The following is a 72,089-nucleotide window of genomic DNA, read 5'->3' as shown; positions in this document are numbered from 1 at the left end:
TGGCACGGATTTGGTGGGCTGAAGGGTCTGTTTCCATGCTGTATCTCTAAAGTCTAAAGACTTGGGTTTTTTTTGTGACATGGTTGTCCTTTTGGAATACCTCAAATTCTTTCTCAGATAATTAAGAACTTAAAAAATATCATCACAGTTGTAATGCACGGAACATTGGGATTAGGTTTCTTCAGGTCATAAATAGGAGCAGAATTAGGCCATTCGGCCCATCAAGTCTACTCTGACATTCAATCATGACTGATTTATCTTTCCCCCTTAACCCCATTCTCCTGCCTTCTCCACATAAGCCCTGACACCCGTATTAATCAAGAATTTTTTTTAACTGGCTTGTCGGTCTAGGGTTATGATTCTCGCTTAGGGTGCGAGAGGTCCTGGGTTCAAATCCCGGACGAGCCCTTATTTGATACTTTCAAGAGAGCTAGATAGGGCTCTTAAAGATAACGAAGTCAGGGGATACGGGGAGAAGGCAGGAATGGGGTACTGATTTTGGATAATCAGCCATGATCACATTGAATGGTGGTGCTGGCTCGAAGGGCCCACTCCTGCACCTATTGTCTATAATCTGCCTTAAAAATATCCATTGAGGCAATGAGTTATTATTGGCACGAGTACCAAGGTACATTGAACAGCTTGGTTTTGGATGCCAAGCGAAATGAACAGAGCACAACGTGCTGGAGTGACTTAGCCGGTCTGGCGACATCTCTCGATATGGATAGACAACGTTTCCTACTCTGGCCTGTGAGGCAGCAGCTCTACCAGCTACACCACTGCTCCGCCTTAGAGAATATAAAGAGGGTGTTCATACAACAGCAACACCATAGTTTAGTTTAGTTTAGAGATACAGTGCGGAAACAGGCTCTTTGGTCCACCAAGTCCATGCTGACCAGCGATCCCCGCACATTAACACTATCCTACACACACACACACGAGGGACAATTGTTACATTACAACGATACCAATTAAACTACAGACAATATAAGTAATTGGAATGTGGGAGGAAACCGGAGATCCCGGAGAAAACCAAACACAGGTCACGGGGAGGACGTACAAACTCCATCAGACAGCACCCAGAGTCAAGATGGAACCCGGGTCTCTGGCGCTGTAAGGCAGTGGCTCTACCGCTGCGCCACCCCAAAGTCGACTTAGTCATTTCTAAAGCCAATAGTCTAAAGACAGATAGAGCATAAACAAAGTATTTAGTAGCACAGAGACTTGATTAATGGCAGCAGATGGTGTATGGGTGATATCACGGCACCCTCCCAATGTAAGTATGGTCATGCATCCTTTAAGGCACTTTGCCTCATGACCCTACCACTAACCTTTTGACCACCTTTCAGTTTGAAGACTTCAGCTTGTGTTTTGAGTCTCAGCAGGCAGCCCCTCGCCGTGTCGGCGTGCAATGGCTCCAAGCTATTCCAGGTGTTGTGTGGTCTGAAAGCGAGCCCGCGTGCTGAGCCCATGCCTTCTCTGTATCACTTTTCTCACCCACTGCGTAAACTCTTTCAAAATGATACATGTCACTCCCCTGCTGTCTAATGGCACTTGACATCTGCTGGGAGATCAAAGGTTAACACCCAACTTTATTCAATCGAATATCCACATTATTAAACATTTAACTGCTTTTTGGGAAAGCACATTTTTTTCTTTAACCTACTGGCACTAGATGCACAGAGTCTCTTGCCCAGAGTAGGTGAATCGAGGACCAGAGGACATAGGTTTCAGATGCAATCGGAATCCGAGGGGTAACGTTTTAATACAAAGGGTGGTGGGTGTATGGAACAAGCTGCCAGAGGAGATAGTTGAGGCAGGGACTATCCCAACATTTAAGCAACAGTTAGACAGGAACATGGATAGGACAGTTTTGGAGGGATATGGGCAGGTGGGACTAGTGTAGCTGGGACACTGTTGGCCGGTGTGGGCAAGTTGTGCTGAAGGGCCTGTTTCCACACTGTATCACTCTATGCCTCTACTTGTAGCGGTCGAGTTGCTACCTTACTGCACCAGAGACCAGGGTTTGATCCCAACTAGAGGTGACATCTGTACTGAGTTTATATGTTTTCCCGTTGACCGTGTGGGTTTTCTCCGGGCGCTCCGGTTTCCTCCCACGCTTCATAGACGTATAGGTTTGTCGACTAATTGGCTCCGGTAAAATTTGTGAATTGTGCTGAGTGTGCAGGATGGTGCTAGCGAACGGGGTGATCATCGGATAGCAGGAACAGGATCGGTCCGAGTCAGCATGGATTTACGAAGGGGAAATCATGCTTGACTAATCTTCTGGAATTTCTTTTAGGATAAAACTAGGAAAATGGACAAGGGAGATCCAGTGGATGTAGTGTACCTGGACTTTCAGAAAGCATTTGATGAGGTCCCACATAGGAGATTAGTGGGCAAAATTAGAGCACACGGTATTGGGGGTAGAGTGTGGTCTGCCAACCATGGATAGAAAATTGGTTGGCAGACAGGAAACAAAGAGTAGGGATTAACGAGTCCCTTTCAGAATGGCAGGCAGTGACTAGTGGGGTGCCGCAAGGCTCAGTGCTGGGACCGCAGCTATTTACAATACACATCAATGATTTAGTTGAAGGGATTATCTAACATTAGCAAATTTGCAGATGACACAAAGCTGCGTGGCAGTGTGAACTGTGAGGAGGATGCGGGGTGACTTGGACAGGTTGGGTGAGTGGGCAGATGCATGGCAGATGAAGTTTAATGTGGATAAATGTGAGGTTATCCACTTTGGTGGCAAAAACAGAAGGCAGATCATTATCTGAATGGTGTCAAGTTGTGTAAAGGGGAAGTACGACAAGATCTAGGGGTCCTTGTTCATCAGTCACTGAAAGTAAGCATGCAAGGACAGCGGGCAGTGAAGAAAGCTAATGGCATGTTGGCCTTCATAACAAGAGGAGTTGAGTATAGGAGCAAAGAGGTTCTTCTGCAGTTGTACAGGGCCCTAGTGAGACCACACCTGGAGTATTGTGTGCAGTTTTGGTCTCCAAATTTGAGGAAGGACATTCTTGCTCTTGAGGGAGTGCAGCGTAGGTTTATTCCCGGGATGGCGGAACTGTCATATGTTGATAGAATGGAGCGGCTGAGCTTGTATACTCTGGAATTTAGGTCGAGAGGGGATCTTATTGAAACATACAAGATTATTAAGGGATTGGACACGCTAGAGGTAGGAAACATGTTCCCGATGTTGGGGGAATCCAGAACCAGGAACCACAATTTAAGAATTAGGGGTAGGCCATTTAGAACGTAGATGAGGAAAAACTTTTTCACCCAGTTGTGAATCTGTGGAATTCTCTGCCTCAGAAGGCAGTGGAGGCCAATTCTGTGGATGCTTTCAAGAGAGAGTTAGATAAAGATAGTGGAGTCAGGGGATATGGCGAGAAGGCAGGAACGGGGTACTGATTGTGGATGATGAGCCATGATCATATTGAATGGCGGTGCAGGCTCGAAGGGCCGAATGGCCTACTCCTGCACCTATTGTCTTTTGGTCGGCGCAGACTCGGTGGGACGAAGGGTCTGTTTCCGCGCTGTATCTCTAAAGTCTAAAGTCACAGATGGGTAGGAATAAATCACAGAGAAGGGCCTAATTTGTAGAAGATTTAGGTTTATTGTTGTCACCTGTACTGAGGTTTGGTGAAAAGCCTTGTTTCGCTTGCTATCCAATCAAATAATACTATACTTAAATACAATCAAACCAAACCCAAGTACAATCAAGGGAGGGGTGATTCAGGTACAATAACAACTTTTAAAATGTCGAGGGTTTAGAAGGTATTGGGTCAAACACACACACACACACACGGGATAGATACAAAAAGCTGGAGTAACTCAGCGGGTCAGGCAGCATCTCCGGAGAGAAAGGATGGTTGACGTTTCAGGTCGAGACCTTCTTAAGACTTCAGAAGAAGAATCCCGACCCGAAACATCACATTGTTTATCTCCATGGATGCTGCCTGACCCATTACTCCACCACCTTGTGTCTATCTTCAGTATATCGGGTGCCAGGGGTTATGGGGAGAAGGCATGAAAATAGAGTTAGGCAGGAGAGATAGATCAGCCATGATTGAATAACCGAGTAGACGATGGGCCGAATGGTCTAATTCTACTCCTATTACTTGTGATATACTAGCATCCGCAGTTCCTTTCTACACGACTAGCTTAGACGATGCATCTTGAATGGCATGAACAGGTTGAGCCAAAGGGCATGTTTCCACACTATGACTCTCTCACTGGTATATTCTGCTCTCCAGCCAGTTAAAGTAAAGTGCAGCTACAAGGAACTGCAGATGCTGGTTCACTAAAAATATACACAAAGTGCTGGAGTACCTTCATTTCTGCAATTTGCATGTGACCACATGGGTTCCCTCTGTGTGCTCCGGTTTCCTCCCACATCACTTAGACATGCAGGTTTATAGGTTAAGTGGCCTCTGTAAATTGTCCCAGTGTGTAGGGAGTGGTGAGAAAACGGGATAACATGGAACAAGTGTGAATGGGTTTCTGATGGTTGCCATGGATTTCATCAGTCATATGAGCAGTACTAGGCTATTTGGCCCATCGAGTCTACTCCACCATTCAATCATGGCTCATCTTTTTTTCCCCTCTCAACACCATTCTCCTGCCTTGTCTCCATATGTATTGACATCCTTAAGGGGCTGTCCCACTTGGGCGACCTAATTGGCGAGTTTAGAAGAGTTTAGGAGAGTTTGAAAAATTTCATGTTGAAGGCCTCCTTCAACTATGTAGAAGACTAGCTACGACTAACTTCAGGAAAATTGGACACTGAATAACGGAGAGTGAAGGCGACCTCCTTCGATTTTGATGAAGTCTATCTACGACTACCCTCGATTACCTACGACTAACATGCCGACCAACTACAACCTACTACAACTAAACCTACGAGTAAAAAAAGTATCGATTTTTTCCATGGCGACCTTTTTTTACTCGCGGGCATTTTTCAACATGTTGAAAAATACGCCGCGACCTAGCTGAGGCCTCGAGTTCGCGGGGACCACTCTCGAGCATGAAGGAGAGTTACAAAGACCTCCTAAGACCTCGTGTCGACCCTGCTGCGAGTATGAGTCGAGGGCAAACTTGCGGATTAGTTCACCCAATCTGTCAATCTCGGCTTTAAAAATATCCAATGACTTGACCTCCTCAGTCACTTGTGGCAATAAATTCCAGATTCACCACCCTGTGAATACATTCCTCCTCATCCCACATCCCAAAGACGTGCAGGTTTATAGGTTAATTGACTTCTGTAAACTGTCCTTGGTCTGTAGGATAGAACTAGTGTACTTGGTGAGCAGAGGGTCTTTTTTCATGCTGTATCTCCAAAGTAAACTGAATGCAGCAAGTCAGACGGCATCTCTGGAGGACATGGACACTCATTACAGGTTGAAGAAGGGTCCCGCCTGAAACGTCGCCTATCTGTGTTCTCCAGAAATGCTGGCTGACCCATTGAGTTACTCCAGCGCTTTTGTGCTCTTCTATTGCCAAAGGAAGTTCTCTCTGGCATTTAAGATACTGCCTAAGGAGAAAATCAATGGTGACAATGAGGTTGTATCACCAGACTTGTAACTTAAAGGGTCTGAAATAAGAGGCATGAATTAACACATCCCCAGTCTGGGAAATTAAATGCTGTAATTAAATAAATTCCGCATAGATGGTCATCTGCTTCATTTTATTAATGACCTTCAGGAAAAGCAGTCCTTACCTGGTCTGGTCCACAAGTGACATTAGACCCACAGCCCCACTTGAAATAGCCCAGCAAACATCCCAGTCAAAGTAACTTGCTGCAATTATTTCAGAAATAATGGATCCCAAAAATGTCCCATAACAATATTGTACAGAGGACGGCAGATCCCAACCACGGGTGCTTTCTGTACGGTGTTTGTACTTTTTTTTCCCTGTGGCCACGTGGGATTTCTCCGGGTGCTCCGGTTTCCTCCCAGTCCAAAGATGTACAGGTTTGTTGGTTAATTGGCCTCTGTAAATTTCCGCTAGTGTGTAAGGAGTGGAGTGGATGCGAAAGTGGGATAACATCGAACTAGTGTGAACGGGTGATCGGCGTGGCTTAATGGGCTGTAGGGCCTGTTTCCATGCTGTATATCTAAATTAAACTGAAAAGAAAAGAAACTCACCCTCCACTTAATTTAGTGCAAACCTCCATTCCCTTCCTTCTATGTAATATATTCTGTTTGATTTCAAGTTGTAGCAAGTTCCAAATCCTCACCACTTGTTAGATAGACATTTCATCTAAATTCCCTATTGAATCATTTTTAAAACAATGTAGGTGGGTGAGTCTAGGACTAGAAGTCATAGCCTCAGAATTAAAGGATTTTCCTTTTGGAAGGAGATGAGGAGGAATTTCTATAGTCAGAGGGTGGTGAATCTGTGGAATTTTTCACAACAGACTGTGGAGGCATCGTTGGATATTTTTAAGGCAGAGATAGATATATTTTTGATTAGTATGGGTGTCAAGATTATGGGGAGAAGGCAAGAGAATAGGGTTAGGAGGAAGAGATAGATCAGCCATGATTAAATGGCAGAGTTGATTCTGCTCCTATCACTTATGACAATGGGTTTTATAAAAGCAGTCCTTACCTGGTCTGTGACTGGCTCAGTTCATTAAAATTGGTTAAAACATTTTTCTCTAGTCTAAAAAGGTGCCTTTAAATTTTAAAATCAGGTAAAATTGCCCTAAAAAAAATATTTAGCAGAAATACAATGGACATGAGATTGTTTACACTTTAAAAATAATTAAATGGCCTAAAAAACAAAGCGCCTGAGAAAGCCAGGAGGTCAGGCAGCATCTGTGGAAGGTGGACACAGAATGATGGAATAACTCAGAAAGACAGGTAGCATCTCTGGATAGAAGGAATGGCTGACGTTTCAGGTCGAGATCGTTCTTCAGATTCTGTGGAAGGAATGGACGGACTATGTTTTGGGTTGGAACTCATATTGATTGGGGTAGGAAAGCTGGACAAAGAGGTTGGGGTGGGCCAAAGCCTGGAAATTAATGGTAATGTCATGGAATCCAATATTTTTCCATTACTAATGCATAAAGTAATATTTAAAAGGAAATCCTTACAAAACAGAGCAATATGGATTAATGCCATTGAAACAAATGTCACAGGTATATTGTACACATATTAGTCACGCATGTTTTTTGATTTGGCCAGATCTCCACTCCACACTGTGTTTACTAAAAGCGCTATTTCGAAATTACTGTCCGATTACAATTGGGTTCTTTCATCGTGAATTCTTTCCATTTGCCTGTTAGCTTTGATGTCACGTTTTTCTTTGATCTGCTCCACACAAAGCTTTGCCAGAGAGAGGGTTGGTCCGGGAAAACTTCAATGGGGAAAATAAACTGCTGAGCAGACTGTTAAGCAGAGATTGTTTACACTAACCTCCAGACCCAGAGGTAACTGTAGTCTTAGGATAATAATCCGTGTGTAGTGCTTTACGACTTTACATTGCAAAGAAGCTCAAGGGAGCAGCTGGATAGCAAAAGGCCACCTAGGTATCCCACCAGATCTCCTTCATCTTCTAAAGATACTGTTGACAGTAATATTGACATGTGCACTCCAATGTTTTCGGCCAAGAATACCTTTCAATGAGAATGTAGATAGATGGTAGGTCAGGACCGCTCTCTAGTTGGCGACAGGATGGTTCAGTTGCCCGATAACAGCTGGGAAGACTGTCCCTGAATCTGGAGGTGTGCGTTTTCACACTTCTGTACCCTTTGCCTATTGGGAGAGGGGAGAAGAGGGAGTGGCCGGGGTGATTATGCTCAGGAAGGAACCGCAGATGCTGGTTTGCACCGAATATAGACACAAAATGCAGGAGTAACTCAGTGGGACAGGCAGCATCTCTGGAGAGATGGAGTGGTTGACATTTCGGGACGAGACCCTTCTTCAGACTGGGAGTCAGGGAAGAGGGAGTCAAGAGATATAGAAGAATAAGATGTGAAAACTGTTGACGATAAGTTAAGAGTAAGGACCAGTTCTGCTAGGCGGAGGGAAATTAGCTGGTACTGTGGTTGAGGAAGAATCGGCAGGCTTTAAGTCCTTCCTGGTTGGGTATGGATGTGTAGTATGACTATCACCAGGTCTCCTTAATCTTCTAAAGATACTGTCTGCACTAATATTGGCATGAGCGCTCAAATGTTTTCGGTCAAGAATGCCTTTTATAAGAGTGTCAGTAGATGGTAGGTCAGGATCACACTCTAGTTGGTGCTAGGATGGTTCAGCTGCCTAATAGCTAGAAAGAAACATTCCATGAATCTGGAGGTGTGTTTTCACACTTCTGTACCAGCCCTGTTGCCATCTATCTTAAAGCACATGCATCAAAGAAAATGTATCAACTTATTGGGTTCGGCATCAAAACAACTTTGACATCAATTGCCTATCCCTAATTAAGTCTGCAGGTTAAGATTGCCTGTATATATATGACAATTAAACTTTCTTGACTCATCATAGTGTAGCAACAAGCACACGTCTGCAGAACGACGTCTACTCTGCCACGAACTAAAATGCAGGATTATCAGATCCACAGATATCAGTAAAGGTAACATTCAATAGTCATGAGGAGCCAATTCATAACAATTTAGTGTCAGCTGTCAGTGGAGTTTAGAAGGATGAGGGGATATCTTATAGAAACGTATAAAAGGACTGGACAAGCTAGATGCAGGAAAAATGTTCCCAATGTTGGGCGAGTCCAGAATCAGGGGCCACAGTCTTAGAATAAAGGGGAGGTCATTTAAGACTGAGGTGAGAAAAACCTTTTTCACCAAGAGTTATGAATTTGTGGAATTCCCTGCCACAGAGGGCAGTGGAGGCCAAGTCACTGGATGGATTTGAGAGAGTTAGATAGAGCTCTAGGGTCTAGTGGAGTCAAGGGATATGGGGAGAAGGCAGGCTGTTTCTATGTCAGAACAACCCAACTGACATTACAGGAAACATAGAAAATAGGTGCAGGAGTAGGCCATTCGGCCCTTCGAGCCTGCACCGCCATTCAATATGATCATGGCTGATCATCCAACTCAGTATCCCATCCCTGCCTTCTCTCCATACCCCCCGATCCCTTTAGCCACAAGGGCCACATCTAACTCCCTCTTAAATATAGCCAATGAACTGGCCTCAACTACCTTCTGTGGCAGAGAATTCCACAGATTCACCACTCTCTGTGTAAAAAATGATTTTCTCATCTCGGTCCTAAAATACTTCCCTCTTATCCTTAAACTGTGACCCCTAGTTCTGGACTTCCCCAACATCGGGTATAATCTTCCTGCATCTAGCCTGTCCAATCCCTTCAGAATTTTGTAAGTTTCTATAAGATCCCCCCTCAATCTTCTAAATTCTAGCATGTACAAGCCAAGTCTATCCAGTCTTTCTTCATATGAAAGTCCTGCCATCCCAGGAATCAGTCTGGTGAACCTTCTCTGTACTCCCTCTATGGCAAGAATGTCTTTCCTCAGATTAGGAGACCAAAACTGTATGCAATACTCCAGGTGTGGTCTCACCAAGACCCTGTACAACTGCAGTAGAACCTCCCTGCTCTTAAACTCAAATCCTTTTGCTATGAATAGCGTTTAGGAAGGAAATTTAAACCAAAGATAGACAAAGATCAGGCAGCATCTCTGGAGAAAACGAATAGGTGACGTTTCGGGTCAAGACCCTTCTTCAGATTGAGTCAGGGGAAAACCTGTCCTATCCATGTACCTATCTAAATGTTTCTTAAACTTTGCGATAGTACCCGACTCAACTGCCTCCTCCCGCACCCACCACCCTTTGTGTAAAAATGTTACCCCTCAGGTTTCCATTAAATCTTTCCCCCCACACCTTCAACCTATGTCCTCTGGTCTTCGATTCCAACCTTTTCAGCTTTGACATCATTCCTATGACATGGTGCAATGAACTGAAAACAATACTTCAAACGTGGCCTCACCAACATCATATACAACCCCTACTTTGGGCAAGAGACTGTGCGTCAATAGCAAGGTAATATGTTTGGAAGTTTGGAACCAGTTCAAAATTGGACAGCGCATAGAGTTGACCTTGTGAATAGGATTGAAGATAATGGCTTCTGATTTGAGTATCTAAGTAGAGTAAATTTCTACTCACCCAATCCTCATCGTCTGGCAAGTCGAATGCAAAACGGAGGCAGTGGAAGAGTTGAGACACAATGTCACATACAGTTTCTGTATCAGACTTGGAGACCTTGTAACATAATGGGCTAGTTGTGGTGGCCTCACCAAGATGGCAGCCGAGACAGCAGTCTCGCCAACAGCCCGTTATTTCGACTTTTTTGTTATTTTTAGTGTGTCTAAAATGTATGTTTTAATGTTTCTCGGTATGTTTTTATGTGGGGGGTGAGGGGGAAATAGGAGAAAACCGTTTTCAGTCACTTACCTTGACGGAGGTGTGATCTTTCTCCGTGTCACGTCTCTGTCCCCTCCCCGCGGCCTAATAACTGGATTGTGCGGCATTTCCTGGAGACCGGCCTGGAGCTTCAAGCCGCAAGCGCGGCGCTGACTTTAACATCGCGGAGCTGCGATCCTTTGCCGAGGATCGCCAGAAGTGCTCCAACCCGCGGGGCCTGTGGACTTTAACACCGTGAAGCCGCGGGCTCCAGAGAGAAAAGGCCGACTCAGGAGCTTCATGCCGCAGAATGTTTCCGTTCCGTCCCGACGCCGGAGTCACCATCATCCCGACGCGAGGGCTTTAACATCGGACCATCGGCAGGGTTCAAGGCCCCGACCACCACGGATGAACAAAGGAGGAAGATGACTGAACTTTATTGCCTTCCATCACAGTGAAGAATGTTGATTCCACTGTGGTGGATGTTTATGTTAAAATTATTGTATATTGTGTTCTTTTTTTTTAAAAACTTGTATGGCTGTATTGTAACTCAAATATCACTGTACCTTAATTGGTGCATGTGACAATAAATGTGAACTTGAACTAGTTATAAAATAAAGGCCTTCTACACAAAATACTTGAGTCTGGGCAGAATTCCATCTTTTCAAGAAAAAGGGAGGGAGGAAAAAGGTTTGAGAAGGGAGCTGGTGGGAGTTATCTAAAAAGAAAACGCATCAATCTTCATAATTTTCAATTTATTGTAAAATACATATGCACGCAAAATGTTTTCAACATCTAGACTGCAGAAATAAGCCCAAGTAGCTATAGTTTTTGCAACACTGAACATAAAACAGGAACACGAAAATGTGACTTAATCCATTGCATTTATAGACCACAAAAGGTAACAATTCTGACAAAGTTCTTTCATAATTAATGAGAAAAAGTTAAAAGATTAAACGAGTGCAGGCTGGTTTCTCAAGTACTTATAGTTTTGAGGGCCAGTGCTGCATTGAACCTGTAGTTGAACAATTGCAAGAAGTGTTCCCCACATTGTGTAGAAGGACCAATGAACTTGATACCTATTCAAAAGGAAAACACCAGCATCACCACAAATGGTCACTAATACTTGCACCAGGGGCTATCAATATGCCTTGTAATATTTTATTGCAAATGACATAAACGGAGCAACAAACATTCCCAACAAGCTTTACAATTTGAAAATAGATGCTATTCATTGCATTTCTAGTGTAAAGCTAATCGTTGTGGGAGAGAGGAAAAGACTCGGCAGTTCTTCAAAGCAGCACGTTGTACTTGGGGAGTGAGAAAGCAGAATCCCATTCCTATGACGTCAAGGCAGACTGATTTCCATGTTTATTTATTTATTTTTAAACATACAACTCCTTTCAGGGCGACCTCTGGAGAAATGAAGTGTGTGTGTGAGTGAGAGTGTGCGTGTGCGTGTGCATCTGCGTGAGTGCGTGCGCGCATGCACACACCCATATATATATATATATATAGGGAATTCCAGGTATGTTTGGATGCTTTTTCACCCACCTGGATTTTCCCTTTAAGCGTCTTCTCTTGAAACTTAAAAACAATAACTTTATATTTACTCAACATGAACGTGTCAACCTTTTTACAGCTGCATTATGCCGCTAACTACTCCCAATCAGAAAAAGTTTATCCAAAGAACCAGCATCGCGCCACACCATCCATCCCATTCTCACCCCCCCCCATCTGACTTGAACACTAACTATTTACATAGGCAAGGATTCAGATATGGAGTCTTGTCCTGAAATCGACAAACTATACACCATCCGTTCAATCCTTTTAACCACAGACTGTCTTCATTGGACAGCAGAAGTGTCATAATGCTAAATAACACCCATTAAAATCAATAAGAAGCTCTCCGCCAGCAAGTGGAAGGAAGAGGTTTAACTAAACCAATCCCCACGTTCAAAGCAAGGGATAATGCCGCCCCGGCTATAACGATGGTCAACTAAGTGAAAAATATATAAATTAAGCACAATCTCTCCTTTACTGCTTGCATCACAAGTGCTGCCTGGGCTGCCAAGACAGAAAATACCTGTGCCGTTTAATTTAAAAACAAGCGTGCTGTAAAGAACATTACAAAAGAATCATACCACATTACCAAATCTGTTTAAGCGGCTTACAAAATGGATCCGAGTTTTTTGTGTGTTTTTTTTACACACACACACACACACAAATACAAATTTGACACTGATAAAAGGCAGTCTTTCGAAACACTCCAAAATTTAAACTCGGGGATCGACAAATATTTCACAGAAATGGATTTCTAACACAATTATCAGTCGATAGGAAAACAAGTAGCTATAAAACAACTGCATTTGTGACAAGGGACTGATTAATTAAAGCTTCATAGCCCTTGAACATAAAAAATGGAACATCTTTCTGCAACGGTGCGTTAAATATACACAACCCACTCATGAAGTGAAGTTTTATATGACAGAAACAGGTTAATAAATTACACCATACAAATCGGAGTGGAATGTAAGAATCAACCAACCTACTGAAAAACACATCAAAAGGCCAATGTTCATCGAGCTGTCATAAAATTCTCCAGGACACCAGGAACATGAAAGAGAGCTCCCTCTTGTGGCCTGGCCTATAAGTGAACAGCACAAAGCAAGACACAAAAAGCTGGAGTAACTCAGACGTCTGAAGATGGGTCTCGACCCGAAACGTTACCATTCCTCCTCTCCAGAGATGTTGCCTGCCGCCCCCGGTTACTCCAGCTTTTTGAGTCTATCGTCGGTTTAAACCAGCATCTGCAGTTCCTTCTTACACAGCACAAAGCAATATTTGGTCCCAGGTTTAACATTTGTTCCTTCCTCGGCTACTTGACCTAGTAGCCACTGAAATGTTCATAAAAGGGAGCCAGCCAGGCATTTAATACCAAGGTGAACATGCACCATGTTCAAACAAGATTAAATTCAAGGAAGGACACAAAATGCTGGAGTAACTCAGCTGATCATCCCTGGAGAACGTGGACAGGTGATGTTTTGGGTCTGGACTTTAAGAAGGGTTCCAGCATATTAAGTTATGTAGGAAGGAACTGCAGATGCTGGTTGATAGCGAAGATAGTCACAAATTGCTGGAGCAACTCAGCAGGTCAGGCAGCAGCAACTCTGGAGAAAAGGAATAGGTGATGTTGTGGGCCAGAAATCTTCTTCAGACTGGACTTTAATAAAGTCTGAAGAGGGATTCCAACCCAAAACATAACATATTCCTTTTCTCCAGAGATGCTGCCTGACCTGCTGAGCTAATCCAGTCTTTTGCTTTGATATTACTCATCTGAAGTTCCTGGTTTCTAAGGACAAAATTCAGGCATAACTGCTGCACTGGGTACTATTGTCTATGCCAATCGGTTCCAACACAAAAAACAGGTACAGGGGCTCCCCAAAAAGGACACCTAAAAATATCATCCATTGTGGCTCCTTGAGGAAATTAGCCTGATAGATTTGAAATTTAGCTGAATCCATCGCTCTCCGCCCTCAAATTCCCAGCAAAGAACAAACTGGTTTAATAGGAAAATACTCCAAAAATCCCTACATGTAGATATTAGATTGCCAGGGTGCCTGAAGATGCGACATCAGATAAGAACAAGTGCCGATCACTTTATACTCCAAAAAGATAGGATCAAATTACAGCTTGGTGTAAAAAGAATCTTTTATTTTTGCCCTCCTCACTCTTTCCAAATATATGCTGTGATTTATTCCCACAAGCATCAGTAATTATCAACAAACGGGCCACGTGTTACCTAATGTGTACCCATGGGCTTTAAGCTAGAAGGGCTCACTACAAGTCACATGCTACCTCAATGTATACAACAGATTGTGAATAGGTCGACTGCCCAATTCCATTCCCACCCTTCCCCTTCATCCCATCCCTAAACCTACTACCTCTTCTTAGCCAAATCAGCAAGGAAGTTAATTACAATCGCAACTCTGCAAACCATGAGCAAATTGGGCTACATTGCACACTGCACTTGCTAACTGAAAGAGCGCAAAGAAAACTTAGCACAGGTCCAACACTGATATTCCGGCACCCTTGATTCCAGAGCCTTTCTGGGTTATCCGTTTTACCGGACCAACCGAGGTCACGGCTTCTGAGAGGAGTCCAACGGTGCCGGAACCTTCCGCCTGGGCCACCGAGGAGCAAAGTCCAGCCTCGGAAGTCGGTCATGGGAACGGAGTTCCAGAGCCCCGGCCGCGGGGAGGGTGGGGGGAAAATTTGTTCTGTCGATCGGCTGCGGAAGTCCCAACGAGGTTTGAGATCGGCCGCCTCACCGGACGAGACGCCACATTTATGGGGGGGGGGGGGGGGGGGGGGGAGACTTCTGGAATGGGATTCCAAGTGAGCTCTCGTACATTTCGTCCGGATTAAAGGTGGCGTCGGTTCACCATTTGCCAGAAAATCGGTGACAGACCTGTATTTTAATTCACTGGACCACTAAAATAGCAGTAACATCTTCCCCAGATGGAATTATATTTTAAATACAAAAGGGGAAAGGGTCATTTTCCAGATAACATTTGCATTGAATTAAACTCTAATTAACTAACCTGCAATTTCAAAATATGATTATTACGTTAGTAAGTGCCGTTGTTCTCGCCCTCTCCCCAGACTTTTACAAGTGCGCAGGATGTGCACATATATTGCTTACACATATATATTTAAGATAGGGAGCCAAGGGTATTTGTCCCAGTGATTATTGTTTATTCAATCTTTCAGCAGGTGGGGTGTTTTTATTCCAGTATGAACTTCAATTAAAATACCTCAGTGTTAACAGCAGATTCCTCCCTCTCCTAAATGAGCCAGCTTCTTAAATCACAATGAATAGTAACTCCATCGATGATTATCGATGTTTCTCCACATCTGCCCCCATTGCCACCCCTCAGTCAAGAGACGGAGTTCATGGAAAACAAATAATTTAAAGTATCAGTAACTCTTGGTGGTCATGAGGTGATCTATTCGAATTAAATGCAGTATTTTCTCCGGTGTTAAACGGATCTAGATTAAGTAGCCGGTTCTCATCTTTTAACCTTGATCGCGAGAATGGGCTGAATGTGTTGAGAGGTATGGGCAAAAATAAAAAAACAAGTGAACTAGATTATTAATGAAGCCATTCGTGAATTGCCAACGAGTCTGAGCGTGAAGGAGGACACAGTGGCATCTCTACTGCAGAGACTGGATATGATGTAGAACTATTAAGAGTGTCCACAGAAAACTAATAGCAAGACAAAACGCTGGAGTAACTCAGCGGGACAGTCAGCATCTCTGAATGGGTGATGTTTCGGGTTGAGATCCTTCTTCAGATTCGACCCTAAATGTCACCCAATCCTTCTTTCCAGAGATACTGTCTGTTCTGCTGAGTTACTCCAGCATTGTGTGTCTATAATCGGTGTAAACCAGCATCTGCAGTTCCTACACAAGGTATTCTAAATACATGATTACTAATAGTTTACTATTTAGAATACCTCATGCAGAGAGAAAAATAAAAATTCCCTGATTGGCTTCCAATACTGAAATTTAGCGACGACAGAAAAATAGTTGAATCATATGCACTGCTTAACTATTGAAAGTGGGGAGGGAGCAGGGATTGGAAAGATGAAAGATCAGCTTGGTAACAAAATGTTTGCACCACAGCTCAGAACCCAATGTGGAGATCTGGTCATTTGTAGCACAAGCTCATGCAGAGTACCAGAGGAATGTCACACAGCCATACCCTCTCACACACCATGGCTCGAAGGCAAGTCAAGTTCAACATCCAGGAGTGGGTAGACCCAGGCACAGATGCTGCACATTTAAGAGTATTTCACACAAACAAAAACATTGTTCATGCGTCAGGTTCAATTTTTTCGCCTGCATACCAACTTTTTTAAGAAACTTAACAATGGTGATCTCGGTGGAGACCGTTGCTAAAAAAAACGCCCGGTGATCTTTTTAAATTATCCTAGGGCAGGCTTCACACATGGATGCGTCTTTGGCAAAATTCTCTCCGTTTTCTTTTGGCCCAGGGCAACGATGCTCAAAATTAGAGATAATTGAAGGTGGACGGAATGGCGTGGCATGGAAGGGGAAGCCTTAAAGATAATGTGGGGGGTAAGGCAGAGGGAGGTTAAGTAAATATAACAATGAATGAAAGCACTCCAAAATTATCATACTCTCCTCATAATAAACATCTCTGAGAAACCCATGCAAGTCATCATTTAAACATGCCCAACCCGACTTGGTCACAGATTTAGATGCAGACTGTATTAAATTTACTCAAAGGGAGCACAGAAACATTTTATTGTACAGCTACTTCAGAACTATTTACATTACTTACACTAGAAATGTTCATTTCTGAATTTTCTTCTGAATTTTTAACTTCCAAAATCTTTCTTCCTTCATCACTAACATCCTGAGTGCAAACACTCACACTGTCCACTTCCACCGTGCTGCCCACTGGTGGGGCGAGTGTTTCCACTGTCTCTGTGCAGTGCTCCACCTCCACCTCCACAGTCCCTGCATCTGAGTCGTGCTCCAATTCCACCGTGTCCACCACATCGGGTGCCAGGTGCGACTGCAACTCCAGTACGTTAGGTCCGGGGTGCTGGTGCATGTCACTGGCACCTGCGTCCGAATGGTCTGCGATCTCTGCAGCGCCAGGCGCAGGGTGTTGCTGGATCATCAGAGGGTGGTGCTGTATCCCTGCGACTGTAGCCTCTGGGTGGTGTTGGATCAGCACTATAGTGGTCCCCGGATGCTGGTGTATCTGGGTTGTCACGCACGCAGGATGCTGCTGTATCTCCAAAGCGGCAGGCTCAGAATGGTTCTGGACCACGCAGGCACTGGATTCCTCAGCGACGGGCTCAGGATAGTGCTGTATTGTCGCGGTCACAGGCTTGGGGTGGCTGGGAATTACTATGTCGCAGGGCTCCGAATGCTGTATCTCAGGGTTGGCAGACTCCAAGTGGAGCTGTGTCTCTGAAATGACTGCCTCTGAAGGGTGCTGGATTTCCACGGCGCTGGGCTGAGGATGGTGTTGGATCTCTCCACTAGGAGGCTCGGGATCTTGGTGCATCTCTGTGGTGACCGATTCCGACTGGGGTTGGATTTCCGAGACTCCTGGCTCTGGGCATTGATGCATGGCCGCGTCATCTGGCTGCAACTTTGCCACCCCTGGGTCGAGAGGGTGTTGATCTTCTGCAGCCACAGGTTCCAGGCTGTGCTGCACATCTCCCTGTCCGGACTCTGGATGGCACAAAATCTCTGTTGTGACGGCTTCTGGTTGGTGTTGCAGTTCTATGGCATTGGGCTCCATAGGTTGCTGCAAATCTGCAGTACTGGGCTCGGGGTACTGGTCCACCTGCATGACGCTCTCTCCTGCATGTTGGCTCAACTCTGCAGCACTGGTCTCAGGATGATGCATCTCCACCGTGCTGCCTTCAGGGTGATGCTGCAACTCCACGGTACCTCCGTGCATGTGCTGCAAGGTCACGTGGTGCGGCAGCTCCACGGTGCCTCCCTCCAGCGGCGCCTCAAATTCCACCGCCCTCATCTCCGAGTCGTGGCTCACCTCGACCACCACCTCCGGCTGGTGCTCCAGTTCCATGCCGTTCACCTCGGAGCCGTCCTGTATCTCCACACCGTTCACCTCCACCACTCTGCCCCCCATGTGGTGCAGGACCTCGACACTGCTTCCCACCAGCTGCCCAGCCTCCTGCGGATGGTGCTGCAATTCCACGCCGGCTACCGTCGGGTGCTGGGTGAGGATCATGGTGCCGCCGACGGGAAGCTGCTGAAGCTCCACGGTGCTCCCCTCCGCGTGCTGGGCCACCTCAATGACATTCTTGCTTGCATCGCAGGCCTCCAGGATGGTTCCCGACGACTGGTGGTGCAACACTATCCCGCTCACCAGGGTGTGACTCGCCACCTCAATGCAGTCACCGTCGACAGCATACAGTGGACCGGTGTCCGTGGCCAAACTGTTTATTTCCACCTGGCTTCCGTCGCCATTGTTCACTTCCACGCTATCCAAATCTGTCATGTGAGCCAACTGCATTTTCTCCGGGTACAGCTTCGCATAGGTATCGACCATCAAGTCATAATCATGTTTGGTGTCGTAATTAATGTGGATCAGTGCCAGGCTGCTGGTTCTTTCCTCGACTGGAGTGACTTTCAAGTAGGCTTTGAGTCGCCTCCTTCCAATGTCACACTTGTCCGTCTCCAGCTTAATGATCGGAAGGTTGGAGATGATTTTCAGCAAAGTGTAGACGTTTGGAAAGAACTTGATGTCTGGGTGACGAAGGGTATCAGATATAGTGCTGGGCAGCTTGACATCTCGGCTGCGGTGCTTCCATTTGATCTTCCAGCAGTGCAACTCCGCGGAAAGGGTATCAGGGTTTGGGAGATCGTCTTTATACAAGTCAGCCATGTTTTCCTCACCCGTGTTATACTTGAGCTGTGCCATTACAGAGGGCACCAATGACAGGCACTTGAGGGCCCTTAACTGCTGCTCAGAGAACATGTCCTCGATTTCTAAAATAATGTGATCCAGAAATGGTGCGGTGATGGCTTCTTTGTAGTAATTTTCTGGAGTCTCGTCAGACATCTCTCCACTCTGGGGCTGCCTACGGCACCTCCACGGCAACTTCAATTCGATCCCCATTTTGAGGGACAGGTTGGTGGCTTCCTCCAGCCAGAACTCGTGGTACACTTCAATGTTGTCCCTCATCTCGTTCAACGAGTGGAGGACGGCAGTCAGAGTGCTGGAGGCAGCGTAGGTGTCCGAAGCCTGAGCCTGGAGGTTTTTGCCGAAGGCCCGTGTGTAAGAGAGGACGTTCTTCAAGACCATAAGAGAGACAATGATCTCGAAGTCTCGCATGGCGGATGACAACATGCTGGCTTGTGTTGCTATCTCCGAGTTCCACCGGCTGCACGTGTCATAGCTGATCTCATCCAGGCATGTCACCAACACCTCGTAAAGATCTGCCAGGATCTCAAAAGTGTCGTGCCTTTCGTACCAGTTGTTGAGGAAGAGCTTTTTCAGCTCTTTTGCCTTTTCCTCGTTCGTTTGGAAGGCGCCATCGACGGTGACTTCAAAAACCTTCTGGAGCTGGGATGATAGATTGAAAAACGACACTATGTTCTCCATCACGTTCAGCAACATGTTGATACCAAAAATCAAGCTGGACTTTGCCATCCATATATTCAGTGGGTACGAGGAGCAGGGGGTGCACAATGCCTTTGGACAATGTTGTAGGATGCTCGCCGAGACCACTTGCTTCTTGTAAGACATAGTCCCAGAGCCGCTGTAAGCTTGTCCACGACAGTAGTACATATTCAGCCCCCATTTCTCCGTGAGGGTTTCATGCATCCGACTTGCTAAAAACACCCCGTCTAGCTCACAGGGTATGAACCCAACAAACTCTTGCCTCAGGGAGTCAGATTCATCTACAAACCTAATGAGCAGAGAGACGTTGTCAACCCCAGCTATGTTGATCACCTCATCGGTTATGATCGAGAAGAAGTTGCTGTCGCGGACTTCTCTCAGGACCTCCTCCCGAATGCACATCTCACAGATGTCCAAGAGGTCCTTCTGCAAGGACTTTGGGCAATACACTGCGTTCACTGCAGTCGTCTCAAACCTCTTCCGTAGGATCTCGTCGCCTGCATTCATTCTGAATTCCAGCAGCGCTTGGATGTTATCTGGAGAATTGCACAAATGACTCACGTTTTCAGTGCCAGATCCTCCCAGGGGAACGTTTTGCCGCCCCAACAGCAGTAGAGTTTCAAATAAAACTTTGAGAAATTCTTTATTCCCTTTCTCTTCAGGCGTTAGGCTCAAAGACTCTTGCAGAAGAGTAGATCCCTCAAGGCCTTCTGTCGCACCCTCCAGAGCAGATTTCTCCAGTTCGTTGGCCGACTCCTGCTTGCATTGTAGTCCTCTCAAGACATCACCATCAGCTTAAAGATTAAAAAGAGATGTGAAACCTTTAATGCAAACGTGTGAAAGAGGAGCAGGCCGAGGTCACTCAGAACCAAAGCCAGCTCCACCATTTAATGAAATCACAGCTGATATGATTGCAACCACACTTACAAACTCCTGTACACCTCTGCAAAAATCTCTACCTTAAAAATATTCAGATCAGCTTCCACTATTCTTTGGGGAAGAATGCAAAAAGTTACCTGAAAGAACCCATTTCCTTCATTTATCGGTCTGAAGACCCAAGAGGTACCTGTCCATTACCACCACAGATGCTGCCTGATCCGCTGAGTTTCTCCAGCACTGCTTTACTGAAGACTCCAGCATCTGCAGTTTCTTGTGTCTCCCTCATCCCATGCCTTTTTATTTTTCCAGCAAATTTCCACATTTTCATACATTAAATTCCATTTGCCGACTTACTGGACCTGTATCCTTTTTTTATTAATCAATATATCATTTGGGAACAAAAAATAAGTTAGGCAAACTCTTCAACGGGCCTATAAAAAATGTTTTTTAACATGACTCGAGGTACTCACCCAGTTTCATGTAAAACTAAGAAAGACACAAAATGCTGGAGGAACTCAGCGGGACAGGCAACATATCTGGAGAGAAAGAATGGGTGACATTTCGGGTCGCGACACTTCATCAATAAAAAACGCTATCTCTCGTTTCCCTTTGCCGTGACTTTCAGTCTCAAGGAGAGTCAAACCAAAAAGTCAACCATTCCTTCTCTCCAGAGATGCTGCCTGTCCCGCTGAGTTCCTCCAGCATTTTATGTCTATCACTGATTTAAACTAGCATCTGCAGTTCTTTCCTACTTATTAAACATATAAGATTGTTAAGGCCTTGGACACACTAGAGGCAGGAAACATGTTCCCGATGTTGGGGGAGTCCAGAACCAGGGGCCACAGTTTAAGAATAAGGAGTAAGCCATTTAGAACGGAGATGAGGAAACACTTTTTCTCACAGAGTGGTGAGTCTGTGGAATTCTCTGCCTCAAAGGGCGGTGGAGGCAGGTTCTCTGGATGCTTTCAAGAGAGAGCTAGATAGGGCTCTTAAAAATAGCGGAGTCAGGGGATATGGGGAGAAGGCAGGAACGGGGTACTGATTGGGAATGATCTGCCATGATCACATTGAATGGCGGTGCTGGCTCTAAGGGCCGAATGGCCTACTCCTGCACCTATTGTCTAGGTCACTATACTGGACTCAAACCTCCAAATTTTGTTTAACATAAAAACAGTCACAAAATAAATGCATATTTTTATGGCTCTGTCATGGGTTATCAATAACGAACCTGAAACACAGGTAAATTTAGTTTAGTTTATTATTGTCACCTGTACCGAGATACAGTGAAAAGCTGCGTAGGAAAGAACTGCAGATACTGGATTAAATCCAAGGTACACACATAATGCTGGAGTAACTCAGCGGGACAGGCAGCATCTCCAGAGAGAAGGAATGGGTGATGTTTCTGGTCAAGACCCTTCTTCAGACTGACAATAGACAATAGGTGCAGGAGTAGGCCATTCGGCCCTTCGAGCCAGCACCGCCATTCAATGTGATCATGGCTGATCATCCCCAATCAGTACCCCCCCCCCCCCCACCTTCTCCCCATATCTCCTGACCCCGCTATTTTTAAGAGCTCTATCTAGCTCTCTCTTGAAGGCATCCAGAGAACCTGCCTCCATTGCCCTCTGAGGCAGAGAATTCCACAGACTTACCACTTTCTGTGAGAAAAAGAGTTTCCTCGTCTCCGTTCTAAATGGCTTACTCCTCATTCTTAAACTGTGGCCCCTGGTTCTGGTCTCCCCCAACACCGGGAACATGTTTCCTGCCTCTAGCGTGTCCAAGCCCTTAACAATCTTATATGTTTCAATGAGAACCCTCTCATCCTTCTAAACTCCAGAGTGTATAAGCCCAGCTGCTCCATTCTCTCAGCATATGACAGTCCCGCCATCCTGGGAATTAACCTTGTAAACCTACGCTGCACTCCCTCAATAGCAAGAATGTCCTTCCTCAAATTAGGGGACCAAAACTGCACACAATACTCCAGGTGTGGTCTCACTAGGGCTCTGTACAACTGCAGAAGGACCTCTTTCATCCTATATTCGATTCCTCTTGTTATCGCTTTCTTCACTGCCTGCATGCTTACTTTCATAGACTGATGTACAAGGACCCCCAGATCCCGTTGTACTTTCCCTTTTCCCAACAGTAAAAAGCTTTTTTGGTGCATGCTATCCAGTCAGCAAAAAGACTATATTGTCAAGCTTGAAAGGGTTCAGAAAAGATTTCCGAGGATGTTGACAGGATTAGAGGGTGTGAGCTACAGGGAGAGGTTGAGTAGGCTGGGTCTCTATTCCATGGAGCGCCGGAGGGTGAGGGGAGATCTTATAGAGGTATACAAAATCATGAGAGGAATAGATCGGGTAGATGCACAGAGTCTCTTGCCCAGAGTAGGGGAATCGAGGACCAGAGGACATAGGTGAAGGGGAAAAGATTTAATAGGAATCCAAGGGGTAACTTCTTCCACACAAAGGGTGGTGGTTGTATGGAACAAGCTGCCAGAAGAGGTATTTGAGCAGAGCTGCCAAGTTTTGTCAGAGCATTTCAGTATTGTAGTACCTGAAAATCAGTATTGTGCTGAGGAAATCAGTATTTTTTACACTGTGCCATTTTGCTGAAATAAATGTTGTTTTTTATGTCCGGTCATACCCATGTAATAGTACGACAATGCATAGCTTTGCTACCAATTGACAAGTCTTCTAAGCACCTTACTGGACAGTGCATTCATTGCCATCTCTTTGTATACATCTGTTTGAATGGCTGCTTCCTGCTTTTAGCACCAGATGATGATGTAGAAGCCATTTTGGAAGCCTCCCTCTCCCTCCCTCACTCTCTCTCCCCCTCCTTCCTCTCTTTCCCTCCCTCTCCCTACTCCCCCTTTCCCTCCCTCCCTCCCCGAAGTCTGTGACCCATAGCGCTGTGGCTATAACGCTATGTGTAAAGCCCATAGCGCTAGGTGTAAAGTGCTCCAGGTGGTAGTGCTATAATTAGAACCCATAACACTAAACTGACAGCGCTGTTTAAATCTGTAGCGGGACAGGCAGATCAAAGCTTACAAAAATAATCATCCCGATCTTGAAATTTAAAATACCAATAGATTTAATCTGCTATAATTTTTAGAGTTGCAGTATGACTTTTTATATCCTTGCATTTTTTAAGCAGCAAGATGAAACGGGCCAATTTTTAAAAAATCCGTATTTTACAAAGCAAATCCGTACATCCGTATTCTTATCGCATTTCCGTACAAAATACGGAAAATCTGTACTACTTGGCAGCTCTGTTTGAGGCTGAGACTATCCCATCGTTTAAGAAACAGTTAGACAGGGACATGGATAAGACAGGTTTAGAGGGTTTTGGACCAAGCGCAGGCAAGTGGGACTAGTGTAACTGGGACATTAACCAACGTGGGCAAATTGTGCCGAAGGGCCTGTATCACTCGATGACTCTCTATGACTATACATGATTACAATCAAGCCGTCTACAGTGTATAGATACAGGATAAAGGGAATAACGTTTAGTGCAATAACAGAGTTGCAGAAAATTGCAAAGGCAGTAGATCTTAAACTCGTAAATTAGCCTACCCCAAGAAGATGATACAAAAGTGAGTGGTTTTGCAGATAGTGAAGATGGTTGTGAAAGATTGCATCAGGATCAAGATCGATTGCCAGGTGGGCTGAAGAATGGTTGATGGCATTTAATAGAGAGAAGTGTGAGGTGTTACATTTTGGGACATCTCACAAGGGCAGGACCTACACAGTAAATGGTAGGCCTCTGGGGAGTGTTGTAAACCAGAGGGGTCTAGGAGTACAGGTGCATGGTTCCTTAAAGGTCGAGTCACAGGTAGCTAAGGTGGTCAAAAATTGGCTTCATCAGTATTGAGTATAGAAGTTGGGAGGTCATGTTGCAGCTGTATAAGATATTGGTGAGACTGCATTTAGAATATTGTGTTCAGTTCTGGGCACCATGTTACAGGAAAGATATTGTCAAGCTTGAAAGGGTTCAGAAAAGATTTACGAGGGTGTTGCAAGAACTAGAGGGTGTGTCATAGGGAGAGGTTGAGTATGCTAGGTCTCTATTCCTTGGAGCACAGGAGGATGAGGGGTGATCTTAAAGAGGTGTACAAAATCATGAGAGGAATAGATTGGGTAGATGAACAGTCTCTTGCCCAGAGTAGGGGAATCGAGGACCAGAGGACATTGGTTCAAGGTGAAAAGGGAAAAGATTTAATAGGAATCCTAAGGGTAACTTTTTCACACAAAGGGTGGTGGGTGTATGGAACAAGCTGCCAGAGGAGGCAGTTGAGGCTGGGACCATTCCATCGTTTTAGAAACAGTTAGACAGGTACATGGATAGGACAGGTTTGGAGAGATATGGACCAAGCACAGGCAGGTGGGACTAGTGTAGCTGGGATATGTTGGCCGGTGTGGACAAGTAGGGCCGAAGGGCCTGTTTCCACACTGTATCATTCTATAACTAACTCTAGCTCCAGTAACATTTGTTAAAAAAGTTTATAATCCAGTGTTTTAGTGTCATGTCCCAGATCGAGCAATTAAATTCTTTCTTGCACAGCATATGTAATATAATAAACGAGACAAATAATTGTCTGTGTATGTGTTATTTTTATTTATATATGTGTATGCACACACAGACACATCCAAGATGGTGCCCAACCCAGGCGACTATTTGCCTGCAAGCCACAGAAGTAGATCTACAAACTCATATTACAATCGCTCCACACTTTTAAATCTCTATTCCTATAGCAACATTTCTTACTTTAACTATGATATTCCCTTGTCATTAATCTACACGCTGCTAATGGCTCGATTGCAATCAAGTATTGTCTTTCTGCTGACTGGATAGCACGCAAGAAAAGCTTTTCACGTGCACCTCAGTGGTGCATGTGACAATAAAGGAAACTGAAACACACAGACATACACAAATAAACAATAATAGTGCAAAAGACAAAACCAATGCCCCCCAAGTCTATGTAGTTACTATATAGTTATCCCCATTACACCTTCATCTCACAATGTGGTACTTACTTCTTGGTGCCTTCACCCTCAACAGATCTTCCTCAGTCTGCAACAAGGGAGGATAAAGACATTTGTTACCATAACAAGTTCAAATATTCAATTTATAAGATGCCTCTTAAACGCTGATCATCATTGCAAACGACATTGAGATAATAATTTACCAGCTCTTTTATCATCTTATGCTTTCTGTGTTTGCCTTCAGGTTTATTGAGATGACTTGTCAAGTCAAACAAGGTTGGCACAGCATTATCCTTGAGGACTGTTCTGTAAGGGCTCTAGAAGAAAAGTGTATGATATTAAATGTTTCATTTTGATGTCAAACACCTTATTTAAGTTAGATTCTATTTCTCACTTTCTCCATTCCTTTATCACAAGCTCCCACAGCCTCAGTTTTTCATTTTGCTGCCCGATCAAAAACTATAAGTTATTCAATTGCTGCAGACACCTCATAATAAGAGCGTTTAATTTTTCAGATGTGATGAAAACAGAACTTTTTTTAAAACTTGCAGCAGCAGAACAGATCAGTAAACAGTACTTACAGATGCAACAATAAACAAAAGAAACTTCAATAATCTTTTTAAAAACCTAGTTAGTGCAAAACAAAAGCCCGACATTCTAGTGCAACCAAGACAGTTTGTGGTTAATTGGCATTTGTAGTGTTGAAGAGTTCAAGAGTCTGATCGTTGTTGTGAAGAAGCTGGTCCTGAACCTGGAGGTCTGACATTTTAGATCCCGAGATGCATTAATATTTGTCAAAATAATATACTAACTTTACCTTGATACTAGTATCTCTTCACATATACCCAAGTGTGCAATGTTTTGACTGATGCAAGATGAACTAAGCAGCTTTTGAATGGATACAGAACAAAGCAAGCAAAAGGAGTGGAAGGAAGAACTCAGATTAAAGACCATCAATTTGTCATAATACCATAAGACATAGGAGCAGAATTAGGCCAATTGGCCCATTGAGTCTGCTCCACCTCGCGACCATTTTTGATCTATTTTTCCTTCTCAACCCCATTCTCCTACCTTAACATCTCCTACCCCGTAACATTTGATGCCCTTACTAATGAACTTTACAACGAAAAAGTGAAACTATAATAGGAGCTGTCATCTTCCTAAATGTTGTAGATCGCAAAATAGTTTGCGCAACATGGCAAATGTAAAGTAGATAAGGGAAAACCAATGAATGTGGGGCTTTGGCGTTTTGGAAGATCATTGATAAAGTCCCATGCTTGTGGTCCCTGTGAAAAATTAAAGCACAAGATTAAAGACAATATACTGGTTTGCAATTTTAAAAAATGGCTACAGACAGGAAAAAAAAGCAATTATTTGGAATGGCAAGTATGGCTTCTTTGCTACCACAATGGAAATGAGTGCTTTGGGGCACAGCTTTTCCACAACATGCATCAACAATTTATTGGAACTAATACACAAAACATTAGGAAGGGAAATTGAAAGGATGCAAATAGACTTCAAGGCAATTTAAATAAGTTGAGTAGGTATGCAAAATACATCTGGCCCCAAAGAATGATGGAGGTGGCTAAAAACACCAAATGGCTTACTCCTGTTCCTATTATCTATGATGCTGATCATAATGCGCAGTCTCTTACCCAGAGAAGGTGACTCGAGAACAAATGTTTAAGGTGATGGGGAAAAGATTTAACAGGAATCTGAGGGGTAACCTTGCCACACAAAAGGTGGTGGGAGTACGGAACAAGCTGCCATAGGAGGTGGTTGAGGCAGGGACTATCCCAACGTTTAAGAAATAGTTAAGACAGGTACATGGATAGGACAGGTTTGGAGGGATATGTCTAAATGCAGGGGACTAGTGTAGCTGAGACACGTTAGCCAGTGTGGGCAAGTTGGGCCGAAGGGCCTGTTTCCACACTATCATTCTGTGACTCTATAACACTGAAATACCAAGGTAAACTGTATTATTCCCTCTGTAGAGCACACTTTCTCACTCGCTGTCATTCTCTGCTCAATCTGGTCACTAACTTAAACCTAAAGAATAGATTATTTATTGTATTCGTGGTCAACATAGCTACATTAGGAAATAAATGCAAAGTGTTTTATTTGTTATTCCAAAGGACACAGGACAAAATTGGATGAATTGCAATATGATGTTCTTCTGTTCTTGTGCTTCTATCACAACAGTAAAGCCAAAAAAGTATGAGAAAATCGTGCAGCCCTCCAAAGAAAATACTGCCTGATCTTTTTTTTTTTTAATTTCTGCAACCTTATTGACTTCCTGCTGACAGATCAGAAGAGAGCACACAAACGTAGTAAATTAGATCAGGACTTCAACATCTTTATTAGTTCTACAATTTATTCGAAGTACTGCAAACCCTCATACTAACGGACCACGGGAGGGGGTGTGGGGTGTGGGAAATCGTGTCCGTTGTTGCCGATTATCCGATGTGGGTGTGGGGGATAAATAATAACAAGGTGAACCTAAGGCTGGATAAGAAGAAATACAGCATCTGGGGGGAGGGGTTAAACCAGCAGGAATTCATTGGTGGGGGGGGGGGGGGGCGCAACGAGCCCCTGGCCCCACAGGCAATGTGCCAGGGAAGGGCCACCTTCATGCTGCTCACTCTCTCCACTACCGCAACCAGAAACGCGACACTTGGCGCCAGCTCATCGGGTAACCTCGCCCAAGGTGGGCGGGGGGGGGGGGGCAGTGCAGCGGGGCCGGCGCAGTTACCGGGTGACTGAGGCATGTGTTGCCAGCATGACACGGGTGCAGTGACATGCGCTGCATCTGCTTCCAACACCCCCCTTTGTGGCAGCCACGGCAAACCCATGCCCAATGCAACGCTTTCCAAGAAAGCGTCTTACTGCTCGCTCTCACCGCGCCGACACTTTTCCACTGCCCAACACCGTGCTGCGAGCCGCCCACCAACCACCACGAATGGACCAAAATCCATTATGTACAGGTCCATAGTTTCGAGGGTTTGCCGTACTTGTTACAATTTTCAAAAGCTTGCCAAAGTATAAGTTCCAACTTACATTGGTGCATATTAGAGACTGTTCGAAGTGTCTCGCACACAGCCTGTACTGTTTGTGAAGCTGCTCTGCGGAGCGGTTTTCTAGATCTGCTCTCCGACAGTTCTCCACCCATTTCTGGCACCTGCATTAACACAAGAAGAGCAATATTTCACTTTACCAAAGAGCTCGCAAAATTTAAATTACTGTAAAATAAAACCCCGTGCCAAAAGAACATTTGCTTTTACCAATATTTATTTCAAAAAGCAAAGGTCTGCCCCAGTACACACCGATGGATCGTACAAACCCTCAACTTCAAATCCACATGAAGATGAATTACTTTCACTATTGGCTGGAAAACCTTAGTTATGCATGAACCAGACCAGCAACATCACCTGTGCATGTCCTATTCTGTTCAGCTATACTTTTTTTTTATAAACACACACACACAGTGGGTACCCAGTAATGGAGACTTGGAACGCATTGCCAGGGGTGGTGGTGGAGGCAGATAGGATAGTGGCAATTAAGAGATTTTAAAATAGACACATGGAAGGTTATGGATCGTGTATAGGTAGACAAGATCAGCTTAACTTGGCATCATGTATCGGCACAAATATTGTGGGCCGAAGGGCCCGTTCCTTTGCTGTACTATATTCTCCAGGGATGCTGTACGACCTGCTGAGTTACTCTAGCACTTTGTTATTTTTTATATAAAGTGATAGACATTGCTCTTATTTCTTTCTCCCTCCAGCATGATAAACTGCAATCATCATAAAGACATTAGGCTGCATTTGCCTTTAATCCAATTTTCTAATCAATATTTTTATCTTCTTATGCTTCCATGAAGTATCATGGAACATCTTCTCATCCTAAAAGTAGTAAGCAAAAGCACAATTTTGTTGTTGACATCCATCAGGAATGAGCACCATCTGTTCAAGAATAGAATCGATCCTCTCCATCTGTACAGGTACAGGGATAGGAAAGGTTTAGAGGGATATTTGTCAAAATCAGGCAAACGGGACGAGCTTAGATGGGCCTCTTTGGTCGGCAACTGAAGGGCCTATTTCCGCGCTGTATGACTGACTATCTGTCTACAGCAATCAATACATCACAAAAACACACTCACCAGAAAACTCAAATAGGATAGAGCATGGGTCAGGGTAGAAATGGAGGAAAGGAAGCAGCAACTGTGACTAAATAATCTGATTTATTCAAGATTTATTTCATACTTTGTGGGTGTCTTTAGCAAGGCCAGGATTTATTTCCCATTCAAAAGAGTGGCAAGCCATTTTCTTGGAACTACTGGGGCTATCTGGCAAAGGTCTCTCATAGTGCAGTTGGGTAGGGCATGCCATAATTTGAGCACAGCAATACATTACCCAGGCAAGACATGGATTGGTGGAGGGAAAAGGCAAGTCACAGGTCTTGGAGTTTCAATGGGCCTGAACACCATCTCTAAGTGATCGGGTTTGCTGGCTTAGCATGTAATATCAAAGCAATCTTGATAAGTAACAGCAGTATCCTCTGTAGGCCGTATGGACTATAGATACAATGGGCTGAGGTGTAGGGAGTGAATTTTGGGGTTTGTCCATGCTTTGTCCTGGAGATAGACACAAAGTGCTGGAGTGACTCTGCAGGTTGGTTAGCATATTGGAGAAAAAGGATGAGCAACGTTTAGGTTCAGGTTGGAACCCTTCTTCAGACTGAAAGTAGTGCCCCCTCCCTCTACTTTCCGACCTGAATTGTCTCATCTCTTATCTTCAGAGATGCTGCCTGACCCGCTGAGTTACTCGAGCACACTTATTCCAGTGTCTGTCTTCATCAATAAACAAAGCATTTTACATAATGGCTTTTGGCTGAATTATTTTGCTCATCTCGGTCTACGCACAGATGGAACAGTGCCAACACTGCCACTGTGGGATTTGCTGGGAAAGGATTTTGTATAAACCAACATCTGCAGTTCCTTCCTACTACTTTGATTTGTCCTGGATGGATTTAAGCTTCTTAAATGGAGCTTCACTCACCCAGGCACATGGAAAGTTTAAAAAAATCTGAAACATCACAGGACAGGAGAAGGCAAGGCAGTAAGTTTTGGTGAGGAACGAACTGCAATGTTGGTTTACACTAGACACAAAATGCTGGAGTAACTCAGCAGGACAGGCAGCTTCAGGAGGGTCTCGGCCCAAAACGTCACCCATCACTTTCCTCCAGAAATGCCGCCTGACCTGCAGAATTATTCCAGCAATTTGTCTATCTTCGGTGTAAATCAGTATCTGCAGTTCCTTCCTGAACAAAAAAATATTTTCACTGTACCTCGGTACACGACAATAAACTGAACCTAAACTGATTTGAAGTGTGTCCTTCCCCTCCCGTCTGTGTGACAATGTATTTTGTCTCTACTGTATAAACCAGCATCTGCAGTTCCTTCCTACACATCTTGCCTTGCCCTGGATTGATTTAAGCTTCTTGAACGGAGCTTTACTCATCCAGGTAAGTGGAAAGTTAAAAAAAAAAATTGAGGACATGACAGGATTGAAAGGTGGTGAAGACGGCGAGGCAATGACTCGAGTTTTGATGAGGGGCGGAGAAGTGGTTGAGCACTTTCGCGCCTGCGCTGCTGGACGGCGAGGCCTGGCGTCGGAAAGTGGAAACACAAGCCTGAAAATGCTCTGTATTGTTTTAGATATCAAGCGCCATCCCTGGACGTCTGTCTCCTCCCTCCTCCCCCACCCCCGCTTCCCCGCGAAACTCCCCACCTATCCCCTCCCCCTTCTCCCGGGACACTTTAATGGGAGGGGAAAGGAGTGAGCGCTCACCTCTCGGGGTCTCTGGGGAACCTGAAGAAGGGTAGGTCCGGGTAATTGGTGCTGCCCCTGCTACAATTCGGGGCCGCGCAGAAATTCGGCATGTTTTGTATTCCCCACCCCCTCCCTCTAGCTTGACCTCCCCCACCACCCCGTAAACTCGAGGAGGGAAGTGAACCGCGTTGCCAGCGAAAAGATGCTGGGCCGGGAGGTCCAACCGCCCGGTCCTCCCACAGTCCACAATGCGCCGCGCCATCGCGCCAAAAATCACTGTATCCAACTGCGGAAAAATGACACAAAATGCCAAACTCAGCGGGGCGGGCAACATCTCTGGCGAACACCGAAGATAAGACACAAAAAGGTTGGAGTAACAGCGGGACAGGCAGCTAGAAAGAAGGAACGGGTGACGTTTCGGGTCGAGACCCGTCAGACTGATGTCAGGGGAGTGGGCAGGACAAAGATATTATATAGTCGGAGACAGTAAGACTGGTGGGAGAATTGGGAAGGGGGAGGGGATAGCGAGGGAAAGCAAGGGCTATTAAAGTCAATGTTCATACCGCTGGGGTGTAAACTACCCAAACGAAATATAAGGTGCTGTTCCTTCAATTTGCTCTGGGCCTCACTCTGACAATGGAGGAGGCCCAGGACAGAGAGGTCAGATTGAGAATGGGAGGGGGAGTTGGACTGCTGAGCCACCGGGGTGATCAGGTAGGTTAAGACGGACAGAGCAGAGGTGAGCGAAATGGGGAAGTCCAGGACAAGGGGTCACAGCTTAAGGATAAGGGGGAAATCCTTTAAAACCGAGATGAGAAAAACATTTTTCACACAGAGAGTGGTGAATCTCTGGAATTCTCTGCCACAGAAGGTAGTTGAGGCCAGTTCATTGGCTATATTTAAGAGGGAGTTAGATGTGGCCCTCATGGCTAAAGGGATCAGGGGGTATGGAGAGAAGGCAGGTACAGGATACTGAGTTGGATGATCAGCCATGATCATATTGAATGGCGGTGCAGGCTCGAAGGGCCGAATGGCCTACTCCTGGTCACGCGGGTCACGGTGAGAATGTACAAATTTCATACAGACAGCACCCGTAGTCAGGATCGATCCCGGGTCTCTGGCGCTGTGAGGCAGTAACTCTAGCACTGCACCACCATGTCGCCCTGCTGTTCATAAGTGATAGGAGGAGAATTAGGCCATTCAGCCCATTAAGTCTACTCCGCCATTCAATCATGGCTGATCTATCTCTCCCTCCTAACCCCATTCTCCTGCCTTTTCCCCATAACCCCTGACACCCGTACTGTTTAAAAATCTATCTATCTCTGCCTTAAAAATATCCATTGACTTGGCCTCCTGTGGCAAAGAATTCTACAGATTCACCAACCTCAGACTAAAGAAATTCTTCCTCATCTCCTTCCTAAAGGAATGACCTCTAGTCCTGGACTCTCCCACTAGTGATAACATCCAATCCACATCCACTCTGTCCTGTTCTATGCTGTCGGGAGGTGCCAAGGCATTGGAGGTAATTTGAGGAAGGACATTCTTGTTATTGAGGGAGTACAGCTTAGGATCACCAGGTTAATTCCCGGGATGGCAGGTCTGACACATGATGAAAGAATGGGTCGACTGGGCTTGTATTCACTGGAATTTAGAAGGATGAGCGGGGATATTATAGAATCATATAAAATTCTTAAGGGATTGGAAAGGCTAGATGCAGGAAAAATGTTCCCAATGTTGGGGGAGTCCAGAACCAGGGGTCACAGTTTAAGAATAAGGAGTAGGCCATTTAGGACTGAGATGAAGAAAAACTTCTTCACCCAGAGAGTTGTGAGTCTGTGGAATTCTCTGCCACAGAAGGCAGTGGAGACCAATTCACTGGATGTCTTCAAGAAAGATTTAGATTTTGCTCTTAGGGCTAACGGAATCAAGGGATATGGGGAGAAAGCAGGAACGGGGTACTGATTTTGGATGATCAGCCATGCTCATATTGAATTCTCTGCCACAGAAGGTAGTTGAGGCCAGCTCATTGGCTATATTTAAGAGGGAGTTAGATGTGGCCCTCATGGCTAAAGGGATCAGGGGGTATGGAGAGAAGGCAGGTACAGGATACTGAGTTGGATGATCAGCCATGATCATATTGAATGGCGGTGCAGGCTCGAAGGGCCGAATGGCCTACTCCTGCACCTATTTTCTATGATCATCGAGCCTGCGCTTGGTCTCGCCGATGTAGAGAAGTTGACACCTGGAACAGCGGATACAATAGATGAGGTTGGATGAGGTGCAAGTGAAGCTCTGCTTCACATGGAAAGACTGTTTGGGTCCTTGGATGGACTGGAGGGTTGGGGGGTGGGAGAAAAAGGGACAGGTGTTGCATCTCCTGCAGTTGCAGGGGAAAGTACCTGGGGAGGGGGTGGTTTGGGTGGGAAGGGACAAGTTGACCAGGGAGTTTCGGAGGAAGATTAGAGATATGTGGAAGGGTAAGGTATAAAAACGACAGATCAAAGCAGACAATATTTAAGGAAATGTATACGAAGGAACTGCAGATGCTGATTTAAACCAAAGTAAGACACAAAAAGTTGGAGTAACAGGCATCAATCATCTCTGGATGGAAGGAATGGGTGACCTATCGGTCGAGACCCTTCTTCTGATTGGGCGTCAGGGGAGAGGGAGTCTAGAGATATGGAAGAGTAAGGTGTGAAAATGACAGATCAAAGCAGACGATAAGCATTTTGTGACTATCTTCGGTGTAATGCATTAGTGATAATTTTTCAAAACTCTTTAGATTCTGGAGTAGTTCCTGAGGATTGGAGGGTAGATAATGTAACCCCACTTTTTAAAAAGGGAGGGAGAGAGAAAACGGGGAATTACAGACCAGTTAGTCTAACATCGGTAGTGGGGAAACTGCTAGAGTCAGTTATTAAAGATGGGATAGCAGCACATTTGGAAAGTGGTGAAATCATTGGACAAAGTCAGCATGGATTTACGAAAGGTAATTCGTCATGTCTGACGAATCTTATAGAATTTTTCGAGGATGTAACTAGTAGCGTGGATAGGGGAGAACCAGTGGATGTGGTGTATCTGGACTTCCAGAAGGCTTTCGACAAGGTCCCACATAAGAGATTAGTATACAAACTTAAAGCACACGGCATTGGGGGTTCAGTATTGATGTGGATAGAGAACTGGCTGGCAGACAGGAAGCAAAGAGTAGGAGTAAACGGGTCCTTTTCACAATGGCGGGCAGTGACTAGTGGGGTACCGCAAGGCTCAGTGCTGGGACCCCAGCTATTTACAATATATTTTAATGATCTGGATGAGGGAATTGAAGGCAATATCTCCAAGTTTGCGGATGACACTAAGCTGGGAGGCAGTGTTAGCTGTGAGGAGGATGCTAGGAGACTGCAAGGTGACTTGGATAGGCTGGGTGAGTGGGCAAATGTTTGGCAGATGCAGTAAATGTGGATAAATGTGAGGTTATCCATTTTGGTGGCAAAAACAGGAAAGCAGACTATTATCTAAATGGTGGCCGATTAGGAAAAGGGGAGATGCAGCGAGACCTGGGTGTCATGGTACACCAGTCATTGAAAGTAGGCATGCAGGTGCAGCAAGGCAGTGAAGAAAGCGAATGGTATGTTAGCTTTCATAGCAAAAGGATTTGAGTATAGGAGCAGGGAGGTTCTACTGCAGTTGTACAGGGTCTTGGTGAGACCACACCTGGAGTATTGCGTACAGTTTTGGTCTCCAAATCTGAGGAAGGACATTATTGTCATAAAGGGAGTGCAGAGAAGGTTCACCAGACTGATTCCTGGGATGGCAGGACTTTCATATGAAGAAAGACTGGATAGACTCGGCTTGTACTCGCTAGAATTTAGAAGATTGAGGGGGGAATCTTATAGAAACTTACAAATTTCTTAAGGGGTTGGACAGGCTAGATGCAAGAAGATTGTTCCCGATGTTGGGGAAGTCCAGAACAAGGGGTCACAGTTTAAGGATAAGGGGGAAGTCTTTTTGGACCGAGATGAGAAAAATAATTTTCCCACAGAGAGTTCTCTGCCAGAGAAAGTAGTTGAGGCCAGTTAATTGGCTATATTTAAGAGGGAGTTAAATGTGGCCCTTGTGGCTAAAGGGATCAGGGGGTATGGAGAGAAGGCAGGTACAGGATACTGAGTTGGATGATCAGCCATGATCATATTGAATGGCAGTGCAGGCTCGAAGGGCCGAATGGCCGACTCCTGCACCTATTTTCTATGTAAACCAGCATCTGCTGTTCCTGCCTAATTCGTTGTTGGCTGAGAAGGAGGTGACAATGATAGATACAATCAGTAAAATGAATCAGAACAGTGAAACTAGCCAGAGAACTAGGGTGGGGTAGGGACAGAAAGGGAAAGCAGGCTTTACAACTCATACCGCTGGGTTGTAAGTTGCCCAAGCGAAATATGAGGGTTATCATTATTGATCAAATAATGTAATTCCCTTTAAAAAAAAATCATTAAAATCTTGTGTTTAAATAGGCCTACCTCGCTTGTGTTCACCTATAGATCTATAATAGTGATGTTCAGAGTCATTTTTTGGATTTCAGCTTTGAAGGCATTATGAATACAAAAACAAATCTCAGCAAAAAATGACATCCACAAAACTTTCAATGGTGCTCAGCTTCAGGGCAAAGAGGCATTGGAGTATTTTCATTAATTTTACATTTCTGCAGGAACAGCGTTTAGTGACCAATGATTCTTGGAAAACACAATTTTGACATATTTAAATTGACGTTGTTTTAAAATGGCATTGACATGGTTACGATTTTAAATTAAAGTTGATCTATGTGGTTATGCGAATTAATTAAAAAGCACAATTTCATATTACAATAGGATTGAGGCTAATAGAAACAAACAATTTCAAATATGAAATGAGTTATAATTATTTATAATAAGAATTAATAATTATTGACTGGCTCATACAACCAAGAATAATAGTTCATTAGTTTATTGATAGCAATAATCTTATTCGTTTCAAAGTTGTATTTTATCTGTATAAACATACAATCAATTTAATGTTTAAGAAGGAACTGCAGATGCTGGAAAATCGAAGGTATACAAAAATGCTGGAGAAACTCAGCGGGTGCAGCAGCATCTATGGAGCGAAGGAAATAGGCAATGTTTCGGGCCGAAACCCTTCTTCAGACTCAAATTAATGTAAAGGTTGTACTGCAGTTCTGCCTTAAGCCATAAAGAACCATTGAAGAGGCACATGGTTTGATGTGAATCTTTCTGGCACAGTTCTCTGGAGCAAATGGGGTGGGGTGGGAGACTGCTAGTCAGGGGGTTTAAACAACCATCACAAAATAAAATAAATAATAGTATGTTTATTCTTGAACAACAAATTTAAATGTCTATACACAGAAGTGGTTAATGATCTGAAGTACTCGGAGAATGTTAAGAAAATATAAGCAAGGAGTGAGATAATGACTTAATCGTAGAAGTCTCCAGGAATGATCAACACAGAAACAAAAATACAGACTAGAGCCAGACCAAAATGAGACAAATCTCCATTGTAATATCTTTTAGGTATCAGCCATGTTGGATGTTAGTTCATTTCAGTGGTTTAACAAGACATCTCCAGTGACATACAGGACAAACGGCGACTCAACCTGCAAATTAATCTTTTAGGAATCCTGTATCAGCGCTCCCAAATGCGTTTGCTCTGATTTCTGAATCCTCTCACAATTTTGATCAAAGCCTATCTATGCCTTGGATGGAAGAGTTGACAATATCTCCAAGCATAGTTTGCATACTGCAGCTCAGCTACTGAGGTTCGAATGAGTTATTTCCTACACATTTTCTATGCACTGCGAAATCTCTTCAAGGTATGACACAAAAAGCTGGAGTAACACAGCTGGACAGGCAGCATCTCTGGAGATGTTTTGGATCGAGACCCTTCTTCAGGTATGCCTACTTTGAAGAAGTTCTCCTCCTCTCTCCAATACACTCTCAAGCTGCTCTCCCTTTGTGATTCCTCCTGCTCTCCAACCATGTTTTAACCCAGGCGCATTAGCCTGCTTTGATCTGTCGTTTTCACTCCTTTCCATATCTAGTCTCCCTCTCTCCTGACTCCCGGACTGGTCTCGACCCAAAATATCACACATTCCTTCCCTTCTGCCTCTCCCGTTGAGCTCCTCCCACATTTTGACTATTTGAGGTTTGAATGAACTTGGTTCAGGAGGATAGTTGCTGTCGATTGAGCAATTTCTCCATTAGTTCTGAAGATATGCTCTACTCCCATGGAAGGTTGGTTGGGAGGTGAGATACAACATTGCAGTAAGAAAGATTGAATAAAGGAACTAATATGCAATCTTGTTTGACACTTTTTTGCCGAGTTAGGCTCTTTTGTAATCTATTAGTTAATAGCAGGGCCTGTACACTACCATGGAATAAACGTATGCGGAGATAGATCTGTGTCCAGCCAAATTTGATAAGGATGTTCCACAATAGTCAGAGTAATTCAGCAAGGAAACAGGCCATTCAGCCCAACTTACCCATGTTTGGTAAAATTGTAAATTATCTCTATTGTGTAGGATAGTGTGTGGGGTGATCGCTGATCAGCGTGGACTCGGTGGCTGGAAGGGCCTGTTTCCATGCTGAACATCTAAAGTCTATCGACTACTGAGCTGACCAGGAACTTGCTGAATCTGTCGAAAATGCAGTACGGCTGACATGAACATCACCCCCACCATTAAATGCGGGCCTCCAAGAGGATTAGAACAGCACTGGAATGGTCTGCCTAGGTCACGGGTGCGAGATATACCAGCCCTCAAATGTCTGCCTCGGAAGTCGAATATGGGAACGGATCTTGGCTGCAAGGGGTAAATTTGGCCCGCCGATATGCGCGCAAGTCCCAATGACGATGAGATCGGTTGCCTCACCAGTGTAGGTGCCACATTTTAGGGGGAACTTCCGTAGAGGTGGGGGGAGATTTCAAGTGCACTCTTGTAACCTTGTCCAGGTCAAAGGCGGTGCCGGACCACTAGTTGCCGGAAAACCAGTGGTGGAACAAACCTCCTGATTCCTGAACAAAACTCAACACCGCTGAATGCCGGTGACATATTCTGAAGTATTTTTCCATTCGTTAACAGGATGTAACATACTGGGATAGGAAAAATGTGGAGAGTCCCGCAGACAAATGGGAACAGCTCAGTAAGATGATATGGTGAGCTTGGATCATTTAGGCCAAATAGCCTGTTTCCATGCTGTATAGCTCCATCACCATTTCCTTGGAGCAGTGAAACTTAAGAGGTGAACTGTTCATAATTTCCTAGGTGGTGAAAGGCTTTGATGGGGATAAACAAATGAAAAATACCAAATATGGAATGTAACATTCATTCATTATACTTGCCTCACTGACAATTGTACTCAAACCATCTTTTCACAGCTTTTGATCCATTTTTCAGCCTCACCCCATCAAAGATGTTCATCTTGGTCTATAACTCCCACACTCTCTGCAAACTAAGACTAGTTATTTTCCTTTCCCAGCTTCAACAAAGGTGTTTAAGCTTTAATAACGTCCACTTCTAATTTCATAGATGCTGCCTCGCCTACAGAGGATGATTTTGACTTGCCTATGCATGCCTCCCACCACCAAACCCAATGCCTACGAAACTCAACCTGAAACATCACCTATCCATGTTCTCCAGAGATGTTGCCAGACGTGCTTAGTTACTCCGGCACTTTGTGTCTTCAGACTTTAAAGATATAGCATGAAAACAGAAACTTCAGCCCACCGAGTCTGCGCCGACCAGTGATCACCCCTGTACACTAGCACTATTCTACACTCTAGGGACAATTTACTATTTATAACAAAGCCAATTAACCTACATATGTGTAGGTCTTTGGAGTGTGGGAGGAAACCGGAGCGCCCGGAGAAAACACATGTGGTCAAAGGGAGAACGTAAAAAGTCCGTACAGACAGTATCCATAGTCAGGATTAAACCCAGGTCTATGGCGCTAAAACAGCAACTCTACTGCTGTGCACCCAAATCCTTGTGCATTAACCATCATCTGCAGTTTTTTGTTTCTCCAAATTAAACTAATCCCTACTACCTACACACGATCCATATCCACCCTCCCCCCATTCTCCACATATTTATGTGCCTATCTAAACCCTCTTAAAGCCATTACCATACCGACTTCCATCATCACCATTGGCGACATGTTCCAGTCAATTAGCGCACTCTTCCGAAAAAAACATACACATTTCCTTTACACTGTCCCCCTCTCAGTTAAGCTATGTGATCTAGCATTTGACGTTTTCACCCTGGAAAAAGACTCTTGCCTATCCTGTCTATGTCTCTCATAACTTTATAGCTTGCAGTCAGAAACAGGTGAGTTGATCATGGGGAACAAGGATATGGCGGACCAATTGAATAACTACTTTGGTTCCGTCTTCACTAAGGAAGACATAAATAATCTGCCGGAAATAGCAGAGGTCAAAGGAGTTGGAGGAATTGAAATCCAGGTTAGTCGGGAAGTGGTGTTGGGTAAATTGAATGGATTAAAGGCCGATAAATCCCCAGGGCCAGATAGGCTGCATCCCAGAGTACTTAAGGAAGTAGCTCCAGAAATAGTGGATGCATTAGTAATAATCTTTCAAAACTCTTTAGATTCTGGAGTAGTTCCTGAGGATTGGCGGGTAGCAAACGTAACCCCACTTTTTAAGAAGGGAGGGAGAGGGAAAACGGGGAATTACAGACCAGTTAGTCTAACATCGGTAGTGGGGAAACTGCTAGAGTCAGTTATTAAAGATGGGATAGCAGCACATTTGGAAAGTGGTGAAATCATTGGACAAAGTCAGCATGGATTTACGAAAGGTAATTCGTCATGTCTGACGAATCTTATAGAATTTTTCGAGGATGTAACTAGTAGCGTGGATAGGGGAGAACCAGTGGATGTGGTGTATCTGGACTTCCAGAAGGCTTTCGACAAGGTCCCACATAAGAGATTAGTATACAAACTTAAAGCACACGGCATTGGGGGTTCAGTATTGATGTGGATAGAGAACTGGCTGGCAGACAGGAAGCAAAGAGTAGGAGTAAACGGGTCCTTTTCACAATGGCGGGCAGTGACTAGTGGGGTACCGCAAGGCTCAGTGCTGGGACCCCAGCTATTTACAATATATTTTAATGATCTGGATGAGGGAATTGAAGGCAATATCTCCAAGTTTGCGGATGACACTAAGCTGGGAGGCAGTGTTAGCTGTGAGGAGGATGCTAGGAGACTGCAAGGTGACTTGGATAGGCTGGGTGAGTGGGCAAATGTTTGGCAGATGCAGTAAATGTGGATAAATGTGAGGTTATCCATTTTGGTGGCAAAAACAGGAAAGCAGACTATTATCTAAATGGTGGCCGATTAGGAAAAGGGGAGATGCAGCGAGACCTGGGTGTCATGGTACACCAGTCATTGAAAGTAGGCATGCAGGTGCAGCAAGGCAGTGAAGAAAGCGAATGGTATGTTAGCTTTCATAGCAAAAGGATTTGAGTATAGGAGCAGGGAGGTTCTACTGCAGTTGTACAGGGTCTTGGTGAGACCACACCTGGAGTATTGCGTACAGTTTTGGTCTCCAAATCTGAGGAAGGACATTATTGTCATAAAGGGAGTGCAGAGAAGGTTCACCAGACTGATTCCTGGGATGTCAGGACTGTCTTATGAAGAAAGACTGGATAGACTTGGTTTATACTCTCTAGAATTTAGGAGATTGAGAGGGGATCTTATAGAAACTTACAAAAGTCTTAAGGGGTTGGACAGGCTAGATGCAGGAAGATTGTTCCCGATGTTGGGGAAGTCCAGGACAAGGGGTCACAGCTTAAGGATAAGGGGGAAATCCTTTAAAACCGAGATGAGAAAAACTTTTTTCACACAGAGAGTGGTGAATCTCTGGAACTCTCTGCCACAGAGGGTAGTTGAGGCCAGTTCATTGGCTATATTTAAGAGGGAGTTAGATGTGGCCCTTGTGGCTAAGGGGATCAGAGGGTATGAAGAGAAGGCAGGTACGGGATACTGAGTTGGATGATCAGCCATGATCATATTGAATGGCGGTGCAGGCTCGAAGGGCCGAATGGCCTACTCCTGCACCTAATTTCTATGTTTCCATATACATCTATCAGGTGTCTCCCCAAGCCTCTGATACTCCAAAGAGGATGTTTGTCCGATCCTACAGTTAATATACTCTCTAAACCAGGAAGCATACCGGTAATCCTCTGCTGCAGAAACAAAAAAACAAAAAAGCAGATGCTGGCTTAGAAAAGATGGACACAAAATGCTCGAGTAACTCAATGGATCAGGCAGCATCTCTAGAGAAGCTGCTGTGTGATCCGCTGAGTTACTCCAGCATTTTATAATCTCTTCTGCACCTCTCCAAAGGCTCCACATTCATCCTATAATGGGGAGACCATAGAAACATAGAAAATACGTGCAGGAGTATGCCATTCGGCCCTTCGAGCCTACACCGCCATTCAATATGATCATGGCTGATCATCCAACTCAGTATCCCGTACCTGCCTTCTCTCCATACCCCCTGATACCTTTAGCCACAAGGGCCACATCTAACTCCCTCTTAAATATAGCCAATTAACTGGCCTCAACTACCTTCTCTGGCAGAGAATTCCAGAGATTCACAACTCTTTGTGTGTAAAATGTTTTTCTCATCTCGGTCCTAAAGGATTTTCCCCTTATCCTTAAACTGTGATCCCTTGTTCTGGACTTCCCCAACATCGGGAACAATCTTCCCGCATCTAGCCTGTCCAATCCCTTAAGAATTTTAAGTGTTTAAGAAGGAACTGCAGATGCTGGAAAATCGAAGGTACACAAAAAAGCTGGAGAAACTCAGCGGGTGCAGCAGCATCTATGGAGCGAAGGAAATAGGCAACGTCTGAAGAAGGGTTTCGGCCAGAAACGTTGCCTATTTCCTTCGCTCCATAGATGCTGCTGCACCCGCTGAGTTTCTCCAGCTTTTTTGTGTACCCTTAAGAATTTTGTACGTTTCTATAAGATCCCCCCTCAATCTTCTAAATTCTAGCGAGTACAAGCCGAGTCTATCCAGTCTTTCTTCATATGGAAGTCCTGCCATCCCAGGAATCAGTCTGGTGAACCTTCTCTGCACACCCTCTATGGCAAGAATGTCTTTCCTCAGATTAGGAGACCAAAACTGTACGCAATACTCCAGGTGTGGTCTCACCAAGACCCTGTACAACTGCAGTAGAACGTCCCTGCTCCTATACTCAAATCCTTTTGCTATGAATGCTAACATACCATTTGCTTTCTTCACTGCCTGCTGCACCTGCATGCCTACTTTCAATTGGAGGAACAGCACCTCATATTCCGTCTGGGGACCTTGCGTCCGGATGGCATTAACATTGAATTCTCCCAATTTTGCTAGCCCTTGCTGTCTCCTCCCCTTCCTTAACCCTCTAGCTGTCTCCTCCCACCCTCCCGCCCTCGGGCTCCTCCTCCTCCTCCCCTTTTCCTTCCTTCTCCCCCCATCAGTCTGAAGAAGGTTTCGGCCCGAAACGTCGCCTATTTCCTTCGCTCCATAGATGCTGCTGCACCCGCTGAGTTTCTCCAGCAATTTTGTGTACCTGCCTACTTTCAATGACTGATGTATCATGACACCCAGGTCACTCTGCATCTCCCCTTTTCCTAATCGGCCACCATTCAGATAATAGTCTACTTTCCTGTTTTTGCCACCAAAGTGGATAACCTCACATTTATCCACACTATACTGCATCTGCCATGAATTTTCCCACTCACCCAGCCTATCCAAGTCACCTTGCAGCCTCCTAGCATCCTCCTCACAGCTAACACTGCCCCCAGCTTCGTGTCATCCGCAAACTTGGAGATGTTGCATTGAATTCCCTCGTCCAGAACTGCATACTCCAATGTAGCTGAACTACAGTTTTATAGAGCTGCAACATGAGTTCCTGATTCTTATACTCAATGCTCTGAACAACGAAGGCAAGCATATCATACACCTTCTTTACCACTCTGTCTGCTGGAGTTGCTACTTTCAGGGGGCTATGTACTTGAACCCAAGGTTACCTGCTGTTAATGGGTGTTACCGTTAAGTGTATACTATCCCCTTACGATTGACTTCCCAAAGTGGGACACTTTATCTTTGCTCAGATAGAAGATGTGGAGATATGCCATTTCTCCACCATATGTGGTGCTGGCTCGAAGGGCCTAATGGCCTACTCCACGTGCAACTGCCGTATTCATTGACAACTATCTTCATTATCGAGGGGAAGGGAGATGGAGACCTCCCAGCTGCCCCGTCCTGCGCATGCGTTCCCCCGGGGCCCGCGGGTTGGGCGAGCGAGCGAGTCCCTGTCCCACTCCGGGCGTCCACTGTCCTCGCCCACTGTACCTCGCCCACTGTACCCTCCCCACTCGCCCACTGTCCCCACACACCCACTGTACCCCCCCCACTCGCCCACTGTACCCCCCCCCACTCGTCCACTGTACCCCCCCCACTCGTCCACTGTCCTCGCCCACTGTACCCCCCCCACACACCCACTGTCCCCACACACCACTGTCCTCGCCCACTGTCCCCACTCGCCCACTGTCCCCCCCACTCGCCCACTGTCGCCCCCACACACCCCCCACTCCACCCCCAGGCCGGGCCGGGCCGTGCCGGCGGAACATTCTGGAAGCGGCACCCCGCGCCGCGCTCACCTGGTCGGGTCTTTGGGGAACCTGAAGAAAGGGATCTCGGGGCAGTTGGTGCTCTTCCTGCTGCAATTGGGCGCCGCGCAGAAGTTCGGCATGGCCGCCTCGCCTCTCGCTCCGCGCTATCTCCGTTTAAACACGACGCCTTTGTCCGCTCGGCGCCCCCTGTTCTCCAGCCTCGGCGGGCGGGATGACTGTAGGCCGCAGCTCCTGCCGTCGCCCAGGGCCGCACGACGCGCTGACGTCACCGCGCAAACTGGCTGACCGCTGCGGCGGTCCTCCAGCATCCCACAATGCAAACGGGAGGCGCCAAAAACGGCAGATGCCGCAATCCCGAGGCAAAAACCCGGCAGATAATAATAATAATAATATATTTTATTGTCATTGCACATTAGTGCAACGAGATTTAGTATGCAGCTTCCAACCGATGTAAAAGAAAAGTAAAATAAATAAATAAGCTGTGTGACGTGTCCATCCGAGGGAGACAGTCCGGGCGGCGGGCGGGCACTCAGCAGGACCAGTTCAGAGCCGCTATAGCTCTGGGAATAAAGCTGTTCCTGAGTCTGGAGGTTCGGGCGTAGAAGGCCTTGTAACGTCTGTCGTAGAGAAGTAGTTCGAACAGTCCGTTATAAGGGTGTGAGGAGTCTTTGTGGATGCTGACGGCCTTCCTGAGGCACCGTGTGTGGTAGATGCCCTCCAAGGCTGGTAGCTCTGTCCCAATAATCCTCAGCGCTCTGTGGACGACGCTCTGAAGAGCTCTCCTCTCCGCCTCCGTGCAGCTGAGATACCACACAGAGATGCCATACGTTAATATGCTCTCTGTGGTGCAGCGGTAGAACGTTGTCAGCATCTGTTGGGGCAGACCAGTCTTTTTTAATGTCCTCAGGAAGAACAGTCGTTGCTGTGTTCTTGACCAGTGCAGCGGTGTTGGTGGACCATGTGAGGTCCTCTGAAATGTGAGTGCCCAGAAACTTAAAGCTGGCCACTCTCTCCACACTTTCCCCGTAAATGGAGATTGGGGCGTATTCTCCATTATGGGACCTCCTGAAGTCAATAATCAGCTCCTTGGTCTTGGAGGTGTTTAGTGACAAGTTGTTACGTGCGCACCAGTCCGCCAGGTTCTGCACCTCCGCTCTGTATTTTGTTTCATCACCGTTGGTGATCAGCCCAATCACAGTTGTGTCGTCTGCAAACTTCACGATGGCGTTGGTGTCGAATGCAGGAACACAGTCGTGAGTGAAAAGGGAGTAGAGCATAGGGCTTAGTACACAGCCCTGTGGTGTGTCGGTGCTCAGGGTGATAGTGGAGGACAGGTGCGGGCCCAGTCTCACTGCCTGCGGTCGCTCCGTCAGAAAGTTCAGGATCCAATCGCATATCGGCGAGCTGAGGCCTAGCTGGTGGAGTTTGGTGGTGAGCTTGGTGGGGATGACCGTATTGAATGCAGAGCTATAGTCAATGAAGAGCATCCTCACGTACGTGCCCTGTCTGTCCAGGTGAATCAGGACAGTGTGAAGAGCCAGAGAGATGGCATCCTCTGTTGATCTATTTGCCCTGTATGCAAATTCATGAGAGTCCAGTGAGGCAGGGATGCTGGATTTGATGTGGGAGAGGACCAGCCTTTCGAAGCACTTCATTGGGATTGGAGTTAGGGCAACCGGGCAGTAGTTGTTCAGGTTGGTGACTTTAGACTTTTTCGGCACCGGCACTATGGTGGCTGTTTTCAGGCACTTGGGGACCGTTGCCAGAGATAGAGACAGATTAAAGATTCTCGTGAATACCTCCGCCAGCTGTACAGCACAGTCCTTTAGTACCATTCCCTGGACTCCATCCAGGCCTGCAGCCTTGCGTGGATTGATCCTACGCAGAGCGCACTGTACCTCCTGAGTGCTCAGTGTTAAGGCCTGTCCCTCCGCCATGGCCGGGGTTATTCCACTCCTGGTGGTGTTGCCAGTTTCGAAGCGGGCAAAGAAGGTGTTTAGTTCGTTGGCCAGTGTAATATCACCGTGGGGGCTGGTGGGGCTGCTCCTGTAGTCAGTGATGTCCCTGACACCCTGCCACATGCTTCTGGTGTCCGCGGTATTGAAGTGGTCTTCCACCCTTTGCCTGTGGATGTCTTTGGCCTTTTTTATGCCTTTGTTCAGGTTCGACCTGGTCGCACTGTAGGCAGAAGTGTCACTGGATTTAAAGGCATTGTTGCGTGCCCTTAGCAGATCCTGAACCTCCTTGTTCATCCAGGGTTTCCGGTTTGGGAACATTATTTGCTTGTCCACTGTGACAGTCTCCACACAGCAGTTGATGTAGGAGAGCACAGTGGATGTGTACTCCTCCAAGTCTACCTCTGTACCACTGGTTGCCTGTTGTGCAAACAGGTCCCAGTCGGTGCGATCAAAGCAGTCCTAGAGTTGTAGGGTGGCGTCCTCGGGCCATATTTTGACCGTCCTTGTTGCAGGTTTGGTCTTGCGGATGAGGGATTTGTATGCAGGCAGTAGAAACAGTGAGAGGTGATCGGATTGTCCCAGGGATGGGCAGGGGAGAGCTCTGTATGCGTCCTTGATGTTGGTGTATACTTTATCCAGCGTGTTTGAGCCCCTGGTAGGGCACTGCACATGCTGGTGGAATTTGCGGAGTGCGGCTCGTAGGTCGACCTGATTAACGTCCCCTACAACAATGAAGGCACCGTCGGGGTGAGCATCCTGCTGCTTACTGATGGTCAAGTGCAGCTGTGCTAGCGCTAGGTTAGCATTAGCCTGTGGTGGGATGTATATGGCCATGATGATAACCACAGTAAACTCCCGAGGCAGGTAAAACGGCCTACATTTAAGCAGTAGGTATTCCAGGTCTGGGGAATCCCGATGCCGCAATCCCGAGACAAAAACCTGGCAGATACCGCAATCCCGATGCAAAAACCCGGCAGACGCTGCAATCCCGAGACAAAAACCCGGCAGATGCTGCTATCCCGAGACAAAAACCCAGCAGATGCTGCAATCCCGAGACAAAAACCCGGCAGATGCCGCTATCCCGAGGCAAAAACCCGGCAGATGCCGCAATCCCGAGACAAAAACCCGGCAGATGCTGCAATCCCGAGACAAAAACCCGGCAGATGCTGCTATCCCGAGACAAAAACCCGGCAGATGCTGCTATCCCGAGGCAAAAACCCGGCAGATGCTGCAATCCCGAGACATGAAACCCGGCAGATGCTGCTATCCCGAGACAAAAACCCGGCAGATGCTGCTATCCCGAGACAAAAACCCGGCAGATGCTGCTATCCCGAGACAAAAACCCGGCAGATGCTGCTATCCCGAGGCAAAAACCCGGCAGATGCTGCTATCCCGAGACATGAAACCCGGCAGATGCTGCAATCCCGAGACATGAAACCCGGCAGATGCTGCTATCCCGAGGCAAAAACCCGGCAGATGCTGCAATCCCGAGGCAAAAACCCGGCAGATGCTGCAATCACGAGGCAAAAACCCGGCAGATGCTGCAATCACGAGACATGAAACCCGGCAGATGCTGCAATCCCGAGGCAAAAAAACACTTTGGGGCGGCGCAGCGGTTGAGTTGCTACCTTACAGCAAAATGCAGCGCCAGAGCCTCGGGTTCGATCCCGACTACGGGTGCTGTCTGTATGGAGTTTGCACGTTCTCCCCTTGACCTGCGTGGGTTTTCTACGAGATCTTCGGTCTCCTCCCACACTCCAAAGACGTACAGGTTTGTTGATTAATTGGCTTGATAAAAATGTAAAATTGTCCAAGGTAAGGCCTTTGACAAGGTTCCTCATGGAAGGTTGGTTAAGAAGGTTAAACTGTTGGGTATAAATGCAGGAATAGCAAGATGGATTCAGCAGTGGCTGAATGGGAGAAACCAGAGGGTAATGGTGGATGGCTGTTTGTCGGGTTGGAGGCAGGTGACTAGTGGGGTGCCTCAGGGATCTGTGTTGGGTCCTTTGTTGTTTGTCATGTACATCAATGATCTGGATGAAGGGGTGGTAAATTGGATTAGTAAGTATGCAGATGATACCAAGATAGGGGGTGTTGTGGATAATGAAGAGGATTTCCAAAGTCTACAGAGTGATTTAGGCCATTTGGAAAAATGGGCTGAAAGATGGCAGATGGAGTTTAATGCTGATAAATGTGAGGTGTTACACCTTGGCAGGACAAATCAAAATAGGACGTACATGATAAATGGTAGGGAATTGAAGAATACAGTTGAACAGAGGGATCTGGGAATAACCGTGCATAGTTCCTTGAAGGTGGAATCTCATATAGATAGGGTGGTAAAGAAAGCTTTTGGTATGCTAGCCTTTATAAATCAGAGCATTGAGTATAGAAGCTGGGATGTAATGTTAAAATTGTACAAGGCATTGGTGAGACCAAATCTGGAGTATGGTGTACAATTTTGGTCGCCCAATTATAGGAAGGATGTCAACAAAATAGAGAGAGTACAGAGGAGATTTACTAGAATGTTGCCTGGGTTTCAACAACTAAGTTACAGAGATAGGTTGAATAAGTTAGGTCTTTATTCTCTGGAGCGCAGAAGGTTAAGGGGGGACTTGATAGAGGTCTTTAAAATGATGAGAGGGATAGACAGAGTTGATGTGATCAAGCTTTTCCCTTTGAGAATAGGGAAGATTCAAACAAGAGGACATGACTTCAGAATTAAGGGACAGAAGTTTAGGGGTAACATGAGGGGGAACTTCTTTACTCAGAGAGTGGTAGCGGTGTGGAATGAGCTTCCAGTGGAAGTGGTGGCGGCAGGTTCGTTGGTATCATTTAAGAATAAATTGGATAGGCATATGGATGAGAAGGGAATGGAGGGTTATGGTATGAGTGCAGGCAGGTGGGACTAAGGGAAAAAAAATTGTTCGGCGCGGACTTGTAGGGCCGAGATGGCCTGTTTCCGTGCTGTAATTGTTATATGGTTATATGGTTAAGGTAGCGATACGCAGACTACTGCCCTGTCAACTACAAAATTCAGAAGGTTCACATTGCCAGAGCCAGCGTTTAATCCTGACAACGGGTGCTGTCTGTACGGAGTATGCACGTTCTCCCCATGACCGCATGGTTTCTCCGGGTGCTTCGGTTGAAGATTGTAAATTGTGCCTCGGGTGTAGGATAGTGTTAGTGCACGGGGTGATCACTGGTCGGTGCAGACTTAGTGGGCCGACGGGCCTGTTTCTGTGCTGTTTCTCTAAATTAAAGCTGGCAGACAGTGCAATCCCGAGGCACAAAACCCGGCATTTCAGTTCAATTTAGTTTATTGTCACGTGTGCCGAGGTACAGTGAAAAGCATTTATTTTGTGCTAACCAGACAGTGTGAATCTAGAACCAGGCATCACAGTTTAAGAATAAGGGGTAGGCCATTTAGGACTGAGACGAGGAAAAACTTTTTCAGCCAGAGAGTTGTGAAGCTCTTAGGCCTAAAGGAATCAAGGGATATGAGGACAATAGACAATAGGTGCAGGAGTAGGTCATTCGACCCTTCGAGCCAGCACCGCCATTCAATGTGATCATGGCTGATCATCCCCAATCAGTACCCAGTGCCTGCCTTTTCCCCACATCCCCTGACTCCGCTATCTTTAAGAGCCCTATCTAACTCTCTCTTAAAAGCATCCATAGAACCCGCCTCCACCGCAGAGAATTCCACAGACTCACAACTCTCTGTGAGGAAAAAGTGTTTCCTCGTCTCCGTTCTAAATGGCTTACCCCTTATTCTTAAACTGTGGCCCCTGGTTCTGGACTCCCCCAACATCGGGAATATGTTTCCTGCCTCCAGCGTGTCCAAACCCTTAACAATCTTATATGTCTCATCCTTCTAAACTCCAGAGTGTACAAGCCCAGCTGCTCCATTCTCTGAGCATATGACAGTCCCGCCATCCCGGGAATTAACCTTGTAAACCTACGCTGCACTCCCTCAATAGCAAGAATGTCCTTCCTCAAATTAGGGGACCAAAGCTGCACGCAATACTCCAGGTGTGGTCTCACTAGGGCTCTGTGCAGCTGCAGAAGGACCTCTTTGCTCCTATACTTGACTCCTCTTGTTATAAAGGCCAACATGCCATTCGCTTTCTTCACTGCCTGCTGTACCTGCATGCTTACTTTCATAGACTGATGAACAAGGACCCCCAGATCCCACTGTACTTCCCCTTTTCCCAACTTGACGCCATTTAGATAGTAATCTGACTTCCTGTTTGCCTCCTACCAAAGTGGAGAAAGCAGGAACGGGATACTGATTTTTGATGATGAGCCCTGATCATATTGAATGGCGGTGCTGGCTTGAAGGGCTGAATGGCCTACTCCTGCACCTGTTTTCTATGTGAAGACTATTAATGGTTCGTCCTTTGTCCACTAGGCGCCCCTTCTCCAGCCTTGGCGGGGGGAATGACTGACGGCCGCACCTCCTGCCATCGCCCATCGCCACCCAACGAGCTGACGTCGCCGCGCAAGCAGGCTGACTGCTCGGGCGATCCTCCAGTATCCCACAAAGCAAATGGGAATCACCAAAACCCGGCAGATGCTGCAATCCAGAGGCAACAAAAACAGCAGATGCTGCAATCCCGAGATAAAAAACCCGGCAGATGCTGCAATCCTGAGGGGGAAAAACAGCAAATGCCGCAATCTTGACGCAAAAGAAACGGCAGATGCTGCATTCCTGAGGCAAAATAAATGGCAGATGCTGCATTGCTAAGGCAAAAAAAAAACCCTGGCAGATGCTGCAATCCTGAGGCACAAAACCCGGCAGATGCTGTGAAAGAGTTAGTTATTAATTGATTGTTGTCATATTTAAGCTTTCCTGTTGTAAAAGGCCAATTGTAATGCATGTAATTTGTAATTTGGACAACTTCCATCGTGACAAGGGTTTTTTTAACTTAAGGTGAAAAGTTCGCAGCTCTTTTGCAAGGTTTTTTATGTAAATTGAAGAGGTTAATCAGATAAGAAGGGGCCCAGAGGATGCCATAGTGGTAACTGGCTTTTGGCAAAGAGTGAAAAACAACTCCATACTTGGAGGTGGATGATGGTTTTTGTACATTACATCATGTATTTGATTTTATTTCCGCATGTATATAAACTCGCGTTTTCTGGTATGTCTGTGTGTGTGCTGCTGGAGATTCAGACGTGAAACTGTTGCCTCTGGGTCTCTCAGTCCACACCCGTCAGACGTTAAATTAAAGCTTTGTATGGTCTTAAGAATTTGTACTTTGTCTATCTTTTAAGTGAACTTTTTCAGCTGCAATCTTGAGGCACGGACCAAACTGCTGGAACTGCTCGGGTAGGCAGCCTGTTCTCCACTATGCAAAGTGCTTAACTGTATTAGCTGTGGTTTCTACATAAAGCAATTTATTTGACATTGGCACCTTTCCTTGAGGCAAGAAATAAACTGCTGGAGTAACTCAGCAAGTCTACTTCAGTTTAGTGTAGAGATACAGCATGGAAACAGGCCCTACGGCCCAATGAGTCTGCACCAACCAGCAATCACCTATACAATAGTTCTATCCTACACACTAGAGATAATTTACAGAAGCCAATCAATCTACAAACCTGAGATGGACACAAAATGCTGCAGTAACTCAGCATCTTTAGAGAGATAAAAATAGTTGGTCGGAACCCTTCTTCAGTCCAACCTGAAATATCATCTATTCTTTTTCTCCAAATATGCTGCTTGGCCCATTGAGTTACTCCAGCATTTTGTGTCTATCTTTGGTGTAAACCAGCATCGGCAGTTCGTTCTTATACAACCTACAAACCTAGGATGTGGGAGAAAACCGGAGCTCCTGAAGAAAATTCTTGCGATCGCAGAGAATGTACAATCTCTGTACAGACAGCACCCGCAGTCGGGATCGAACCCTGGTCTCTGGCGCTGTAAGGCAGCAATTCTACCACTGCCACCCTCAGTTCAGGGCAGGCAACATCTGTGGAGGTAAATAGACAGACAAGTGTCTGTCTAGCATCAGTTTGTCTGTTCCCCACAATGCAGGGAGGTCAACTGGATCAGCTGTTTTGTTTCTTGTATGGAGCAATCCCTTGCCACCTATCCTTGCCAAACAAGTCTCACAATATTTCTGTGTATATAAGCATGGTATATGTTCAGAGAGCATCTTTTCAGTCCTGTCCTAATGCAGGGTTTTGACCCAAAACATCCGCAATTCTTTTGACCCTACAGCTTCTTCCCCGCTGTTATCAGACTACTGAATGGCCCTCCCATCAACTGGAGTGTAATTCCATTCTTCCAACCTACCTCATTTCGTACATTATGCTTTTTCTCTGTAATTGTACTGTTATAAAGCTGTAAGATTATTCCCCCCCCCCCCCCCCCCCCCCGCCCCCTCCCTCTCTAGATGTGACTGCAAGTTGGGGGCTATGCGTCAGTAGATAGGGTGTTTATGGGGTAAAAGGAGCAAATTAATAATATTAATATAATATCAAGGGGGGTAATTAGCGTGAGTGCGGGGGGGGGGGGGGATAGTTAGTGTGTGTGACGCTGCATGCCGCCTCCCCCCCCACAACCGCACGTTGGGGGAACAGACCCAACGGGTCTGCACTTGGTCTAGTATATATATATATATATATATATATATATACACATAAATAAACAGATAAAGTGCACTAGGCTATTATAGTTCAGTTTGTTTGAAGTTGTGTTTAATAGTCTGATGGCTGTGGGGAAGAAGCTGTTCCTGAACCTGGATGTTGCAGATTTCAGGCTCCTGTACCTTCTACATGATGGCAGCGGAGAGGTGAGTGTGTGGCCAGTATGGTGTGGGTCCTTGATGACCTTAGCAGCCTTTTGAGGCAGAGACTGTGATAGATCCCCTCGATGGTAGGGAGGTCAGAGCCGATGATGGACTGGGCAGTGTTTACAACTTTTTGCAGCCTTTTGTACCAAGTAAGAATATCATTGTTCTATCTGGGACATATGACAATAAAACACCCTTGATAAATGCAAAAAGCTGGAGTAATTCAGCACATCAGGCAGCATCTCTGGAGAAAAGGAATGGGTGATGTTTTGGGTCAAAACACGTCTTCAGACCTGATATGTCACCTATTCCTTTTCTCCAAAAACGCTGCCGGACTTTGCTGGCTTGCACTTTACCTTGCACGAAACATTATTCCCTTTATCATATATCTATGCACTGTAAATGGGTTAGCGCGCAACAAAAAGCTTTTCACTGTACCTCAGCACACGTGACAATAAACTAATTGACCCGCTGAGTTACTCCAGCTTTTTGTGTGTATCTTCGGTTTAAAGGGGTAATGGGGAGAAGGCAGGAGAATGTGGTTTGGAGGGAAGAGATAGATCAGCCGTGATTGAATGGCGGAGTAGACTTGATGGGTCGTACGGCCTAACTCTGCTCGTATCACTTATGAAGTTATGAACTGCCTGAGGCGGCACAGTGGCGCAACTGTCGAGGTCACTGCCTCACAGCGCTAGACACCCAGGTTCGATCCTGACTCCGGCTGTTGGCTGTATGGAGTCTGTACGTTCTCCCCCGTGGGTTTTCTCCAGCATCTGCAGCAAAGATCATAGAAACCATGCCATGATCATATTGAATGGCGGTGCAGGCTCGAAGGGCCGAATGGCCTACTCCTGCACCTATTTTCTATGTAGTGTTCAATTGTCACAGGTAGCACCTACACAATAGTGAAGCCTTGTAGGAACACGAGTTTCTATGTAAACATAGAAAATAGAAACATAGAAGGCACTTGCTCTAGTATCTTTGATCTGCAGTATCTTCCAATTGCCCTTGACCCAAGCTTCAGCTCCTGTAGTATTGTTGCCCAAGACCATGGAGCTCAATGGGAGATTGGCCCCTCCCCTCCCCTCCCCCCTCTGGTCGCTGACCCCGCCCCTTTGGGAGGGGGAGGGGGAGGGGGGCGACGCCGGCGCCGGCGCCGTGCATGGCGGGATTGTGGAGGACCAGGCCGTCCGTCCGTCCCTCCGTTGGCGCCATCACCCGCAGCCGAATATCCGCGGAATAAACCCCCTCCTCCCTCCTCCCCCCGCTCGAGACGGGCCAGGATGAAGGAAGGAAGGAAGGACAAGGGATGCCGAGCCTTTGGAACGGGATAAGCGCCGGGCTCGGCGGCTCCTGGTTCATTGCCCGGAGAGCCCGTGAGGTGAGACGGCGCAGGGAATGTTCCAGAAGGCAGAGGAAGGGAGGGAGGGAATGAGTGAGGAGGGGAGAGGATCTGGTGAGGGGAGGGGAGGGGGGTGTGAGGTTCCTGTCTCCGACGGGCGCAGGCGGCGGTGGCGACGGGGCCGGCTAGGCCGCGCCGGGTAAACACTGGCCACTGCGCACGCCCGGCAAAACCTGTCTGATGAATGAATGGGATCCGGATCCAGGATTCCCCCCCCCGGCCCCCAGGCCCCCAGGCCAAGAGTGTTGTTGTTGAATTGTCACAGGTAGCACCCACACAATAGTGAAGCCTTGTAGGAACAAGAGTGTTCAATTGTCACAGGTAGCACCTACACAATAGTCAATAGGTGCAGAAGTAAGGCATTCGGCCGGCACCGCCATTCAATGTGATCATGGCTGATCATCCACAATCAGCACCTCGTTCCTGCCTTCTCCCCATATCCCCTGACTCCGCTATCTTTAAGAGCCCTATCAAGCTCTCTCTTGAAAGTATCCAGAGAACCGGCCTCCACCTGCGACAGATAATTCCACAGACTCGCAACTCTCTGTGTAAAGAACATTGAAGCTTAGTCGGAACAAGAGTTTTCAATTGTCACAGGCAGCATCCACACAATAGTGAAGCTCAGCAGACACACGAGTGTTTAATTGTCACAGGTAACACCCACACAACAGTGAAGCTTAGTAGGAACAAGAGTGTTTAATTGTGTAAGAAGGAACTGTAGATGCTGGTTTAAACCGAAGATAAGACAAAAAGCTGTAGTAACTAAGCGGGACAGCATCTCTGGAGAGAAGAAATGGGTGATTTCGGGTAGCACCCACACAACAGTGAAGTTTAGCAGAAACGAGTGTTTAATTGTTACAGGTACCGCCAACATAACAATGACTCTTAATGCACACAAGAGTGTTTAATTGTCACAGGTACCACCACTTGGAAAGAGTAGATGTGGAGAGGATGTTTCCACTAGTGAGAAGGTCTATGACTAGAATTGATAGCCTCAGAATTAAAGGATGTTCTTTTAGGAAGCAGATGAGGAGGAATTTCTTTAGTCAGAGGGTGGTGAATCTGTGGAATTCTTTGCCACAGAAGGCTGTGAAGGCAAAATCAGGGATATTTAAGCAGAGATAGATAGATTCTTGATTAGTACGAGTGGCAGAGGTTATGGGGAGAAGGCAGGAGAATGGGGTTAGGAGGGAGAGATAGATCAGCCATGATTGGTGTAGAGTTAATGGGCCAAATGGCCAAATTCTACTTTCACTTATGATCTTATGACCACAAAACAATGATTATTAATACACACAAGAATCTAGAGTGTTTAATTGTCACAGGTACCACCAACAGAACAATGACTCTTAATACAAGTCAAGTGTATAATTGTCGCAAGAATGACTAGTACAACGATGAAGCTTAGTAGACATAAAAGTGTCTAAATGTAAATGTACCACCAACACAACAATGACTTAATAGACACAGGAGTCTAGAGTGTTTAATTGCACATGTAGAAACATAGAAAATAGGGCTAACGGAATCAAAGAGCATGGCTTAAAAAAACAGGAATGGGGTACTGATTTTGGATGATCAGCCATTGCATTCAATGTGATCGTGGCTGATCATCCAAAATCAGTACCCCGTTCCTGCTTTTTCCCTATGCTCTTTGATTCCGTTAGCCCTAAGAGTTACATCTAACTCTCTTGAAAACATCCACCAACACAACAATGGCGCTTAGTAGACAGTGTTTAATTGCCACAGGTACCACAAACAACAATGAAGCTCAGTAGACACAAGAGTGTTTAATTGTCACAGGTACCTGAAATTTGATGAACGATTAAATTTAGTAGGCACAAAATGCTGGAGTAACCATCTGCAGTTCCTTCCCACACAATTAATATTAATAGACACAAGTCAAGCTTGTTTAATTGTATATGTACCAACACAGAACAATAAATCTTCGTAGTCAAGAGTGTTTAATTGTCACACGCACCACCAACAGAACAATGACTTAATAGACGCAAAATGCAGGAATAACCATCTGCAGTTCCTTATGATTCTTAGTAGACACAAGGAACTGCGGATAGACGCAAAGTGCTGGATACAAAGCGGTTCAGGCAGCATCTCTGGGTGTCATAGTGGTGCAGCGGTAGAGTTGCTGTCTATATGGAGTTTGTATGTTCTCCCTATGACAGCATGGGTTTTCTCCAAGATCATTGGTTTCCTCCCACACTCCAAAGATGTACAGGTTTGTAGGTTCGTTTGCTTGATATAAATGTAAATTTGTCCCTAGCATTTGTAGGATAGTGTTAATGGGTGGGTATCGCTGGTCGGTGGAGATGCAGTGGGCCGAAGGGTCTGTTTGCGCGCTGTATCTCTAAACTGAACGAAACTAAAAAGAATAGGTGACATTTAGGGTCGGAACCCTTCGCACCGACTAGTTTACACAAAAGGACGCAAGGTATTTGCAAAGTGCACCTCTTATTGAGGTGTATATAATCATGACAGGTATAGATTAGGTCGTCAAACAGAATTTTTTACTGAGGGTAGGGGTATCGAGAACCAGAGCACATGGGTTTAAGTTGAGGGGGGGAAATTTAATAGGAACCTGACGGGTAACCTTTTTACACAAAGGTGGGTGTATGGAACGAGCTGCCACAGGAGACTGAGGCACGTACTTTCATAACATTTCAGAGCCAATTGGACAGGTACATGGATAGGACAGATTTAGAGGGTTATGGGCTAAGCGTGGGCAGGTGGGACTAGCAGAGCTGCCAAGTAGTACGGATTTTCCACATTTTGTACGGAAATGCGATAATAATACGGATGTACGGATTTGCTTTGTAAAATACAGATTTTTTTTTAAATCGGCCCGACTTCCTGTTTCATTTTGCTGCTTAAAAAATGCACGGGTATAATAAGTCATACTGTACCTCTAAAAATTATAGCAGATTAAATCTATTAGTATTTTAAATTTCAAGATCTGGATGATTATTTTTGTAAGCTTTGATCTGCCCGTCCCGCTACAGGTTTAAACAGCGCTGTCAGTTTAGCACATGGGAATTTAAACAAAGAGCTGTCGGGTTCTAAAAATAACGCTACCAGCTGGAGCGCTATGGGCATTACACATAGCGCTATGGCCACAGCGCTATGGGTCACAGATTGTTCGGGGAGAAGGAGAGAGGGAGGGAGGGGAAAAAAAGGAAGGAGATAGGGAGAAAGAGATGAGGGAAAGGGAGGGAGAGGGAGGGAACGAGAGGAAGGAGGGAAAGAGAGCGAGGGAGCGAGAGGAAAGCTTCCAAAATGGCTTCTACATCATCATCTGATGCTAAAAGCAGGAAGCAGCCGTTCAAACAACAGTATACAATGAATACATTGTCAAGAAACGTGCATTCATTACCATCTCTTTGTATACTGCTGTTTAATAATGCAAAGTTATTCATTCTTGTACTCTTACATGGGTATGACTGCACATAAAAAACAACATTTTTTTTTAATTGGCACCGCGTAAAAATACTGATTTCCTCAGCAAAAAACTGATTTCCAGGTACTAGAATACTGAAATGCTCTGACAAAACTTGGCAGCTCTAGTGTACGTGAGGCATGTTGATCAGCGTGGGGAAGTTTCGCCGAAGGGCCTGTTTCCACCCTATATGACTCTAAACTGGATCAATTGATGGCCTTGGGCCTGTACTCACTACAGTTTAGTATGATGAGGGGGAACCTCACTGAAACTTACTGAATAGTGAAAGGTCTGGATAGAGTGAATGTGGAGATGTTTCCACTAGTGGGAGAGTCTGGGACCAGAGGGCACAGCCTCAAAATAAAGGGATGTATCTTTGGAAAGGAGATGAGGAATTACTTTAGACAGAGGGTGGTGAATCTGTAGAATTCATTGCTACAGACGGATGTGAAGGCCAAGTCATTGAGTGTTTTTAAAGCAGAGATTGACAGGCTTGTGATTATTAAGGGTTTCAAAATTTTGGGGAGAATGGCATTGAGAGGGAAAGAAAGATCAGCCATGATTGAATGAATGGCTGAGTAGACTGAATGGGCTGAATGGCCTAATTCTGCTCCAATTACTCAAGAGCTTATGAAGTAACTCAGCGGGTCAGGCAGTATCTCTGGAGAACACAGATAGATGACATGTCATGTCAGGAGCCTTCTTTAGAAGTTCAGATTGATTGCGGGGGGCTGGACAAATCATGGCTGGCAATAAAGGTGTGGCGGGGTTCCCTGATAGGCAGATTACATTTAGTTTGCAACTATGTATTTCTTTTGAATACACACTTGCTTCTATCTCTAGCCTTTGTCCAACAACCTGTCTAGCAGGGAATCTCCTTGCCTGAGATCTTCTGTTGCAGGCGGGATTTGTTTGGCCCCTGTTCACTCTTCCAGTTTTTATTCCTGCTAGGAAAAAAGCTTACCATAGAAATTCATAGCTGAGGTTAATCTTGTGTAGTGTTTAATAACCTGATGGTTGTTGAGAAGAAGCTGTTCTGGAACCTGGTTGTTAAGTCTGAAGGTTTGGATGAGGGGATTGAAGGCTTTGTGGATTTGGATGAACGGATTGAAGTCTTTGTGGCCAAGTTTGCAGATGATATGAAAATAGGCGGAGGGGCAGGTGATGTAGAGAAAGCATGGACTCTGCAGAAGGACTTGGACAGATTGGGAAAGTGGACAGAGAAGTGGCAGATGGAATATAGTGCAGCAAAGTGTGGAGTCATGCATTTTGGTAGTAGGAGAGGTGCAAAGGAACTTGGGAGTGCTGGTGCAAGATTCCCAAAAAGTCAATTTACAAGTCATATTGGTAGTAAAGAAAGCCAGTGCAATGCCAGCATTTATGTCATGAGGTCCAGAATACAAAATGCTGGTCAGGCCGCATTTGGAGTATTGTGAGCAATTTTGTGCACCAAGTTGAGGCCCAGGGAGCCGTTGGTGCGAGGGGAGGAGTACCTGCGCTGTAAGTATAAAATACATCGCGGGGCTTGCTTTCACAGAGGCCCAGGGAGCCGTTGGTGCGAGGGGAGGAGTACCTGCGCTGTAAGTATAAAATACATCGGGGCTTGCTTTCACAGAGGCCCAGGGACCTGACACCAAAATCGGCAACGTTCCAGAGAAGGAGTCTGGTGGAAGCCTCTGATTGGTGGAAGAGGACCGGGTTTACATTTTAACATTTCTGCCTTCAGGTTAAGGATTCTGGGAGTTAAGGATTCTGGGAGTTAAGTGTACAGTATTTATTAGTATTTATTAGTAAAGTTTAAAGGATAAAATTTTGTGTTTTTTAATATTTAATATAGAGTTAATTTGGGAGTAAGATATGTCAGTGGAGATTGGCCCCGTGGTTTGCTCAGCCTGCAACATGTGGGAGATCAGGGATAAGGTCGGTGTCCCTGGTGACTACGTTTGCAGGAAGTGTGTACAGCTGCAGCTCCTGGCAGACCGCATTGAACGATTGGAACTGCGGCTGGATTCATACTGGAGCATCCACGATGCTGAGAAAGTCGTGGATAGCACGTACAGCGAGTTGGTCACACCGCAGGTAAAAGGTAAGAGGACAGAAAGGGAACGGGTGGCCAATAGCCAGCAAAGCAGTAGGCAGGTAGTGCAGGAGTCTCCTGCGGTCATCTCCCTCCTAAACAGGTATACCATTTTGGATACTGTTGAGGGAGATGGCTCATCAGGGGAATGCAGCAGCAGCCAAGTTCATGGCACCATGGGTGGCTCTGCGGCACATGAGGGGGGGGGGGGGGGGGGGGGGGGAAGAGTGGAAGGGCAATAGTAATAGGGGATTCAATTGTCAGGGGAATAGATAGGCGTTTCTGCGGCCGCAAACGAGACTCCAGGATGGTATGTTGCCTCCCTGGTGCAAGGGTCAGGGATGTCACTGAACGGCTGCAGAACATTCTGGAGGGGGAGGGTGAACAGCCAGTTGTCGTGGTGCATATTGGCACCAACGATATAGGTAAAAAAAGGGATGAGGTCCTACAAGATGAATTTAGGGAGCTAGGAGATAAACTTAAAAGTAGGACCTCAAAGGTAATAATCTCTAGATTACTACCAGTACCACGGGCCAGTCAGAGTAGAAATAGGAGGATATTGCAGATGAATACGTGGCTTGAAAAATGGTGCAAGGGGGAGGGATTCAAATTTTTAGGGCATTGGAACCAGTTCTGGGGGAGGTGGGACCAGTACAAACAGGACGGTCTGCACCTGGGCTGGAATGGAACCAATGTCCTTGGGGGAGTGTTTGCTAGTGCTGTCGGGGAGGATTTAAACTAATGTGGCAGGGGGATGGGTACAAGAGCAGAGAGGCAGGGGGTGTAAAATGAGGGTAGAAGCAATAGGTAGCAAGGTGAAAAGTAAAAGTGGCAGGCAGACAAAACCAGGGCAAAAATCAAAAAGGGCCACTTTTCAACATAATTGTATAAGGGGTAAGAGCGTTGTAAAAACAAGCCTGAAGGCTTTGTGTCTCAATGCAAGGAGTATTCGTAATAAGGTGGATGAGTTGAACGTGCAGATAGCCATTAATGATTATGATATAGTTGGGATCACGGAGACATGGCTCCAGGGTGACCAAGGCTGGGAGCTGAACATCCGGGGATATTCAATATTCAGGAGGGATAGAGAGAAGGGAAAAGGAGGTGGGGTAGCGTTGCTGGTTAAAGAGGAGATTAACGCAATGGAAAGGAAGGACATTAGTTTGGAGGATGTGGAATCGATATGGGTAGAGCTGTGAAACACTAAGGGCAGAAAACGCTGGTGGGTGTTGTGTACCGGCCACCTAACAGTAGGAGTGAAGTTGGAGATGGTATCAAACAGGAAATTAGAAATGCGTGCGACAAAGACAAAACAGTTATAATGGGTGACTTCAATCTACATATAGATTGGGTGAATCAAATTGGCAGGGGTGCTGAGGAAGAGGATTTCTTGGAATGTATGCGGGATAGTTATCTAAATCAACATGTAGAGGAACCAACGAGAGAGCAGGCTATTTTAGACTGGGTATTGAGTAATGAGGAAGGGTTAGTTAGCAGTCTTGTTATACGTGCCCCCTTGGGCAAGAGTGACCATAATATGGTTGAGTTCTTCATTAGGATGGAGAGTGACATTGTTAATTCAGAAACAATGGTTCTGAACTTAAAGAAATATACCTTGAGGGTATGAGACGTGAATTGGCCAAGATTGACTGGCAATTAATTCTAAAAGGGTTGACGGTGGATATGCAATGGAAGACATTTAAAGACTGCATGGATGAACTACAAAAATTGTTCATCCCAGATTGGCAAAAGAATAAATCAGGGAAGGTAGTGCATCCGTGGATAACAAGGGAAATCAGGGATAGTATCAAAGCGAAGGATGATGCGTACAAATTAGCCAGAAAAAGCAGCATACCAGAGGACTGGGAGAAATTCAGAGACCAGCAGAGGAGGACAAAGGGCTTAATTAGGAAAGGAAAAATAGATTATGAAAGAAAACTGGCAGGGAACATAAAAACTGACTGCAAAAGTTTTTATAGATATGTGAAAAGAAAGAGATTAGTTAAAACAAATGTAGGTCCCTTGCAGTCAGAAACAGGTGAGTTGATCATGGGGAACAAGGATATGGCGGACCAATTGAATAACTACTTTGGTTCCGTCTTCACTAAGGAAGACATAAATAATCTGCCGGAAATAGCAGGGGACCGCGCGGGTCAAAGGAGTTGGAGGAATTGAGTGAAATCCAGGTTAGTCGGGAAGTGGTGTTGGGTAAATTGAATGGATTAAAGGCCGATAAATCCCCAGGGCCAGATAGGCTGCATCCCAGAGTACTTAAGGAAGTAGCTCCAGAAATAGTGGATGCATTAGTAATAATCTTTCAAAACTCTTTAGATTCTGGAGTAGTTCCTGAGGATTGGCGGGTAGCAAACGTAACCCCACTTTTTAAGAAGGGAGGGAGAGAGAAAACGGGGAATTACAGACCAGTTAGTCTAACATCGGTAGTGGGGAAACTGCTAGAGTCAGTTATTAAAGATGGGATAGCAGCACATTTGGAAAGTGGTGAAATCATTGGACAACGTCAGCATGGATTTACGAAAGGTAAATCATGTCTAAATTTTTCGAGGATGTAACTAGTAGCGTGGATAGAGGAGAACCAGTGGATGTGGTGTATCTGGACTTCCAGAAGGCTTTCGACAAGGTCCCACATAAGAGATTAGTATACAAACTTAAAGCACACGGCACTGGGGGTTCAGTATTGATGTGGATAGAGAACTGGCTGGCAAACAGGAAGCAAAGAGTAGGAGTAAACGGGTCCTTTTCACAATGGCGGGCAGTGACTAGTGGGGTACCGCAAGGCTCAGTGCTGGGACCCCAGCTATTTACAATATATATTAATGATCTGGATGAGGGAATTGAAGGCAATATCTCCAAGTTTGCGGATGACACTAAGCTGGGGGGCAGTGTTAGCTGTGAGGAGGATGCTAGGAGACTGCAAGGTGACTTGGATAGGTTGGGTGAGTGGGCAAATGTTTGGCAGATGCAGTATAATGTGGATAAATGTGAGGTTATCCATTTTGGTGGCAAAAACAGGAAAGCAGACTATTATCTAAATGGTGGCCGATTAGGAAAAGGGGAGATGCAGCGAGACCTGGGTGTCATGGTACACCAGTCATTGAAAGTAGGCATGCAGGTGCAGCAGGCAGTGAAGAAAGTGAATGGTATGTTAGCTTTCATAGCAAAAGGATTTGAGTATAGGAGCAGGGAGGTTCTACTGCAGTTGTACAGGGTCTTGGTGAGACCACACCTGGAGAATTGCGTACAGTTTAGGTCTCCAAATCTGAGGAAGGACATTATTGCCATAGAGGGAGTGCAGAGAAGGTTCACCAGACTGATTCCTGGGATGTCAGGACTGTCTTATGAAGAAAGACTGGATAGACTTGGTTTATACTCTCTAGAATTTAGGAGATTGAGAGGGGATCTTATAGAAACGTACAAAATTCTTAAGGGGTTGGACAGGCTAGATGCAGGAAGATTGTTCCCGATGTTGGGGAAGTCCAGGACAAGGGGTCACAGCTTAAGGATAAGGGGGAAATCCTTTAAAACCGAGATGAGAAAAACTTTTTTCACACAGAGAGTGGTGAATCTCTGGAACTCTCCGCCACAGAGGGTAGTTGAGGCCAGTTCATTGGCTATATTTAAGAGGGAGTTAGATATGGCCCTTGTGGCTAAGGGGATCAGAGGGTATGGAGAGAAGGCAGGTACGGGATACTGAGTTGGATGATCAGCCATGATCATATTGAATGGCGGTGCAGGCTCGAAGGGCCGAATGGCCTACTCCTGCACCTAATTTCTATGTTTCTATATCTGAGGAAGGATGTGCTGGCCCTAGAGAGGGTCCAGAGGAGGTTTACAAGAATGATCCCAGGAATGAGTGGTTGAACATATGATGAGTGTTTGATGGCACTGGGATTGCACTACCGAGGGCTAACGGGATCAAGGGATATGGGGAGAAAGCGGGAACAGGGTACTGATTCTGGATGATTAGTCATGATCATTTTGAATGGTGGTCCTGGCTCGAAGAGGACTTTTTCACCCAGAAAGTTGTGAATCTGGAATTCTATGCCACAGAGGCAGTGGAGGCCAATTCACTGTATGTTTACAAGGGCCAAATGGCCTACTCCTGCACCTAATTTCTATGTTTCTATGCTAGAACTAGGGGTCTCAGTCCCAGAATTAAAAGACGTTCCTTTAGGAAGGAAATTAGGAATTTCTTCAGTTAAAGGGTGGTGAATCTGCAGAATTATTTCCCCCAAAAGACTGTGGAGGCTGTCAATGGATATTTTTTAAGGCAGAGTTAGATAGATTCTTGATTTGTATGGGCGTTAAGGGTTATAGGGAGAAGGCAGGAGAATGGGGTTAGGAGGGAAAGGTAGATCAGCCATGATTGAATGCGGTGTAGACTTGATGGGCCAAATGACCTAATTCTGCTCCTATCACTTATGACCCTGTGAACTTATGGCGTCGACCCGAAACATCGCCTAATCCTTTTCTTCAGAGATGCTGCCTGACCTGCTGAGTCACTCCAGCCTTTTGTGTCTATCTTCGATTTAAGTGCGCATCTGCAGTTCCTTCCTACACGGTTAAGTCAACAGTGTTTGATTGTCATATACATTGCCAACGGTACAATGAAATTCTTACTTGCAGCAGTATAATAGGACTGTGAATGTAATATATAATATACCAAAAAAAAAATAACCGCAATGATAGTGTAAAAAAATTCAAATCCTTATTACAACCAAAGACTGCTCACAGTATATACAGTGCCCTCCATAATGTTTGGGACAAAGACCCATCATTTATTTATTTGCCTCTGTACTCCACAATTTGAGATTTGTAATAGAAAGAAAAATCACATGTGGTAAAAGTGCACATTGACAGATGTTAATAAAGGCCATTTTTATACATTTTGATTTCACCATGTAGAAATTACAGCTGTGTTTATACATAGTCCCCCCCCCCATTTCAGGGCACCATAATGTTTGGGACACATGGCTTCATGGGTGTTTGTAATTGCTCAGGTGTGTTTAAATGCCTCCTTAATGCAGGTATAAGAGAGCTCCCAGCATCTAGTCTTTCCTCCATTCTTTCCATCACCTTTGGAAACTTTTATTGCTGTTTATTAACATGAGGACCAAAGTTGTGCCAATGAAAGTCAAATAAGCCATTATGAGTGAGAAACAAGAATAAAACTGTTAGAGATATCAGCCAAACCTTAGTCTTACCAAAAGCAACTGTTTGGTACATCATTAATAAGAAAGAGAACGCTGGTGAGCTTACTAATCGCAAAGGGACTAGCAGGCCAAGGAAGACCTCCACAGCTGATGATAGAAGAATTCTCTCTATAATAAAGAAAAATCCCCAAACACCTGTCCGACAGATCAGAAACACTCTTCAGGAATAAGGTGTGGATTTGTCAATGACCACTGTCCGCAGAAGACCTCATGAACAGAAATGCAGAGGCTACACTGCAAGATGCAAACTACTGGTTAGCTGCAGAAATAGGATGGCCAGGTTACAGTTTGCCAAGAAGTACTTAAAAGAGCAACCACAGTTCTGGAAAAAAGGTCTTGTGGACAGATGAGACGAATATTAACACATCAGAGTGACGGCAAGAGCAAAGTATGGAAGAGGGAAGGAGCTGCCCAAGATCCAAAGCATACCACCTCATCTGTGAAACACGGTGGTGGGGGTGTTATGGCCTGGGTATGTATGGCTGCTGAAGGTATTGGCTCACTTATCTTCATTGATGATACAACTACTAATGGTAGTAACATAATGAATTCTGAAGTAGACACATCCTATCTGCTCAAGTTCAAACATGCCTCAAAACTCATTGGCCGGCTGTTCATTCTACAGCAGGACAATGATCCCAAACATACTGCTAAAGCAAAGGAGTTTTTCAAAGCTAAAAAATGGTCAATTCTTGAGTGGCCAAGTCAATCATCCGATCTGAACCCAATTGAGGATGCCTTTTATATGCTGATGAGAAAACTGAAGGGGACTAGCCCCCAAAACAAGCATAAGATAAAGATGGCTGCAATACAGGCCTGGCAGAGCATCACCAGAGAAGACACCCAGCAACTGTTTGTAGTGTTCAAGAGTCAGATGGTTGTTGGGAGGAAATTCTTCTTGAACCAGGTTGTTACGGTTATTAGACTCCTGTACCTTCCCAAAGGAAGGATGAAATTAGAGCATGGCCAGGGTGGTATGGGTCTTTGATTGGGGCCGTGTTTTCAAGGCAGGGTCTCGTATGATTGTGCGCCGATTAGTACATGTGATGAACCAGGCAGTGTTTACTTAGCAGAGTTATAGACCGGTACAGCACGGAAATTGGCTCCTTGGCCCACTTTTTCTACACCTATCAAACTAGTAGACCCATTTGGCCAATATCCCGCTTAAATATTACTATCTGCATCTCTAGCCAAATGTCTTTTAAAAGTCGAAAATGTATCTGCTTCTGTAGCTTCTCTTGGCAGCTCATTCCAGTTTTATTCTGCACTGCACAGATCAGTCTGTAGTGAGCAGATTCTTACCTTTTTTTTATTGGCTTTCAGGAAATCCTCAAGTATAGAAGCATGGTTTTTAAATAAACCTTAAACTCACAATCTCAGTGCTGATTTAGAACAACTTTAAATTTCCAGGCAGGTTTTAAGCCGTGAACTGGCTTCTCAAATCGCTGCAAACCGTGTTGTGAAGAGATTCCTATAGTGCTTTTAGATAAACTTCCATGTTTTAAACGGTGGGCAAAGAAAGAATGGTGATATATTCAACTCTGTTGAATGAAGTGACGGAGTGCAATTGATGTCATTCTCACATGCCTTCCACTCGTGTTCATCCAGGTGCTATAAACACTACTTTGCAAAGTAAAAAGTACCGTTGGAATGTTGATAGGAATTTTTTGTGTTGTAATATTACATTTATTTGTTATTGATTAGAATGGGTGTCAGGGGTTATGGGGAGAAGGCAGGAGAATGGGGTTGAGAGGGAAAGATCAGCCATGATTGAATGGCGGTGCAGACATAATGGGCCGAATGGCGTAATTCTGCTCCCATCGCTTATGAACTTATTTATCGTATCTTAGTTCAAATTCTTTTCTAGATACAGCCTCTGTCAAACAAGATGCCATACTGCTGCTGGTATTTGTTTTATGAATCTTATGAAACCGGTGTGCAACATTTATTGGCGCATCATTTGTTTTACTGAAATAATTGTAACACTGAAGGAGTGTTTTAATGTTAAGTTGATTGTCCGAGATGATTTGCAATTTCTCTTTCACATGTTAAAGTACATCAGAAAAACAGATTCTTGCAATTTTACTCAAAAAGATGATGTTTGCTATTATTTAATTCTTATAATTCATATGGATACTTCTATTCCAAATGTTATGTGGCAGAGTAATTAAAACTCACTCTTTTCCCCATTGGTTGCAGAGTTAGGCCGACCCTGTAGGACGTCACCCATCGCTATGCCTGCTGTTTGGCCGACTCTTCTGGATCTCAGCAGGGATGAGTGCAAAAGAATACTCCGAAAGCTTGGTAGTCAAGTTTGCTGTTTATTTCATATTCGCATGCAATCTTCAGAGATACTTAGAACAGTACGTCAGAGGAACAGGCCCTTCATCCCACACTGCTGGTTGTGGGCTAGATGATAACGAGTTATACAGACAGAAACTCAACAGGACAACAGTGAAACTAGTACAACGACTCGGGTGGGTGAGGGACGGAGAGAGAGGGGATGCAAGGGTCACTTGAAGTTAGAGAAATCAAATATACCGCTGGGTTGTAAGCTGCCCTAGTGAAATATGAGGCGCTGTTCCTCAGCTCCACCTTTCCTTGATCATCTATACTTTTTGCATATTTTTCATTCGTTTGTTCTATATCTCTATAAACTAACTTGAACTTGAACTTGAACTATCTCTATCACCGTCCATATTTCTTGTTTTCCCTTTCCCCTGACTCCTAGTCTGAAGAAGGGTCTCGATCCGAAACGTCACCTATTCCTTTTTCCAGTGATGCTGCCTGGCCTGCTGAGTTACCCCAGCCTTTTGTGTCTATGTTTGGTGTAAACCAGCATCTACAGTTCCTTCCTGCATGTGATAGGTGGATATAGGTGAGGGTTTTTTACTTTATAGGTGGATGGTTGGACAAAGGTCAACCATCAAAGATGAAGTTGGACAACAATGACGAGACAAAGTGAAAGATAGGATAGAAGAGGTGCAAATTGGAGTAGTGAATTGTTTTCTCCATTTTGGAAAATTGCACAATAGATTTTGTCATATTTCTTGCGTATGATCAGGTATGATCAGCAAATAGTTCTGTTTCATTAAGTATGCTCAAGTCCTGAGGTTTGCCACAATAGGCTATTTGGATGTTACAAATTCTAAAGGCCCTGTCCCACTTACGTGTCCGTGGCACGCAAATTACGCGATCTCGTCGTCGCGTTGAGGCATACGGGCATCGTGTGGCGGCGCGGGGCTGTCCCACTGAGAAGCGTGGAGGGGTATGGAGTTGTGAGCGGTATCGCACGGCACTCCGAAATTTTGTAGCGAACGAAATCTTCGCGCGCCGCCGGCTTGTTGTGTAACTGACGGCCAAAGTGGGACAGGCCCAAGACCCTGGCGCGACATAACGTCTCGCTTCCAACAGCAGCAGAAGCAGGTAAACGATCGCCGAGCTCGGCCTGGGGCTCACTGGCGTTGCGGTCCGGATCCACCCCCACTTCTACTGCCAGAGCGGGGCCAAGAAAATTGAAGGTAGACACAAAATGCTGGAGTAAATCAGCGGGACCGGCAGCATCTCTGGAGAGAAGGAATGGATGATGTTTCGGGTCAAGACCCTTCTTTCAGACTGAAGAAGAGTCTCGACCCGAAACATCACCCATTGCTTCTCTCCAGAGATGCTGCCGGTCCCTTAAAGCATGAAACCAGACCCTCCGGTCCAACTTGCCCTTGCCAACCAAGATGGCCCATATCCCTCTTAGCATTTCCTATCCAGCTGCATTTCAGTAATAATTAATTCTCATATGTACTGATTACGGCCGACTGGTGGCCAGGGCTCTGGACCTCCGGCTTGGCCGGAGCCGGCAAATCCGTTCCCATAGCTGACTTTGCGGACTGATGTCTCGGCCCGGGCGCACCTTTCCTGAACTGTTCGCAAAATGCATAAACCAGAACGTCTCAGGAAATAAGGGTGCCGTAAAATCTTTGATGTGCCTGTATTTAAACTAAAAATCAGAAATATGGATGGAAGATAATCCTTCGGAAAAGACAGTATAACAATATACAATTTCTCGGATGGACAGTAAGTGTGTAGATTACAAATATGATTTTCCTTTTCCTTTTATTCTAGAACTCGAAGCTTATGCTGGTGCTATCAGTGCATTCCGTGCACAAGGTGACCTTACAAAGGAAAAGAAGGACCTTCTTGGAGAATTGGCCAAAGTTCTTAGGTAAATTATATTAAAAGATAAAATATTTAAGTTCTGTGTTCTCAATTGGTGTACCTTTTTACTGATCCTATCCCCAGTCTTATTTGTTTAGTTTAGTTCATTATTGCCACATGTACAGTGGAAAATGTTTGCCTGCATGTTATCTAGTCAATGAAAAGACCATCACTGAACACAATCAAGCCGTCCATAGTGCACAGATGAAGGATACAGCATTTAATTCAAGATAAAGCCCAAATAAAGATAGTTCAGCGGTCTCCAATGGAGTAGAGGGGAGGTCAGGACAAACACTCTAGCTGAAGACCGTTCAGTTGCTGGGAAGAAACTGTCCCTCAATCTGGAGGTGTGAATTTTCACACATCTGTACTTCTTGCCTGATGGGAGATGGGAGAAGACGGAGTGACTGTGTTAGACTGGTCCATGTTTATGCTGGTGTAGATGGAGTCAATGGAAAGGAGGCCGGTTGCGTGACCTGGGCTATGTCCACAACTTTGCCGTGAGAATGTATTTTTACTTTTGCTTGTCTCGACGCCCTTGATTTGGGTTAAGTCTTTTAAAGAGTAGGGATCAGGAACAATAGACATAAAATTAAAGTGATTGACAAAAGAATCTAAACTAGGAGTCCCGACCCAAAATGTCACCTATCCATTTTGTCCAGAGATGCTGCCTGACCCAGTGAGTTACCACAGCTTTTTGTGTCTATGTTCAGAATCAAAAGTAGTGTCAGCAAAAGGCTATTTGTGCAGTAAATGTTTGGGATCTGGAATGCACTGTTGATGGGGATGTTCTGTTGAAAAGAGGACCAAGATAATACTTGTAAGGGAAAACAATCTAAATGGGTGAGAACATGTATTGTCTTTTATGCAGCACTTCCCAAGACATTTCCAATGAGCATTATTAATCAAATTTGAGAAACCAGAGGAAGAATGTATTGGGGTGATTTATGGAAGGTGGAAATATGGAAAATGGCCATTTTACCACCCCTGTATAATTGGAGATCACCAAAGCTTGTTTGCCAAGAGGTGGGAAGCTGGAGGCGATAGATAGAATTGAGGGAAAAAATGGTACTGTGAGACCAGGTGCCAATAGTCTCAGTTGGAATGGGGGGTTTTTTTCCCCCTGATTTCTTACTGAATTTTTCTTTTCAAAGAGATGCAGTTCCTTGCCCAGAGTAAGGGAATCAAGAACCAGAAGACACAGGTTTAAGGTGAGGGGGGAACGATTTTAATAGGAATCTGAGGGATAACTTTTTCACACAAAAGGTGATGGGTGTATGGAATGAGCTGCCTGGAGAGGTAGTTGAGGCAGGTACTATCGTAACATTTAGACAGGTACATGAATAGGACAGGTTTAGAGGGATATAGGCTCTATGCAGGCAGGTGGGACTACTGTGTTGGTCGGTGCAGGCATGCTTTTGCTGAAGGGCATGTTTCCATGCTGTATGACTGACTCTAGAATTAATAAATGAATAGAAGAATGTAAGGTGACCACTAATTGACAAAGGGTGAAAGAAGTTTCACAGAGAAGCACTGGAATGGTCAATACAACCTCAATTTCAGGGAATGCTGATGATTTTCTTTCCCCTACAACAGCATTTCAACAGAACGCCATCGTGCTGAAGTTCGAAGGGCCGTTAACGATGAGAGGCTGATGACTATTGCACATCAGTAAGTTTATCTGCAATATTTGAATTTGTTTTCTTAAGAATTTACTTTAATCTTTTTTGCTTGCGTTGTATTATCCACTACTTTGATTTCCCAAAACCTAGTGTTCAGCACAGATATTATAGGCCACGGAGCCTGCCCCTGCATTCCATTAATCTATGTTCTATGTTTTTAACACATAGTATCATCACCTTGTTTACAGTGGGAACTGCAAATGAAGACACATTTAGTATTGAATCTTGCAGTTATTCTAACACATGTGGTTTTTGTAGCCATCCAATTTAGATCATGTGTTCCATGTGTGAAATTTGGCTGAATGCAATTGCCTTTTTATTTGACAGGAACTTACAAGTTCTATGTATATCAAGTAAGTCTAGACAGTGAATATTGATTTGATTTGATAGAATTCTTGCGGGCGGGGGGGGGGGGGGGGGGGTGATTATAGTTGATCCTATTTGTGCACACTACGTTATCCAGAAAAGGCTTCTAGACTGTTTCCTGTACAGAGATGAATCCGATTACCAGCGTTAACATTTCAGGGTGAAGACCTTTCATCACACATACAGTGCCATTAAGTTATTGCCCTATTGACAAATGATCTTTTTAAACCTGGAAAGTTATATGTCTAAAGAAGGGTTCCGACGCAAAACATCACTTATTATTTTTCTCCAGAGATGCTGCCTGACCTGCGGAGTTACTCCAGCATTTTGTGTCTTATCTTCGGTATAAACCAGCACCTGCAGTTCCTTTCTTCACGTTAACTCAGTTTCTGTTCCACAGATGTTGCCATACTTGCTGAGTGATTCCAGCATTTTCTGCTTTAATTCCCATTTACGTGCGTGTCAATTCCCTCAATGCCTTAGAAGCTAGTAATCCTTGTATCAATGTAGATTGAGCATCCACAGCCCTCTGGAGAATTCTGAACATTTAGATTTAGCTTTTAGCTTTCTTTCTTCATTGAAGTTAACAACTCGCTCTTTCTGAATGTGTCGCTTCATTGCAGCATACGCAGTTTGGCTTCGGGGACATAAACCTTTCCCAGGTGTTTGCTTTTGAATACTCAGATGTACAAGGAATAGAGGGATATGGATTACATACAGGCAAAAGGATTGGGTCTGAAGAAGGGTCTCGACCTGAAACATCACCCACTCCTTCTCCAGAGATGCTCCAGCTTTTTGTGTTTATCTTCAGTTTAATTTGGCATCATGTTTGGCACAGACGTCGTGGGCCAAAGGGCTTCTTCCTGTGCTGTACTGTTCCATGAAATGCATCTCTCTATGATGGCACAGGCAGGAAAAATAAATAAGCTTTGGGCTGCATTTTACATCGCAGATGCTTTTTAGTTT

The 72,089-nt window shown here is 45.3% G+C and overlaps 2 protein-coding genes and 1 non-coding gene across 9 annotated transcripts in view; 2 read left to right on the top strand and 1 right to left on the bottom strand.

Annotated features, from left to right (window-relative positions):
• Nucleotides 1-336: 336 nt before the first annotated feature.
• On the top strand, nt 337-408 carry trnap-agg. The gene has a single exon. It is a non-coding gene; the product is annotated as a tRNA-Pro (tRNA).
• Nucleotides 409-16,678: 16,270 nt separating this feature from the next.
• On the bottom strand, nt 16,679-44,231 carry thap12 (THAP domain containing 12). Of its 2 annotated transcripts, none has more exons than XM_033022144.1 (5): nt 43,984-44,231; nt 28,500-28,620; nt 25,646-25,759; nt 25,494-25,530; nt 16,679-20,372 (listed from the first exon to the last, which is right to left on the bottom strand). In XM_033022144.1, the coding sequence occupies exons 1-5, from the start codon at nt 44,073-44,075 to the stop codon at nt 16,711-16,713; spliced, it is 4,026 nt and encodes a 1,341-aa protein (XP_032878035.1). In that variant the 5' UTR covers nt 44,076-44,231; the 3' UTR covers nt 16,679-16,710. The 2 variants fall into 2 exon arrangements, with proteins under 2 accessions (XP_032878035.1, XP_032878037.1); XM_033022146.1 differs by lacking the exon at nt 43,984-44,231 and adding an exon at nt 31,292-31,425.
• A 9,634-nt stretch (nt 44,232-53,865) lies between these two features.
• emsy (EMSY transcriptional repressor, BRCA2 interacting) overlaps nt 53,866-72,089 on the top strand; it is a 106,738-nt gene continuing 88,514 nt past the window's right edge. For all 6 annotated transcript variants that reach the window (XM_033022140.1, XM_033022139.1, XM_033022141.1 and 3 more), the window contains exons 1-4: nt 53,866-54,089; nt 67,066-67,170; nt 68,983-69,082; nt 70,672-70,746. In XM_033022140.1, the coding sequence (XP_032878031.1) occupies nt 67,101-67,170; nt 68,983-69,082; nt 70,672-70,746 (245 nt within the window). In that variant the 5' untranslated portion in view covers nt 53,866-54,089; nt 67,066-67,100. The remainder of the gene's footprint in view (nt 54,090-67,065; nt 67,171-68,982; nt 69,083-70,671; nt 70,747-72,089) is intronic.

This window comes from Amblyraja radiata, chromosome 6, assembly GCF_010909765.2.
Source record: "Amblyraja radiata isolate CabotCenter1 chromosome 6, sAmbRad1.1.pri, whole genome shotgun sequence".
NCBI classification, from domain to species: domain Eukaryota; kingdom Metazoa; phylum Chordata; class Chondrichthyes; order Rajiformes; family Rajidae; genus Amblyraja; species Amblyraja radiata.
The sequence above is the reverse complement of the archived record's forward strand: the minus strand, read 5'-3'. Positions and strand labels throughout refer to the sequence as shown.

What these genes read in the sequence shown, in the direction of transcription:
- thap12 (XM_033022144.1), bottom strand. Translation starts at nt 44,075, where the DNA reads ATGCCGAACTTCTGCGCGGCGCCCAATTGCAGCAGGAAGAGCACCAAC. An exon ending in AGTCTCTAATATGCACCAAT is followed by an intron (nt 25,760 to 28,499) that starts GTAAGTTGGAAC and finishes CTTTTCTTCTAG; the next exon opens with AGCCCTTACAGAACAGTCCT. An exon ending in ATAAGATGATAAAAGAGCTG is followed by an intron (nt 25,531 to 25,645) that starts GTAAATTATTAT and finishes CCCTTGTTGCAG; the next exon opens with ACTGAGGAAGATCTGTTGAG.